This window comes from Nymphaea colorata, chromosome 5 (genome assembly GCF_008831285.2).
Source record: "Nymphaea colorata isolate Beijing-Zhang1983 chromosome 5, ASM883128v2, whole genome shotgun sequence".
Taxonomy (NCBI): Eukaryota; Viridiplantae; Streptophyta; class Magnoliopsida; order Nymphaeales; family Nymphaeaceae; genus Nymphaea; species Nymphaea colorata.
This window is the reverse complement of record NC_045142.1, coordinates 26,391,360-26,461,507: the sequence shown is the minus strand read 5'-3', so window position 1 is coordinate 26,461,507 and position 70,148 is coordinate 26,391,360. Positions and strand designations below refer to the sequence as shown.

General features: G+C 39.3%; 7 protein-coding genes across 12 annotated transcripts in view; 3 read left to right on the top strand and 4 right to left on the bottom strand.

The window, feature by feature from the left end:
• Nucleotides 1-2,864: 2,864 nt before the first annotated feature.
• Nucleotides 2,865-3,932, bottom strand: LOC116254808 (uncharacterized). Its single transcript, XM_031630391.2, has 2 exons — nt 3,155-3,932; nt 2,865-3,070 (listed from the first exon to the last, which is right to left on the bottom strand). The coding sequence occupies exon 1, from the start codon at nt 3,843-3,845 to the stop codon at nt 3,468-3,470; it is 378 nt and encodes a 125-aa protein (XP_031486251.1). The 5' UTR covers nt 3,846-3,932; the 3' UTR covers nt 2,865-3,070; nt 3,155-3,467.
• A 10,697-nt stretch (nt 3,933-14,629) lies between these two features.
• Nucleotides 14,630-15,668, top strand: LOC116254788 (GATA transcription factor 23-like). Its single transcript, XM_031630362.2, has 3 exons — nt 14,630-15,004; nt 15,124-15,273; nt 15,373-15,668. The coding sequence occupies exons 1-3, from the start codon at nt 14,948-14,950 to the stop codon at nt 15,568-15,570; spliced, it is 405 nt and encodes a 134-aa protein (XP_031486222.1). The 5' UTR covers nt 14,630-14,947; the 3' UTR covers nt 15,571-15,668.
• An 8,769-nt stretch (nt 15,669-24,437) lies between these two features.
• LOC116253835 (uncharacterized) lies at nt 24,438-27,203 on the bottom strand. Its single transcript, XM_031628789.2, has 3 exons — nt 26,732-27,203; nt 25,442-25,816; nt 24,438-25,199 (listed from the first exon to the last, which is right to left on the bottom strand). The coding sequence occupies exons 1-3, from the start codon at nt 27,126-27,128 to the stop codon at nt 24,838-24,840; spliced, it is 1,134 nt and encodes a 377-aa protein (XP_031484649.1). The 5' UTR covers nt 27,129-27,203; the 3' UTR covers nt 24,438-24,837.
• A 3,796-nt stretch (nt 27,204-30,999) lies between these two features.
• Nucleotides 31,000-37,554, bottom strand: LOC116254287 (importin subunit alpha-1a-like). 6 transcript variants are annotated; one of them, XM_031629571.2, is made up of 12 exons: nt 37,420-37,554; nt 36,991-37,224; nt 36,520-36,616; nt 36,335-36,426; nt 36,097-36,228; nt 35,820-36,005; nt 35,559-35,722; nt 35,341-35,419; nt 32,558-32,686; nt 32,062-32,189; nt 31,588-31,961; nt 31,000-31,503 (listed from the first exon to the last, which is right to left on the bottom strand). In XM_031629571.2, the coding sequence occupies exons 2-11, from the start codon at nt 37,198-37,200 to the stop codon at nt 31,589-31,591; spliced, it is 1,590 nt and encodes a 529-aa protein (XP_031485431.1). In that variant the 5' UTR covers nt 37,201-37,224; nt 37,420-37,554; the 3' UTR covers nt 31,000-31,503; nt 31,588. The 6 variants fall into 6 exon arrangements, with proteins under 6 accessions (XP_031485431.1, XP_031485435.1, XP_031485436.1 ...); XM_031629575.2 differs by having other exon boundaries at nt 36,991-37,274; nt 37,420-37,535; XM_031629576.2 differs by having other exon boundaries at nt 36,991-37,213; nt 37,420-37,529.
• A 3,722-nt stretch (nt 37,555-41,276) lies between these two features.
• LOC116253978 (uncharacterized) lies at nt 41,277-42,856 on the top strand. The gene is made up of 5 exons (XM_031628989.2): nt 41,277-41,666; nt 41,790-41,877; nt 41,964-42,034; nt 42,219-42,275; nt 42,405-42,856. Exons 1-5 carry the CDS (start codon nt 41,568-41,570, stop codon nt 42,600-42,602), a joined length of 513 nt encoding a protein of 170 aa, XP_031484849.1. The 5' UTR covers nt 41,277-41,567; the 3' UTR covers nt 42,603-42,856.
• Nucleotides 42,857-51,452: 8,596 nt separating this feature from the next.
• LOC116254615 (proline-rich receptor-like protein kinase PERK13) lies at nt 51,453-53,145 on the top strand. The gene is made up of 3 exons (XM_031630114.2): nt 51,453-51,577; nt 52,128-52,212; nt 52,345-53,145. The coding sequence occupies exons 1-3, from the start codon at nt 51,560-51,562 to the stop codon at nt 53,040-53,042; spliced, it is 801 nt and encodes a 266-aa protein (XP_031485974.1). The 5' UTR covers nt 51,453-51,559; the 3' UTR covers nt 53,043-53,145.
• A 3,287-nt stretch (nt 53,146-56,432) lies between these two features.
• The window catches only part of LOC116255050 (uncharacterized), a 14,012-nt gene continuing 296 nt past the window's right edge, over nt 56,433-70,148 (bottom strand). The window contains exons 2-14 of the mRNA XM_031630782.2: nt 67,061-67,153; nt 66,505-66,654; nt 66,231-66,349; nt 65,757-65,911; nt 64,824-64,912; nt 64,122-64,659; nt 63,482-63,658; nt 60,201-60,415; nt 59,972-60,051; nt 58,235-58,346; nt 57,318-57,392; nt 57,027-57,249; nt 56,433-56,835 (exon numbers count right to left, since the gene is read on the bottom strand). Of these exons, the coding sequence (XP_031486642.1) occupies nt 57,052-57,249; nt 57,318-57,392; nt 58,235-58,346; nt 59,972-60,051; nt 60,201-60,415; nt 63,482-63,658; nt 64,122-64,659; nt 64,824-64,912; nt 65,757-65,911; nt 66,231-66,349; nt 66,505-66,654; nt 67,061-67,150 (1,998 nt within the window). The 5' untranslated portion in view covers nt 67,151-67,153 and the 3' untranslated portion in view covers nt 56,433-56,835; nt 57,027-57,051. The remainder of the gene's footprint in view (nt 56,836-57,026; nt 57,250-57,317; nt 57,393-58,234; nt 58,347-59,971; nt 60,052-60,200; nt 60,416-63,481; nt 63,659-64,121; nt 64,660-64,823; nt 64,913-65,756; nt 65,912-66,230; nt 66,350-66,504; nt 66,655-67,060; nt 67,154-70,148) is intronic.

Here is a 70,148-nt window from a genome sequence, read left to right as displayed (position 1 = left end):
CCCGTTGTTTTGTACTGCAATAAAACTTGATGTAGAACATTAGATGATTTATAAACAAATATATTTTGAGCATATGAAAAGTCATGGATTATGATTATTTGGGCGATGTTGTTTGCTTTAGTACCACACTCAAAAACAAATGGTTCTGAGAGGCCGTTGATTTGTGTACATCATCATGGACAGAGTGTTATTTCTCGTTCGGTACTACTATATAACCAAAGAAGTGAATCTTTCCTGTGGTTTTTTCAAACTTTTGGAAAAGCCATGAAAGGGAAACCACCCAGGGCAATTCGACCTGTTGAAGATGCAGAAGTTGCAGATTCTCTTGCTACAGTTTGGCTGCAACATATGATCGGAACTCAAGAAAGTGTGTTACTCATGAATATGTTATCAGGAACAATTTTGAAACTGATTTCAGCAGTTGTATGAACGTGGAGATGAAGAAATTTTTTTCTTAGTTTGAAGCCTTGGAAGAATAGTGTGAACGAACTTGATCTCGTGGGCAGTTGAGTGATTGAAAGATTTATATAGTAAGAAGCTATGTCACATGGATACTCCTAAAATAGAAGGGCACAGTACCCATGTCGACACTGCTGGACGCTTCTTTGTGACCGGACAGGAGTTCGTCGGACAAGGTAAAATTAGTTATCTTCTCAAGAAAACTAAAATTGATCAACTCTATTATTCATCTGCACTCGCATGGTTACTAGTAAACAAAAGATGCGGAAAGCTGTAGGTGATGCCAAGAAGGGAGCTAATATCAACAAATTATTAGATTAGCACGAGTGGTGTTAATGACGGAGGGAGTCTGATGAAAGTGGAACGTCTTCTCTGTATGTACTTTAGAAAATTTGAAGTCTGTATCGACACTTCGAGTACGTTTGATTCACTGTGTCCAGAAAATGTCGTCCTGTTTTGCTGTTCTTGGAACACGCGGAACAAGATGTCCTCCGCTCGAGTGACAAGCGTACAATGTCAGCGTTGATTGAGTTTCATTTTCAACGTTGGAGAAGGATGAATTCGGAATGCACGCTGTTTGTGCCACGAGTTTCGGTCTGATGTTTGCATCCTTTTCAATAGGAGACGAACTATTCTAGTTTCCTGCACATCACTCTCTCAAACACGGTACAATCCGCCCTCCACAATTTCACCTTCTTCTTCCCCATTTACATATGAAAGGGGAGGAAAGTTAAACCTGCGAGTATGAAAAGCTTTTTACAACAGTTAAAATCGTACAAGCTAGAGAGAACCTTGGTCGATTTCTCACACACAACAAAAAGGCGCTGGTTAGTTACATTGAGGGAGAGATCCGAGACTAGGGTCTGCACAATGAGCCAAGCCAACTTGGGTTCTACTCGAACTCGCTCAGAAAAATTTGGCTCATGATCTACTCGTTTATAAAAGAGTTGAGTTCGAGCTTACAAACATACTCGAAACGATAAATGAGCCGAGTTCGAGTTTCAAGAACTCGACTCGCAAACTGATACGCCATATAATATTGCCAAAACCGGTTCACTGAATCACCGGTTTTAACTTTTAGGTTAAAAACAAATTTTCACAAGTTACACAAGTTAATACTTACACAAGTTAACACTAGATGAGTTTAATGAGTTAAACGACTTGAGCTTGAGCTCAAACATTTTGAGTAGTCGAGTCGAGCTCGAGCTTGCCATAAGGAGCTCAACTTGCTCGAGTTGGCCAAGCTCACGCTTGACTTGGCTCGTGTGTAGCCCTATCAGAGACTTCCATAACACCCGATAATTCCTGGAAATCTGAATCTCAAGGTAACCAAGTGGAGCGCCAAGTGTTCCAACGTTTGGATTCTTTTCAGTTGTCATTTTTTGCTACACTAGATCTGATTTTGATTGGATCTTATTATCGCAATGTTGTCGGTTCGATTTTCATGGGTACTACTCTAGCCAGAGAACTAAAACAAATGGAATTCTACTCTTTATATATCTCTTACCTCTAGAGGTGCAAACATGTCAGATCTGGGTATATCTCTTACCTCTAGAGGTGCAAACATGTCAGATCTGGGGCAGTTAAACACATTAAAATTCAGACAGAAGCCAGATTAGGTACAACATAAAATGACAAAGCCCCTCAAACTAGAACCCACCCATTTGCTACCTTACTTGTCTCTCTCTGACAAGGAGAGACCAACGCTTCCCAACACCTTGCTGCTAACGTACCCAAGCAGCCATGTCAGGAGAATCTGGATCACCTAAACAAAGACAGAAATACTTAACAAGACAAATCCATACTCACCGAGACGAAACAGATAAGCTAACAAGTTTTAAACTAATAAGGAAAAAGATTCCTTTCGTCCACGCATCAATTCAAAACAATTGGTTTATAATAAACGGAATAACAATAACAAAACAAGTCGTAGGTCCGCAAGCAACAACTTATAACTTAAATCTCCATTTATATATTAATATGTTTTACAATCTTGAGGAGGTTTCAAAGCAATGTTTGAAAAATAATGAAGACACCATATGATTGGTCCACAACACTCAACCCTCTCTCGCGGAAGACGATCTCATTTTGTATTCATTCAAGAAGCTAAGTATGATCACAAGTTGTTAGCTCGCATATATTCTTTCTGCACCAACAACTGAATGCGACTGGACATGTCTCATGCATTAATAAATTCATGGTCCAAAGGCATGACATTACAAAATGACGATCGTGTGTGGAAGAGATGAAGTACACGCGCAAGGAATTATTGTAAAACTTAAAGTAAGACGCCATTAGGACAACCGCTATACCATCATCGATAAGTGGTACATATACATATCATAAGGAATTTAAGTTTTTCGAATATAATCACTTTATGAAACATAATAAAAAAGATTCGCAAGTAAAAAATAATATCAAGTGAAATCGTTTATCAAAAGTATAACGAGTCAAATAAATTTGACATGGACATTCACAAGAGCAAGAGAAAAAAGTACATTAGACAGGTGCCGGTGTTGTAAAGAAAACTGAAAATGTAGTGCAGACTCCGGCCAAGTAGTGGAACTCGTCCTCACGGCACGATCTCCTTCACCTTCCGCATCTTATGCACCTGCTAGCATTAGCAAGTAACCAACGCAGATACACAGATAAAAATCGTATCCCAACGGATGCCACAAAGAAGTCAGGTAGTTACCATCGCGAGAGGGTGGAGCGCGAGCAGAGGGAAGAGGAAGAGGCGGGAATTTCATCGGCCCTTATTTTGCAAATAGAACGACAAGAAAGCAGCGATTGCTTGCTTCAGCAGCAAGAGAGGGAAGGAAAAAGAAGAAAAGATTAACACGAACTTAAACTATCGAACACGTCACCGGTTGATGGAGGCGGCCTCCTTGCTGCCGCCGGCGATGATCTGGTCCTTTGTCGATGAGCGGAAATGAATGACAGATGATACATCAAGATCGGGGTCTTTTCGCTCAAACGTGAATTTAATGTTAAGTATCGGAGTGCCGTCACCGGCCGGCGACGAACCTTCCCTGCTCGGCGAGTGACTTGTAGATCTCGACCATCACCTTCTCGTCGTACTCCTTTAGCGGCGGGGCGCCGAACGGGTCGCTGTAACCGAGGGCCTGGCCGCCGACGAAGGCGCTGGAGCTGGCGAGACGGAGCATCATCCTGGTGTAACCGTCGCGGAGGCGCATGAGGATCTTCCTGGGGGAAGCGATTCGGAATCGCGACGGCAGCTTGATCCTCCACCTCCGCCGCCCGCCCGCCGTCGTGAAGCGAACCCTCCGGCGGGACGACGCCGAGCCGTCGAGCCGCTCGTAGTGTCTCCTCCGCCAGTACCGCTTTATGCTGCGGTAAAGCACCGCCGATACGCCCTCCACCATCTCTGCGCCGACACCCACCTCCGTCTCTGTATCGAGAGTGAGAGAGAGAGAGAGAGCACAGATGCGTCGTCCTGCGACGCCATTAAATAAAAGGGCGGAGTGGAAGTTGCCGCTCAGAGACTCTCATTCTCTAAGAGCGGTCACGGAAACGGTGCTGCCATGAAGTCGGGTCCGGATCTCTTCCTCTGCTGATCCGGTTCACTAATTTCATTTTCAGGTTGATCCGAACGCCAATTATATCTGATATCCCATTTGAGCCCAACCCGTTTAAGGCCTTCTTAGTGAATCCGAATACATAATCTGATACAAGGAATTGGATTTAATCTTGCATTATGTGCATTTGAATCCAAATATGACAACGGTTAAGCAAATGCTCGGTACAAAAACCCGAGATCCAGCTTCTGGGCATCGGGAAGATTAAAAAAAATGGATCGGCACAGAAATGGATGTCCAAATCCTTAGATCCAAATTCCAAAGATGACCTCTCTCTTTTTATTTTTTTTTATTGGCACAAACGTGCACGATTGGGAGTTTTAGAGTGAAGAAACTCTGTATTTTGCTGGAAAACCATGTAGAAATCAAATCCATTAACAATGATAAGTTTCGGATCCCAACTCGTATTATCATGGGACACTCATGTGAATGTATTCATCCCAAAAATTTTGGTAGATTCATAAGAGTTATATATATGAATTATTATGTTATTGTAATCACTGTCGAACAAATCCACTGGCACAACATTTGTTCACCTTACATCTGGTATATGAGGGCATCTAAAACCCAAGGTTTTGAGGTCAACCGACCCCACATATTTTGAATCTCAAGTTCTTATTTTTATGTAGAGTGGTGAAATTATGTGTTGTTCAAGATTTAGTGAGCGAGAATATATCTTTCAACTAGAGTATCATGTTTGCTACCATTTGTGTATCCGTTAAGGAGGAGTAAGCTTGCTGCCAGATTGATGAAGATTCCAATTCACTCTTGTATTTGAGAATCCGAGCAACAAAACATACCTTCATCAGCCTATGATCAAATAATTCGAAGTACTTCCCTTGTTGAGCAAGGGACAGATGTCCTATGTTAAGCGAACCTGGTCATATGCGTCATACTGGTGCACAAAATTTTTCTTGCGCTAGTATGGTTAATGACTAAAATACCCTCAATTGACATTGAAAAAAAAAAAACTTTTTGCATAAACAAACATGAAAATTACAAAAGTAAAAAGGTTATAAAAGACCTTTTAAAAAAACTACCAAAATGCCTCATCTCTACTCATTAAGCATATATAATAAGTTGTGTGGGCAACCGCGCACGCAACTCATTCTCCATGCTAAAAGACTTCAAGTTTCTTCTCTCTTTTGCCTTTAGGCAACAAAATGATAATGTGGTGTGTTCGACACCGAACATGCTCCAATCGCTAACAGTCACTCAATCTAAAGACAATGCTTTGAAAATTGATCCAAAGTTCGATCCTTTTCTCAACCATCATTTGCTCATCGCTTGTGGTAAATAACTGCGAAATTCTACGGTTCAGAGTTATGAGCTGTGGAATCCAAGAAGCTTCTTTGAATGTTGCTGTATATATATATATATATATGGTTAAAGTTGATGATTCAGTGCAACTATGTTGCTTTTCTACTCTTTGGAGACAAGGTCTTTCCATACTTGAAAAGCCATTTATGCGGCACAGAAAGTTGATGGGTTCAACATTTGTCAGATGTCAGAGTTCTTTGGCGAGGAAAGAAATAAAAGCTAGCACCTCATGTCTTCATAAGATTATATTTTGAAAGAAGTTGGTGAAATCTTGTGGTAGAATTCAAAATATATATGTATGGGGATGCATGAAAAAAGATTATTAATTTACATGCACGAATTCTTTTTTTATCTTACCAAGTCATAAGATTATAAAGACTTAGTAACCATTTTAAAATTTTGCAATTTTTGAACATTATAGGTCCACTGGATCTACCAACTTTGTGTGCTTTTTAGACCCAGTACTCGCTACCGTCCGAGAGACCGACGTCAGCCTAGAAAACTTCATCGCCTCGTGTCCCTCCGATCCTCCACGCGTCAATAATCCAGAGGGCAAATGCCTGTCATTCCCGTTTCTTCATGCTCCCCTCTTCTCTTTGAGACCTTTTACTTTTTCCTCCCACTCCTCACTGTTCCCACTTCCATCGTTACTCTGCCGACAATGGCCGCCCCTCGCCGGATCTTCCGCCGGGAAACCTGTCTTCTCTCCCTCTTCTTCGTCGTGGCGGCAGCCACCCGGGGGGCATTAGCCGCGACCCCACCTCTTGGCCTCCTCTGCGTAGCATGCGCCTCCTGCTGCAACCCCACCGAGCCCATCCTCGCACCGCCGCCACCGGCTGCCGCTGTCCATTCCCCGCCTTCCCCGGCGACCCTCGTCCCCGTCCCCTACACTTCCGCTCCACCTCCGCCGCCCCTTCCCGGCTACCTCTACCCCCCACCGACCGTCCCTTACTTTATCGCGCCACCACCTCCGAACCCTCTCCTCCCTTACTACCCTTACTACCCGAAAACCAGGGGCCCCCAGGACTTCCATCCCTCGTCGTGGTCGTCGGCTCGCCGTCTCCTCCCGGAATCCTCCTTTCTGCACAGCATCGCTTCGGTGGTCGCGGTCCTTTGGGTTCTCCGTCTCCTCAGGTAACCACCACGTCTCTCTTTCTCTCTGAAAGAGGAAACAGAGCATGGTTTCCATGGATCTAGCTAGTGGAAGTACTGTACTGGAAGAGACGACCATGGGAAGAAAGCCTGATGAAGCATCATGGTGGATCATGGCCGTTGAGTTGTGAGATCCTACGGCAGGCATGAGCATTTGATTAGTAAGCAGTTAAGGTTATTCTAAAGTGCTTATTTTGCATATATATTTTTTTTTATGTTTCCTTGGAAGTGTTGAATTGGTTTTTGCTTGTAGAAATTGTTGTATGTTGGGACGTTAAAATAAATGGTGTTTGTCAGATTGGTGATGAGGACTCAGAGGGTTGGTGATGTCTGCAACATCGCCATTACTACGTAATAAAAGAATGGTAGCCATTATAACTCGACTCTATACTCTTCTGCTCATTTTCCTGAAAGAAAGAAAGGAAATTTCTGCGAGCTGGGTAGGATAGGACTGTTGTCAACTGTCCATCTGTGATGATCTCTGGCTGTAATGACAGTTCTTGTCTTAGGGATGTCTCTCCTGACTAGAGTTTTATTTTCTCAGGTAATTACATGCTCGAGGGGTTAGATTTGATCTGAAATCGTCTCAGATTGGCAGATTTCGATTGAGTGTCTGGTTTAATAGCTTTGATTCGAACCTAAATCGGATGAGATATGAATACATATAGCTCTTGGAATCTTTGGAAATCTTTTCATCTTAGCATGAATCAAGACACTGTAATTTCTTGGTGTTGCGAAGCCAACAAAGGTTGTATGTCTTTTCTCCTAAGACACTGAACTGAAATGACTTTTTGGGATATGCTTCTTCACTTTGAAGATAAAAGATCTCAGGTGACATGAGATCAATCACGGATAATTTCCTAGCTATATCGGTGCGCCCTACATAGTTTAGTTTATTACATATTAGTGCCTTTTAAATTTAAAATTCTTTTTTAGGTGAGTGCTGGGATGAGGCCCAAAGGTTCTCTGTTTCCCTTGCCACCGGGGTTCTAAGCTACGTCGAGGTTTGGGTGGTTAGCAAGTTGCCGAAGCACACCTCGACTTTGATAGTTTAAGTTGCCGGAGCACACCTCGCCTTTGATAGTTTATGAGAATAGCACCTGTGAGAATCAAAACAAGGTTTGACCAAATTATATATACAAATTGGTTCTAAATTTGACCAAATTGTATATACAATTTGGATCGCTATACATTAGTGCTCTTCAACTAATTTTTTTTTATCTTTATCATATAAACCTTGATCGGACCTCGGATTTCATGTTTTTGTTATTTGGCTGAATTTGAGGTCGTGCCGCCTTTAAAATCCAACCGCAGATCTTCAGTTATATCTTTGATCTACCCTAGAATTTAAGATCTTGAGATCCGAGGAAAAACAAACATGGCGTAATAGTCACATATGGGGTCGTTTGGCAATATAAACAGTTTGTTACTGTTCCACGCAGAATTGGGGCATGTTCATGAAATATTGTGTTTCACGAACCTACCTCAATCTTAGGGGTAGATTCATTGGACAGTAATAATCTGTTATTTTAGCCAAACAGCTCCTATAAGAGCGTTAGCAGCAACGTATATGCTTAGAATACAAAAGACATGTTCCCACATCTCATTGGAGAGATTTTTTTTAATTGTTTTAACTTTCACTTTTGCCCGTGTAAAGGGGAGAAGCCTTTAATTTAACAAGGGTATTTTAGTCATTTTCAATCCTAGCATGTTGTAGTATGGTGGTAGTATGTGAACTCAAAAATATAACATAAATGAAAATATTTATTCCTGGAGAGAAATTAAAAAAAAAAAATCACGAGGAAATGACCTCAATTATTTGAGGGTACGGGGTCGCTAGCTTACAAGACATGGCTGTGGGTGAGCATGTGAATCTACCACTTTTCCTTTGTTAGCTATTGCTTTGTTGGTTATGTACGTGACTACTTTTCCCTCCAAATGAATATATATATATATATATATATATATATATATATAAACAAATAAAAGGAATGTACTTAAATTTACTTGAGGGAAAAAGGGGAATCCCCAAATCAGAAACTAAGCATTCATTTGCAGGAGACAATGGGATCCCAATGTTGGATTTGAATATGGATTTCAAGACTTGGATCCAATGGTTGAGATGATGTGGATGTGCACAATGGGATCCCAATTTTGGATTTGAATATGGATTCCCGGACTTCTTGGATCCATTGGTTGAGATGATGTGGATGTGCTTCATCTAAATGTGCACTCAGATAGGTCGTTTGGTAACAATAACATATTGTTACTGTTTCATGGAAGCAAATCCATGGAACACTTGTTTCCGGTGTTGTAATGAATCTGTCCTCTTGTTCGAAGCAGGTTCATGGGATAGTAATAAAGTATTGTTGTTGTCCGATAGCCTTTAAAAGTTTTGGCTTTTTTTTTCCACTTAATTCGGCCTATTCAAATCAAGTTGTGGTGCCATGTGTCATTCTTTTTTTTGTTTATTATTCTTATTATTTTTTAAATACTTCTAAACGAATATTTGCGGCCAATGATCAACCCAATTATACTGGGTTACCAAATCGATTAGTCTAGCTGGTCGGACCCGATAGCAGATTGATTGATTGCCTGGCACTAGTTCGATTTTCGTGGGTGCTCAAGCCCACACAAGTCATGCGGGGCAAGGGATGAGGAGAATAGTCTTGATATGATGAACCTTCACTGTTTTTGCAAAGCTCATGGGATGGATCCAAAGATGAAGTGGTGAAATAATTAGGTTTTTTTTTTTTTTTTTCTGATATAAGATAAACTTAGGGTCTTTTCTTTTTAAGATGAGTCAGCTTGGCATAAGGTGGGGACCCACATGGTGCATGCATTATTTGAACCCTGAATTGGTCTTTTGCTTGTCAGCCTAATGCTTCTACACTCTTCTTAATTATTCCTTGACACAAGATGCCAAGGCAGTAGCGGAGCTATAAGTGAGCTGGTGTCTCCGGCCGCATGTGGAACCCAAACCAGATCTCGTTCCGTGACTCGAGTGCCCTTCAGCCAAAAAATCTTGGATCTACCTCGGTACCAAGGTAGGCTTACTGTGCGCATGAATTCACGCACATCCGGACTCTTTTGAGAAAAGTGTGTCAACCTCAAGTATTGAGTTGTTGACCCTCTTCGAAGGTATTCACCTCTGGCAAGTTTCATGAAAGGGTTGAGGTTACAGGGGGTGGAGTGGTCTCTCTTAGGAGCGGTGGAGTGAAACAGCTCACCCTGAAAAAAAACGAGGAGTCTCAAGACTTGCATGTAATTGAACAAAGCCAAAATCCGGGGTATGGCTTGGCTCCAGTGGGGCTACCTCATATTGGCTAAGCCTAGATCCAACCTAGTTTTTTATATAGACATTTTAATTGTTGAATGTACCACTCTCTACCCAAATTTTCGAATTTGTCGTGGACTCAAGAGTTTTGACTAATGAAAGTAGGCCTGGGCATATCGACCCTATAAAAATATATATTTGTAATATAAAATAATATAGAAATATGTTTATATCTTAATAAATATTATAATTATATATATAAAATAATAAAAATAATATTAAAAAAAATCTTATCGAGTCAAAACGGGCTTACTTGATAAATTATTGGGTTGGCCCGCGCTGAGGCCCAAGTAAAGTCGAGTACTGAGTACGACTCGATACCGTGGCTTGGATGAAGGCAACCAAACCTATTAATGATCGACATTTCAAAAAAGTGATAAAATTGTATTAAAAAAAAAAGAGCGTATTTAATATATATGTTTTATTTAAGTTACTAAATCGGAAAAGTGAGGTCGGATCAGTCCAAAACTGGACCCATCTGGACCTCGCCCGCCTCCATGCATCTGAACTTTCGATTTACAGAAGGGAACATCAAGCAATGTCCCTGTTCTTGTCCCTGAAATTTGAGATTAAATTTATTTCGGCGACATAAATGTTTCGATCTCGGGTCAGCCTGCAGTTTATCATATCCAATTTAATGAAGTCTTCTCAAATTCGAATCTAGACTTACAGATTTGAAACGGAACTCATATCCGACAGGCTAGTCTCTGCTCTTCAAGTGGAGTAGGGGAGGATCCTTCCTTCTTGGATCTTTGGTAAAAAAAAAATTTGTTCTCTTGCTTTTACCAAGAAGTTCTGCTATTTTCTCCTAAAATGGCTTGTTTTCATAGGAAAGAACGTGAAACAAACAGCACTATAGTCTACAAAAATTATGAAAGTATTTAGCTGATTTTTTTTTTTTTGTAAGATCTTTAAGAATTCATGGACACAAGGGCGGAGCTAAGGAGGGCTCGCATTGGTCCGGTTCACATCTAAAAAATAAAATAAAAAATTACGTGTAAATTTTAGAAAACTTTACTGTAAAAATTTTAAAAAATGATACTTCAGTTCTTGCCGAAATTTAAATTTATAGAGTTGTTGCCATCTTGATTTTTGGCATTGAGAGAAGTTGATTTGGGGTGCAATTATAATCTAAAAAACGTATGAAAGTGTTTAGCTGAATTTTTGTAAGATCTTTAAGAGTTCAAAAATTCATGAACGTCCTTTGTACAATACTCTTCTTAGCAGGGACCGATCCAAGGGAGGGTCCGTATTGGTTCTGATTCTACCTCAATTTTTTTTTAAATTTACATGTAAATTTTACAAAAATATATTTTTTTATTAAAAAATAATATTTCTATTAGTGTCAAAATTTAGAAATTTCAATTCTGAAAAATTTTTAGCTCTGCATCTTCTGCTTATACACTTATAACACATCAAAACTAGTAAACTTTGTTCATTTTATTAAAAAAAAAAAAAAAAAAAAAACCTTCTCCATCAATAATACCGTAAAAACTGGTACAGAATATCTTTTCCAAGAACACAAGGGGTTAAAAAGAGAATAGATTAAAGATGGTGAGTGAAAAGTTTTTCTAAGAACAAGGTAAATACTTTTCTACCTCTGCCCTTTTTTCCCTGAAAGTCGGGTGAAAAGGTCGCTCTTATAAAAACAAAAACATATTTATGCGCGTAGTTTTCTCCCTACTATGGCGCACGTTAGCTGCTAATTGCACGAATGTGCTCTCCCTGCATTAATTTCAATACTAATATAAAAATATTATTTTTATCATATGAACCAGTCTCTTTTTGAAAATTTGAAAATTTTAAGTAAACGTGAGGTTTAAGAGAATATATTTTCCCGCTCTCGGCTACTATCCCAGTCCACTCTTCCTGCTTCAACTCCAAGAATTAGTAAAATAAAGCATGTCATCGGTTTTTATCCGTTATTTTCAGATATCTTAGCTCAGAGATGTCGGGGTAGTGCATCGCAATAAAAAAACTGGCGTTTTCACGTTTTAAAACAACTTTAAAATAACATAAGAAGGAGATCTTTAGCATTCTCTCTCTATCTCTAGGGATCTACTCTACGACCGCCACAACGTCAGGAAGGAGAGCACCTCACGGCGCCGCCGCCCGTTTGCCATCTTTTCCGGTGGGACGGCGACGAGTGACGTGTGCTCCTTTCCCTATGAGGCGGCAGCTGTCTTTCTGTTGTTTCTCCCTTGCCCCAGCAAATTAGGAGAAATTCCCCAAGAGGGTTTCTCGAAATCTCCGTCGACCGATACCCTTCGGCAGCGAGTTGGCCGGGCGAGACGCTTGGCCCCGTCAGTGGATTCGGTTTTTATCGGGAAAACGAATTACACGTGATGCAGGAAACTGTGCGTTAGGAACAGGGGAAAGCTGCTTTGCTGATTATGGTGCTTGGAGATTTAGGTAGGGAGCGAGACACCAATCAATTAAGGAAATAGCATATACAATAATCGAATTAACGATCCGCCTTTCTTTCGGACCCACAATTAAGGTTGCAATTAATCGACAGGCACCAGGGCCGCCCCTAATGGACATCATCCAGAACAATCAGTGGGCCTACTAAGTTTGGTTCGGTTCGATAAGATTTAAGTTGTGAAAGATTGAAAACAGAAAGATTGGTCCGACGAAGGCTGATTGGATAAGTTGTATATATACATGACATTTCGTATTTAAATACTTGATTCGGATGTTATTATGACAAACTCAAGGTGTTTTTATTTAAATATTTGATTGATAATTTCGGAAACAAGACAAAAGGCCCCGCCCCTAATTGGCAGCCACAAGTTTTTATCTACAACCATTTTAAACCTTGTCCTATCTTTTACCAAAAAAATAAATGGGACGGTTCATCCAAACCTACTCAGGGCTGCCCGACCAGTACATCATGCACAATTTCAACTCTGCCATAGTTTATTACATAACACCAACAATTAATTTGGGACTATGAAAAGAAAAATCCTTCTAATACAATTATTAAATAAATTTAAGAAATGACATTCGATTGAATTTGGATCCAAATATACATGAATGTTTGGTCGAATTCGGATATATATTTGGATCGAATTTATTTTAAACAAATATCATATGTTTAATCAGATTCAGATCTAATTCAAATTATACAATCGTTTTTCAAATTTAAATGGGATATGATTTTTCTTTCTTTGTATTTGAAACTGAGTATGTGAATAAAAAAAAAAACACAGATAGTATGTCAAAATTGAATCTGATCCATTGACATCAAACATTCAAACATTCTTGTAACCATTAAATCAATTTTTTTTTAGCAAAGGTTTTCAAAAGTAAAAGCCAAACTAAAACTTTTAAAATATTTAATTGTAAAAAATATAAGGTTTCAAAATAAAGTTGTATTTTGACTCCTTTGGAGAGTTTCAAGTCTGGAACCCGTGTTCTCCTCCGTCTCAGACTTCTCCTTAGCCTGAGACGATTCGTTTAGTATCCCGATACGCATTTCATAAACCTATGTGACCAAAATACCCTGAGCCTCCCTCTCTGACACTCCTACCCCGAACTTGTAGCTTCTGCGGAGGCCACGACTTCCCAGCACTACGAAATTCGCGCCTTCTCACTAATTCCCGTTTTCGTAGAACGTAAAATATTATTTATAAATCATTATTTAAATATAAAAACCTTTTTTTTTTTTGTGAAGACTCCAAAAGCCTGCAGAGCCGACGTCCAGAGAGCTCCATCCCCCCCCTCATGACAAACTTTACAGCCTCCGTTTTCTCGTTATTTACACCAGCACCTGCGTCGAACTCCACCGCTTGCGAGGGTAAAACGGGGAACCGTTCTTAGAAGGAACGGGTGCGATTCTTCTGTTAACTTCTCCCAACTGACCTTTCGTTATCAGGACGAATAAGGTCCGATTTTGTCTCATTTTCTTCGTTTGCCACGTGTCCATCTGACGTGGCCCCTCATTGCTTGGCCTCATGTTGGCCAGTCTCTATTTTACCAGATCGCGTCCTCATTTTGTTCCTTTTTCTCTCATGTGCGTACATTTTAGGGGAATTACTGATGCCCCCCTTGGGAACATTAACGCCTTCCTCTCGGTTCCGCAGGTCTTGTACCGGAAACCGAGTCGGTGCTGATATAGGATTAAACGGAAACCGACTCGGTGCTTAACATTGTTTTTAGCTTGCTTTGGTGCTTAATATATGATTAATGCATGTCCACCAGTAGCATAGCTCACCCACATCATTATTGCGCGGCAGCTCTTTATTTCCAAATAAAGTGAATCAATGACGCACTCTATATCTATATCGCTTTTTTTACTCTTCAACTCGATCAACTATGCTATAGACATTTATTCGTTAACTATAATAAACATGTAAGTACAAACTTAGAACTTCATGAATTAAATGAAAAAAAAGATCAACAAAATTTTCAAGTTTTCAAACGAGAGAAACACAGTTTTAGTAATGAAAAAGCTTCTTCTTTCGTTGCCCTTAGGACTGATTGCGAGAGGTTTGGCTCCATGAACATTTATATGTATTCACTAAAGTGGCTTTTTAGTTCGATTGAAGATTTATCATTGAAATAGACAAGTCCGATTCATTTCGAGGGGTACCGACGACTCAACGCGCGTCTCGGCGGCCGAGACTCGGCTAGCGCCGCCGGTAACTTCTCTCGATCGGTGCGTCTGTGGGAATGGAAACGTCGTGTAAATAAACAAACCAGGCGGGGAGGACAGGAAAACTTTCCATAAAAGGGTGCAGACTCGTAGAGCAGGGCATTTCTTTATAAGAAATTATCTTCCTCGCTTTCTCTCTCCCTTGAAGAAAAGAAAGAATCCTTGCTTGCTCTCGGCCAGTTAGCCTGCCTATAAAAGAGTACGCCTCGCCAGTTCCCTTTCCTCGCTGGTGGCGATGTGATGTTTCTGCTTCTGCGTAAGATCTCCCTCTGCCGATGCACAGTGTCCTTCTCTTACGGGAGCCCTACTTAGATCTCCACCTCTGTTGAGATCTCCCTTGTTGGTGTCCCCTACAGGTTGATCTTCCTCACTCGATCCCCTCACATTCACTTCCCATCTATCTCTGAGTTTGTCTCATCAGAGATGTACCATCCGTTCGATGAACACGGCGCAATAGATCTCAATCTTGATCCTTGTGAGGTTGGTCTCGTCGATTCTTTCTAATATTTTTCTGGGTAGTGATTTTTTTTTTTCTTTCTTTCCCTGTTCTTCTCCTTTTCCTTTTTTAGTCATCTTACTTACTCGTGTTTATTAATCAGGCCTCCGATACTGCCGATTTCAAGGAGAAGATCGTCGTCAGGGAGGAGTGTTGGGGAGAAGACGGCAGGATGAGTGGAGTTTCCAGGGCCTGTGTGGACTGCCAAACTACTAAAACTCCGCTGTGGAGGAGCGGACCTCAAGGGCCTAAGGTTTCATACTTTCCTCCATTCGATCGTTTTCTCGGTCTCTGGTTTCTGAATTCCTTCCCTTTGATTCATCTTCGTGCTGTTCTTTCTTGGTCGTTGCAGTCTCTGTGTAACGCCTGCGGGATCAGGTACCGGAAGAGGAGAAGAGCGGCTGCCCTTGGGTTGGAGAGGGGAGACAAGGAGAAGCAGGGGAGAAGAAAGAAGCTCGGACTCTCGCTGAAGCTCAGGCTGCTAGGGAAGGAGGAAGAAGAGGCCGCCGTCTTGTTGATGGCCCTCTCCTGTGGCTGTGTCTATGCTTGAAACTCTCTCCCTCTTATCTATCTACTCTTTTTGTTGCCAGTCATCATCATGTAACTATCTTCCATGAGTGATATGCAAAAGAATATGAATCTCTGCGACTTTGAGCTCTACGTTTATGGGGAAGAAGGTGGTGTAGGGAGAGGCGGGCCGCCATGATCACCAACTGTTTGTTACTGTAGCTAGCGATCTGTCTCCGCATCGGCGGGCGTGACAGCACCGACACACACTGTGGAGAAGGGCGTCGGAAGATCCCGGTCCCGTTTGGCCCGGAAGAATTTCGCGGGCCAGGAGAGAGCGGGTGTGTCGGTTGAGATCTGGAGTGGGTGTCCCTCCGTAGGGGTCTCTCTACCGGATCCGTGTCTGAAAAGGACCGGACCGGGGGACCCCCGCCGGTCTCCGGCCTGGGCCGGGCCCCCGACTGAGACCCTTTGTGGACCGAGCTCACCACTGTCGGGCCTAGAACCAACCGGGCACCAAATTTCTTGTCGCCAAACTTTGACCAGCGACTCTCTTAGTAGTGTTTGTTAGATTCGTTATTCGAGATCTGCTATTTTATTTGGCCTTAAATTCAATGATGTCAAAGAAGTAAACTCAAAGATCGCTTGGATCTTTTGTGGATTCAGTGAAGATCATAGATGTGTATAATATAGTTTACTCTTAAATTCAATGACGTTAAAGAAGCAAACTTAAAGATCGTCAGATTCCAGTATATATATAAAGCAGATATGTATGTATATATTATTTCTACATATAAGGATTTTAAGTAGGCCCGATTTTGAGAATCAAAAATCATAAATAAAAAATAGGTCAAGCATTTAAAGAGATTTATTGTATTTTTTACAATGTTGATGGTGTTTGCGGGGTCTTCTAAAACTCGCGCTTAGCACATTTAGCAAATATAGAATGTAATTGTTGCCGTTGTAGGGCGCATGTTAGCATGATATTAAGGTACTTTGCATCTTCATATCATACATAATGATATGAAGAAGAGTATGAATTAATGCTAAGAAAGAGTATGAACAATTTGGTTATATATATATATATATGGAGAGAGAGAGAGAGAGAGAGAGAGAGAGAGTCAAAGGCAATTGAAAGGTGGACCCCAAGTGGATCAGTGAGAGAGAGAGAGATTGCAAAAGTGGGGGTGGGTCTGGTCCGCGTCACCTGCAGCCAGGCTCTGAGGCTGCTGTCATTGGCTCAGAAGTGACGCAGCTTTTGCGCCTTCATTGCATTCTGGCTCCATTCGGAGAGTGCTAAGCTCGGTCATTTGGGGCCGAGCCCAGGCAAGGTCTGGCCTCACACGTAAGTCGGTGCGACAAGAAACGGTACCTGGTTTAACAGAATCAGTCGCTCTGTATTCGATTTGGCACTTAGACTGCCGGACTTATGGCTGGGTGAATGAATATTAAGTATGAATATAGATGTTAATATCATATTTATCAACTAAAAGCTAGATATAAGTACTCCGCTTTTTGAAAATAGAAAAAAAAAATCGTGTTTTAGGAACATGCATCTCATAAACAAACACGATATCCTTCGTACTAAGAAGAAAAGAACTCGAGTTATCATGCAAATGTCGTGCTAACAAAATTTCAGTTAACAAATTTTGAGTTGACCATAAGACACTGATTCGAGTTTTGTAGGCTGCTCCATATAACCAAACACAGATACACCCACAAGCAAGACCACTAAACAGAGGTTTTAGATAATGAGTCTCGTGCGGCATATACACGTAGGGATGTCCATATATCCGATTTGAACTTGTTATCCGACCAATCCAATTTGAAAAATCGGACACGGGATTTAGGTTTAGAAATTGGACCGGACATCTGATCGGATTGAGACTCAAATATACATAAATACCGATTGGATTCATATTTAGACAAATATCCAGTATTGAATGCTATGAAATTTTGAAAATTAGCAAAATCCAATTCAAAATTCAGATTCACATATAAATCTAGAAATCAAATTGAGATCAGATTCGAATTGTAAGATCGGATTGCAGATTCGGAATTAGATATGACTTTTCTTTATTTGAATTTTGATACGAATTTGAATATGAACATATGAATATTCTAAAAATCGAATATGATTAAAGATATATCCGATTTGAATCAAACTCATATACACTCCAAGTATCTGTACCCGCGCCTTTGATGCAAAGCCAATTTTTGATGAAATTTAAATTGGTAAAAGAAAGTGAAAAGTCTGACCCCTTATTCACAACAATCAGGTTTTGGGTGTTTCAAGATTTTAAAATTTGGGTGTTCTTCTTAAGTAAAAAAATTAAATCAAGTTTGCAAAATTCATTAAAAAGCTTGAAAACCTAGTTTTCTGAAAACTGGACTAAATGAAGGGTTTTTCTGAACCCAACTTTATCTCTTCCAAGGGAAAAAAAAAAAAAAAAAAACATTGATACTAAGAAAATCCCAATTTTTACAGATTTTACCAAGATTTTGCCGATAAATAAAGCTCCAAATCAGTTTACCAAAATACGGATTCGGGTGCGGATCCGCCTGTCCGAACACAGTAATCATCACGTACCTCTCGTTCGTGCATATGACGTGAAGTCCTTTAAAAATAATATAGAACGGGATAAAGTCATGCCCTTTTCTAAGGTGGGTCCCACACTTTTTATTATTATTACCTCACTCTTTGGCGTCTACTTCTCTTCCTCTCCATTTCCTCTCCTCTGCAATTAATACCTTCACGAGCATACATGTTGCTTTCTTTAATATATTTTCCAGAACATGCACCAAACTACGTGCATTTTCATATATATATATATATATATATATATGTCTGTATATGGAACAAACTAAAGTAGTTGAATAAAGTTTACATGTGTCGTCGTTTATCAGCCTGTGCATTGGAGAATAGTTTCATTCGATGACTTTCTTCAATTTGAGAAGCACAAGTCTAAACTTAGCAAAAGCGGGTGAACTTCGGATATAAATGAATGGGACATATATAATTGTTGATTTGATTTTAGAACTATTTAATCAGATGTACTGAAGAAAGAAATTCTGATACCAATAGCAGGCAGATTTCAATTCAGTATGATCTAATAAAATCCAAGCCAACTGATTTTAACAAATGATGCTGGAATTAAGTCTTGGTTCTATTTCGATTGCATAAGATCTGATTTAGTCAGTGTAATTTGATGGTTGGCCGAGTTGCCAACAGAGGTTGGAGAAATTAGGAATTTAAAAAGTGAGTCGGGGATTAGGCAGAATCTCTAGATCGTCGTCTTCTTGCGTGCTGTTTTTACTCTTGCCAATCATTCTTCTCCTTGTCGTTTTGGCTGTTGAGAACTTGAGGGAACTGTGATCCACTGCTGGTGCAGAGTGAAGACCTTCCTGCTCAAAAACAGGCTTTCCTCTCCCAGAAACTCGGTTTCTCTCTACTGAATTGTTCAGTCACTTTGAGAAAAAGAGGAAACCAGAGAATCTTCACTCCCCGAAAGCAAACTAAAAAACTTTCTATCAGAACTTTCATCCATCCCTAATGCAAAATTGGTAGCTGCAGAGATGCTTGATTGGTGTTTGTGTTCCAAAGAGGTGGAACACGGCGACCAGGATCTCAATCTGTGACCTTGTGAGGTCGGTCTCTCTGGTTTCTTCTTATCTTCTTTCGGTTGGCGATCTTGCTTTCTTTCCTTCTTCCTTTCTTTCCTAATCCCTCTTTCCCTGCGAGAGATCTTTCCTTCTTTTGGGCTTTTTAACAGAGAAGGGTGTTGAGGGTGGTGTTCAGAATGAATGGTGTTTCTAGAGCCTGTGTGGACTGCCAAACTATTAAAACTCCAGTGTGGAGAAGTGGACCTCAAGGCCCTAAGGTGTGTCGTTGCCGCTCATTTTGATTAATTTCTTGTTCTGTGATCCATGAGCTCCTTTCTCTTTGATTGATTTCCTGTGCTGTTCTTGCTTCTTCTGATTATTGTTTGTTGCAGTCTCTGTGTAATGCTTGTGGGATCAGGAAATGGAGAAGAGCAGCTGCTCTTGGCTCTCAAAGGAAGGAGAAAGAGAAGAACGGCAGAAGGAAGAAGAAAGTGGGGTTGTCTTTCAAGCGTAAGCTGTTGGGCACGAAGGAAGAAGAGGCTGCCATTTTGTTGATGGCTCTCTCCTGTGGCTTCTTCTACACTTGACTATCTCGAGTGGGTTTCCATTGGTCTCTTTCCCACCCAAAAACTTACCGGCCATGTCTCCGTCTCTTACCCTTTCGTCCATTGGCGGCACTCTCGCCGGAGAACCTACCAATCTTGATTCTCAATTCCCATCCATTTGCGGCCAACCTTGATTCCCCTCCTCCCCATCCATTGGTGTGCGATTCCTCCTGGACATCAGCCTGCAAAAATCTAATGCTGAGTGCTTTCCAGTAGATTTACAATGACATTTATATTATGTTTTAGATCATCTTTCCAAATGTCTCACTTTTCTGATCTCATTCAATCTTTCCGAGCTCCCACTTAAGGTGTTCGAGAAAACGATTAAGAGGCTTCGTCTAGGACAGGGATGATTCAGGAACAAGCAGGACACAAATAAAAAGATTGTCTAAAGTGTCAACCAAGTGTTACTGACACTTAATCCGCTGTTCGTTTCCACCATTGTTCTATAAGAAAGCCAACGAATCACCCTCAGAGAGAAAACTCTAAACTTCAGCGGATCAGCTGCAGCCTGCCATTCATCAAAACTATGGAAAGGCTAGGAGGAAAAGGTTGGATTTCACCAAGATTTTTCACTTCAGCATCTTCGACGAGCTACTCTCTGCCTGCGGCATTCAGGCGACCTTAACTAGACTTGGGTTCCACTGTGTTGAGAAAGATAAGATGAAATTAAGGGTGAAAATTCGTAACCCATGTGAGAATACGATTCAGAAACTGAAGCATCACCATTGGAGGAAGCTGTTGATGAAGGTGGAAGAAGAAGAGCAGCATCACCAACTGTTATGCACTGTGGCTTTCGATTCCTTCCACTTTTTTTTATTTTTCCTTTGTCTGAGCGATCTTATGTTTCTGTGCATCTTTAATTGCCACCATAAATGCAAAACCCAACCATCTTTTTTGGAGCAGTATGTTAAAGACTGTCGACTGTGGCGCCATTGAAAAGCAACACCATTTCTTCGTGCCCACTTCTTTGTCGCCTCCACGGTTTTTCATGTGGTTGTTCTGTTGATGCACACGCTACTATCATGGAGTCAAGCGCTGCTGTACTAAGTTAATGGCTTGTCTGGCCTTCGATAATGGATGATCTGGTCTGATTCGAAATCTTTTATTTTCCAAGTTAAAAGAGTTACCTGGCCTCAGACTTTTGTCAATGTTAAACTGAAACAGCGTGAAATTTTAGTGCGATCTAAGCATGTGGATCAACGAATTTCATGTTTTGCTCTCAAGAAGGGATGTAAAATTATTCAGATTTGAGTTTGATCTTGCCCACTATTGAATTTGGTTTAGTGGGAATCCATGTAATAGGATTTGGATGTAGATCTTAGTTTTTGAAACAAAATTCAGATTCAACTACATATATATAATGCATATATCTACTAGAGATGAGTACAAACACTCACATTAAATGTTATTCTATTTTACTCTAAAAAAAAAATAACAAACGAAGTTTTTACAAACTTACATTCTTCATTTATTTGTAAAATAAATGCACTACAAAAATTTATAACCTAACTCCACAGATTCGTCGAGCCAACTTGCTGGCTGACTCATTGACGCCATTAACCGATCCAAGTCTGTCACGGGTTTACCAACTATAATTTGTTATTCCATATAAATATCTACCACCAAGGGCAGAGCCAAGGTAGGGCCGGCTTAGGCCTTGACCCCACCTCAATTTTTTTTTGAAAAAAAAGTATATGTAAATTTTAGAAAATTTCACTTGTGATATATAAATTTTTTAAAAAATGATATTTGGGTGTTTGATGAAAGGGACATTGTGTTATTGAAACATATATATTCATGGTATATGCATGATTGAAAGCACCATGATTGTGATTAGGAATGCCTTTATTAACTTTTCCAATCAAACACGATGACTGGTCAAAAGGATTCTGCTCAATTTATTCTTAGTCAACCGATTCTACGTTTGCATGGCATGGCGGGGCCCAACTGGTCAAAGGGTCAGGGTGGGTCTGCAAGGAGTACTCTCAGCTGGTCGATGAACGAGCCATGTGGGTTCGCCAGGTCCATGTGATCCTGCAGCTCTGCTCTGCTGCAAACGGCTCAGTCTCACTGAATCTGAACGCATCTTTCCTGAGTTTCAAATCAATGCATTTTGGGGACCCAATAATGGGAGAGCAGAGCAAGTGGTGTTCAGGAAATGTCCTCAAGATGGCCATTGAAGATTAATCTATTTACAAAATATTGCAGCGAAAGTATCGGCATTTTGTTTACTTATTGTACTTAAAAATGAATGAAAACTATAAAAGTTAAGAGAAAGTGCAAGATTTTGATCGGTTTATCTTTAGAATACTGCAATTAGTTAGCATAAATGCAACTTTTGGGGGAGAATTGAGAATTATAGATAATTACCAATTAAGATTCTTAAAAAGAATATTGTAGATAGTCTCAAGGAGCATATCATAGTTAATTGAGATAGAAACATGTAAAAAGACAGGTCTTTAGTTCAATTCATAGTTTTATTTTTATCGGCGTTCCTTCCGCAGGGACGGATGGAAGGGGGGTGGCAGGCAGGGGCAGAGACAAGGTAGGGTCCGCTTGGACCTTAGACCCACCTCAATTTTTTTCTTAATATATGTAAATTTTAAAAAAAATTACTTGTTTTGTATTAAAAAAAAATTTAAAATGATATTTCGGCCCTCGTAAAAATTTAGAAACTTTAATTCGGCCTCCCTCATGAAAAAATTTTGGTTCCGCCCCTACCAACAGAGGCCTCCGCCTTAGTCCCCCCTCAGCAATCAAAGGATGCAGCGGACAGGCCGAGGAATTGTTTGTGTTGATTATATAGGACGATGGTAAATTGGATCTTTTGTCATTTGCTAGACATCAACCACTAACCCTGTTAAACGTTCACACATTCATATTACACGTTATTTATTTTTACTTGAATAAAAGATTAAAAAAAAAAAGCCTCAAGAGACTTACATTGTTTATCTATTTGTAAAAGAAATGTATTATAATTTTTTTCTTTTTACCCAACTCGGCTGAGCCACCGATTCAACTCACTGACCTGATGACCCAGCCATTAGGGCAACTAAGTCCGAGTCATTGGGTTTGCCAACTATGATGTCAGGCGCCTCCCATGCAAGCATCATAGAACATTGTGTTCTTGAAACATATATGCTTAGCATACACAATTGAAAATACCATGTTCTTGTTAGAGGAAATATGATGTGATTATGAATGTCTTTCTTAAATTCGCCAATCAAACACTAGGACATGCGAACATGTATTCCAGGAACATGTTTGCATGGTGGAACATAAGAGATTCTGCTCAATTTATTATGCTCAAAGGATCAGGGAGTAATTTATACTCCTTGTTCAATCGTCCGTCATGTCCATTCTGTATTGCGGACGCTGGACGATGTTTGATAAAAAAAAATCGATTAAACAGGACAAGCGTGTCCCATTCCGTGTGTCCTGTGGCCATCAAATGCCCTTCTGCTCAATTTGTTATGGTCAAAGGATCAGGGTGGGTCTGAAAGGAGTACTCTCAGCTGGACCTGGTCCTTGAATATACACAATTATGAAGAGAGGTCTATTCTTTATTTATTATACTTGAAAATGAATAAAAACTATAAAGTTAAAATAATTTAGAACTTAAAAAATAAGAGAATGATCGGGGTAAATTTTTTTTTTCTTTTAAACAATTTCCATGAAAAAGGGAAAAAGCCCCCTGACTTCTATATACTCACTGTAATTTTATATATTTTTTGTCATTTTTATGTATTTTCGGTCGATTCACAACTGATACATGAGTTGATGAATCGGCCGACGCACACAATCGACAGCTTCACAGATTAAATTCACGACCAATATTTTTACAAAATTAATGAGTTTTTATCATTTTCCTTGGTCGCACTTCGTATATGTTCATGAACATGCATGCTACATTATGGTCTAATTAAAAAAAAAAAAATCAACTTGTGGAATTATAACCTCATAATATCAAAAAGGCAACAACCATTTGATGAAAAACTATCGAATGAGAGACTGAAGTAAACTGAACTTAACCTAAGAGAAAGCCAAAAAAGTCAGACCTTGAGCACATTTCATTATGGAGACTTGGTTTCAATTTCTTCACAGGCTTGAGCTCAAACGTGTATCCGGTTAAAAATTGTCAAGCTTGAGCACATTAAACTCTGTTTACTCGGCTTCTTTACCAGGCCTAGCAGTCTGTCTGTGCAGGTCTAAGGACAAGAAAGGATGGTATGGACAAGAATCACTGGTTCTAATGTACTGGTATGGACAAGAATCACTGGTTCTAATGTACTATGAATTTGCTTCAATCTTCGGATAGATTCTTAAGACACTCACTAAATGTCCTTACTGCCAAGCACCCCTGAGGGAGGTGTTTGATGGAGTAAAATTGTTTTAACAACTAAATCCTCACATTTCAAACAGCATGCACCTAAGACGATCTGCAGAAGGATGACGCCCTGCTGATGCATTACATTGATAAGGTACAACACTGGGTGACCTGATCTGGAGCCAGTTGCAGAGCTGCAAGAGTACATGCCATTTGATCCGAATGCAAATGAAGGAGATTCATAATTAAGTTGGTATGAAGCCTAAACCAAGGTAACAACTAGAATAGAAGCAAAGGGCACATAAAACTAACAGTAATCAATCAATCAGCCAACCAAATTCTTCCACCCTAAAGTTCTCATAGACCGTGTGCTTGCAGAGGAAACTGAACTTACATTCTTATTGAAAACATGTTTATAGACACATATACATAATACATATCCAAACAACAAATAAATTCCTATCAGGCACTTGATCCAGTTTGAGCATCTAACTTCTCATCCCCAGTACTGTTTCAGCTCCCGGTGGATCATAAATGTGATGACACAGATAACACATTCAAAGTACATTGAGGTGACAGCAGAATAAACCGCCAATTCTGCCAAATAAAAGCTCAAGGTCGAAGGTGAAAATAAAACATGCTTAACCTGAGAAACATCAAGAACTACTAAACTTTTCACAGATTGTATGATGAAGTAGGACTTGAACCCTGTGGCAAAGTCCCCAAACACAGGCGTTTTAGTTCCCAGAAACATTAAGATCATTGCCTGAACTTACAATCTCTTCATCTTTTGCTTGCCGAGCTTGGAGAAGTAGTATGCAAGAAAGGCGAAGAAAGCAGATATGCAGCACAGGATCCAATAGAGGAACTCAACAATGTGATCTTTCCAGCGTCTTCCTGGAGGATGAGTTCTATCAGAAAATAGCAGAACCCTATAGAGAGCCTCAGTGAGTGCATAAGCAGACACAGGGTCGGCTTCTTCAGGCAAGAAACCATGCTCTGTTACACATGAGATGTCATAAACACCAGTCGTTTCCGAGATCCCAAGGAATTGGCATATCTTGATCCGACCATCAATTCGTTCGTCCGTGTTCAAAAGATCTCCATGGCTCAAAATCAAAATGGGATTTTCATCTAGACAAAATGGGGAAAAAGAAAAACCTCATTTCCACATTTAATTGAGTGCAGCACTAGTCAAGGAATAACTCAAGCAGTTTCTGTTTCATCACCCTATGTGGCACGCTAATGGTTTTTATTTTGACAGGGAACTGTGGAATTCCAGTCAGATAACACTTGATTAAGATGCCATTAACAAACTGAGCACTAAAAAAGAGATGAATATAACTACAAGAGTCAAGAGCATCTGTAAAACTTACTGCATTTTCTCAGTGAATGTGAGCAGAACAATTCTTTGGTAGCCTCTAGTGGTGTAGAATCTCCAGCTATCAAGGATTTATACACATAAGACATGTCAACTACCACAACTGCACAGTTTACCCTTCTCCTGGTGAATTTGGATGAGGATAGTTGTGCAGATAAAGCAAAGCCATCAGAGGATTCACTGCCTCTGCCCCTCGAACAACGTAAATGGTGGTGAACACCATCAATCATCCATTCAGACAACTCTTCCAAGCTCTGTGTTATCTCGTAATAGGACAATCCTCTGGAGTCATAGACACAGAACCCATTCCTCATTGATCTCAAAACATTGTGCTCCTCCATAAACAATGTTTCATAATTAGATGAACTCCCTGCATCAAGTATGTTTCTTCATCAATTTCATGTTGACACTTCAAATCAATGTTAAAATCGGGTTTTGCATTAAGACGCTTCTTAAAAAATTCAGAAAACTGGTGGGATCAAACCGAACCAGAAACATCCTGGAATAGAACTAAATAGTAAAGAGAAAATAATTGCAAAAATAAATATCCAAAAAATCAGAAGTTTAATAAACACATCATATACAAATTTGTTTCCTGGAAGAGCTAGCCGACCAAGGGCATAGTTGCAAGCATACATTTTTTTCTGTGTCAAAATGTTAAAGTATCCGAAGGAATTATCTTTCTTAAGCAAATAGATTGCCGAAATTCTTGTAGTTCCAAAGAAAAGGTGGTCAACCAAGAGACTGGTATTAGAGTATGCACCAAATGGCATTATGCATGCTTTTACACGCCAAATGACAAACGCATTTAATGATATTATAAGATGCTCCTTCACAACCGTATTGCTTCTTAAAAGATCTACGGGAAAAGCACCCTTTTTATTTTTCACATACTTTTAATGTTAAGAAATACCAAATTGTTCACTTTTTCGATCATAATTCTCGCGAAAAGCCTGCAACAACTAAAGAAAATTCCCACAGTTGAATGGTTGGCGTCTTCAACCCTTCTAATTGTGGGCCGCATATGAAAATAAGCATACACCCACTTGTCAATCCCAGCTAATAAGATGAACCATCTAACTAAACGCACATAATCTGAAACAATAAAACATACACGTGACGACTTTACATGCTGGAATCTGATTAAAAGAAGACACAAATAAGATCACCAATCCATTGAGCAAAATGGATCGATCTAGCGTCCTGCATCAGCAAAATGATTTTCACAGGTCCACAAGAACGCTGATACTGCACTCTTTAGTATAGAAACGAGTAAGGGCTTTACCGGCGGTCTGAGCAAAGGGGATAAGACCAGCACGGCCGAGAACAGAGTACATGAGATTGACGAGCGAGCTCTTGCCGGACTTGGAGAACCCGACGAGAAGGATCGTGACGATGGGAGGGATGTCCAGCTCCTCCTTCTTAAGCCCTCCCATGGGCACCCAGAAATCTCCAGGGCGGTAGCTCAGGAGCTTGTGGCGGAGGTCGTCGAGCCCCTCGGGCGCCACCATCGCCAGCCTCTCCATCTCCCTCAGCACCCTCATCCTCGGCCCCGCCTCCGCCGCCCTCGATATGTCGATGTCCAGCCGGCCCGTCCCCTGGAACTCAGACGCCGATCTCCACCAGCAGTACAACCCATTCCCCGAGTCGTCCTCCGGCTCGTAGTTCACCGGATTTTCCATTTCTCTCTCCCCCTCTCTCTCCCTCTCTCTGGCAGTATTCTGAGACTCCGGCGATAGATTTCGTCGTTATCCAGTGAATGATTCGCGTATGGCCGGTCAATTTAAAAACCCATTATTTTTCCTATATATTTTGAAGAAAGCTCGATTTTATGATTATGACGTTTGACTACCTCATCAGTCATCATAAGTTCCGTTTCCAAAGCAAAATTGTGAAAGTTTTGGAAGTCATTTGATCCTTGTTTTAGGTCAAAAAAATCGACTGGAATGCCTTCTTTGTTAATTTATTCATGACTTTTTTTTTTCTTGATCAACCTCTCTCTCTCTCTCTCTCTCTCTCTCTCTCTCTCTCTCTCTCTCTCTATATATATATATATATATATATATATATATATATATATATATATGAAAAATGAAATGGTGCTATGTTGACCTTGATGGACATCAAAGTAAACTTCTTTCGTCTCCTCTCATCATCTCCTCTTTTTCTTAAATCTTGATAACTTTGGTGACAATACAGTATGACCTAAAGGGGTTTTTGAAAATTTAAGATTTTACGCATTTAATAAAAGCAGGTCTCGGGAAGCTGTTATAAATGTGGAGCCAAAAATGAATTATTAATAAACGCATAAGATTAGAATATGAAACTGATTTAAAGATGAGAGCAGCAAAGGTTAGAGTATCCAAAGCAAGATTACATGAACACAAGACAGGTTGCTTCAGCCAGTGGCTGCCAAAACACGATTCTTTCTTTGTTACATCTCGTATTAAGAAGTCTAATATTCTATGAAGTTCGCTTTAAGTTCTTAGTTGCAGCAAATTATAGATTTGAGGACCATAAATCTTACGGTCTTGATGTGCCTCGAATCCATAAATCTCAAAAGTCAAAACCAACTCGTGGATCTTAATTTTAAGATACAAACATTGCAAAATCATAACATACAAGATTCATTTTTCAAATAGAATGTGAAATTGTTGCAAAAAAAAGAAGGATATGAGATCTTGAAATCTAACTTCAAACTCTTCAAGAGTTTGTCTCCGTGTGAAATTCCCTGTTTCTTGTCAGGTATATATTTTGTAAAAAACTGTCTATTAAGAATTGACTAATATCAAAATCAAACATGCAGGTCACATCTGAGATCGGCGTTGTGCTGTCATGTTGGCAGTCCAAGTTTACATTCAAGCCCTCTGTGCAAACGTATAGTGCAGCACTGTGGAGAAGGCCACACGATCAGGCATTAACACCGGGCCCCGTGTTTGGGGAAATTAAACTACCAAAACACCGATTGTATTTGACAAAGGATGGCACCTCCTATAAAGGTAAATGCACCACAAAAAAAAACATGGTTTTACAAAAATTATTAAAAAATATTTTTAAATGATAAAATTATCCCTTAAGGGTGTGAGTGGCAGTTACGGTTGTTCAACTAGTCGAGCTAACTCGAGTTCGAATTAATAAATGAACAAGATCAAGTTAAGTGAGCTCAGTTCGGTTAAGATTGAGAAAGAAAATATATAAAATAAGTCTTATAAAATTTTCAAAAAAAAAAAGATTGTTCAAATGAGTATACACATGACGTGTGAGTTTTCATGACTGCCTCTTCCTTTTAAAAGATAATTTTTTTTTAATGAAATGCATGACTTGGCTCAAGCCAATCTTCGGATCGAGCTAAATTGAGACTAGTTCCAGTTTTAAGAACTCAAGCCGAGTCAAGCTCGAGCTAATAAAATAGAACTCGAGTCGAGCTCGAGTGTCTGCCTCTTCCTTTTAAAAAATAAATTTTTTTAATGAAAAGCTTGACTCGGCTCAAGCCAATCTTCGGCTCGAGCTAAATTGAGACGAGTTCCAGTTTTAAGAACTCAAGCCGAGTCAAGCTCGAGCTCGGCTCGAGCTGATCTCGAGTTCCTTTCAAGACAAACGAGCCGAGTTCAAGCTGACTCAACTCGACTCGAACTCCCTCATGAACAGCCCTACTGGCAGCACTAATTTTTTTTAATATTAGAGACATGATCCCTACTCTAGTGGGGGATTCCATGCGCTTGGGCATCCAGCTCATTCGATAAGTGTCATGCTTGGTTAGGCTTGATACTTGAAATCTTATATTGGGTTCGGTCCAACAAGCCTCGGTTAAAATAAAAAATATCTATATTTTAAACATCAAATATTTTTATATTAAATATATTTTATAATAAAATATATATTATTATTAAGAATAAAAATAATATTAAAAATATATCATGCTGGCCCGAACTTGATTTTTCGAGTCGAATCAAACTCGGGCACTTAAAGGGGTGGGTTAGGGTTTGGAAGGGGGTAATGGGCACAAGAGAAAAGAGAGTGAAGTTCTTTGGAAATCCAAGAAGAAAATGCCAGTAAAAGGTATTTAACCGTATTGTATAAACAACTTAAGTAGTTGATTTTTTATTACTGGTGCGAACGATTGCAGTGAATTGTGGGGGATACGAAGGACTAATACGTAAATATATGTGTTTGTCCAAGGACTTCCAGGAAGTTAGTGCGCACGACTCCCATGACTTATATATTTCCCGCAATGTGGAGAACTTGTAAGGTTTAAAATATATATGTGTGTGTAATTTGTAAAATAACCATAAAATTCATAACGAATTTATGATTCAAATATTTCAAGGACGTTGCAGTATTTCTAGAGTTTTTCACTTAAAAGCAATGGCTATTTATTTAGAAACCAAAAAGCACGGTTGTTTCGAGACAGGTTGCATGAATTTGCTCTAATTTTTAGGTCCTGAGAAGGTAAGTTTCAAATAGATTTTAAGTAAAACAATGAGCTCTATTGTTTCTTTCCAATAAATAATGCAACCCCAACAATTTAGAGCAGGTTTGGAAATTTGTCCAAACGCTCTCTTCCTGGAAAAGAAAAACACATGGGCCACATTCGAATACGACTGCCCATTCCAGGATCACCATTGGTACATCTTTTGGACTTTTCTTCTTAAATGTTCATGTTTTTAAAATTGAAGATAATAAAGAAAGTGTTATCACAATGAACCTACTAGATAGGATTATAAAATGATTCTTGAGATGTAATTTAATTTGTAAGACAGAGATATTTGATGGGTATATAAAAGATTCATGTTCAGATTACCACAAAACATTTCCGCAATTTTATACTCAAACTTGCATTAAAGCTGGGCAGGAGGGATTTCATCGATCTTGTAATAATTGCCTGTAAATGCTAGTAGGTTGATGCAGCATCACTAGGGTTGTGAAGTTGGGTTGAACTCGAATAAGATCCATTCTTTACCATTTTCTGTTTAATTGGGTTTTCGTCACTTGAAATCACATTCAAATTTGGATTTGACTGACACTTTCGAAATTGAGTCCGGATCCCACAGCATGCAGGCATCAGAACTATACATCAAATCTGAGTCTCATTATAATTCAGATCCATTTTGCCTTCGCGGAACTAGTTTTTAATTGGTAGTTTGATTTTCCTACTCATCTACTACCCAATGCACGACAATTTCGAAATTTATGAAAATAATGTCATCACAAAGCCAAAGCTGGTTATAAAACACTACTACGCCAGACGACTCCCTCCATGTCCCTGCCACTTTCGGCGGTAAACTCAATCGGATCATCCAATATTGTCCAAGATCTATGAAGAAAATTCAAGGCAAAACAGGTTAACTAGTATTTTAACATAGCAACATGAGGATTGTTCATCTCCTCGTCATCGGTACCTCATCAAGTTCACGAATTCAATTTCAGGTTCACCTTGGACAGACGCCTTATATCAATGAAACACGCTTGAAAGACTATGATAGCAATCAAAGCATTCCGATGAACGGTAAAAAAAAAAATTGGAATGATAAGAATATCATGACCACGTAAAGCTGAAATACAAATCATACTTTCCTTCTTTAATCTTTTGCATAATTGCTCGTACCCTGTAAAAGAACCCCACTCCAAGGGACAAGGAACAACCCCCCTTCAAAAACTCTTCCCACTAGAAAAAATATATATGTATAACCCAAACTCAAAAGAAGCCCAACATGCTAACACATACAACTGTGTTCACTCCCTTCTATGATAGCTAAAAAAGAAAAAGAGGGAGGAAAATACAAAAAGAAGGAAACAGCAAAAAGAAAAGAAAAAAAAAATACTACTAAATAACTCTCTTACCACCATCCATAGGTGGTGCAGACGCTAAGACCAACTGAACCGACATTGAACGGCAGGCCAGCAAAGAAGTTGACCAAGGACGCCCACGTCTCAAGCTATGACATGCCCTCCAGACCATCCACACAACAAGACCCGCCCTTATTAGCGGTAATGAAAGACCTCGGTGACACCATGACCAGAACTCGTCCACACCGGTAACTCAAATCGCCAACTGTGCTGCATTTCAATTGGCAGCCAGCATCAAGCGCATGACAAAAGCAGATGCGAAGAAAGAAACCTCATAAACAGCAGATTGCTTACTCTAAGAGAAATTGAATCTTCCGCCCTGAGGTGGGAGCTCAGTCTCCCCAAAGCGGAAAGCAATCTGTGGCTGGTCACCAGATACCAGTGCATCATCATCCTCTTCGACCCAGTAGGCTTCAAGAATTTTAACAGCCTTCTCATAGATCTCTGTGTTGTCATGAGACTGCAAATTTTCAATCTTGTCCAGACCCTCAGCATCATCGATCAATTGGGCGTACAGATTCACGCCTCCAGTGTTGCCCATGTTCTTTTCAGCTTCCCCAACCTTCAATATGTTCTCCAATCCTTCAAGACAAACCGTCACAATTCTTGGGTCTGGGCACACCAGAAGATCGCACAAAGGTTTGATGCAACCCTGACTCACCAGATACCTAAATAACAAGGTTTACCAATTAGGGAAAAAAATATCCAACAAACAGTACTAAAAAACCATTTCTTTTTCCGTGCAAATAAAGATACATCGAAACATACTTTATCTGATCGTGTGTACCCCCTGAAGTTGCATTGGAGATTGCCCAAGCTGCTTCCTTTTTTATATCAAACTCAGCCGTTTGAAGCAAATGTACAAGTGGACCAATGATATCAGCATCAATAACAGCCTGCAACCCAAAAAAATGAATAACCGCAACATAAGCTTCCACAATTGAGATTCCCAAAGCAAAATCAATTTTCAAAACAAAATAGAGAGGAAGATTTGACGAACTGCCCAACCACCCCAAATAACAATTATTCAAAAGCTCAAGCATTTAGGAAAACTTTATCGTAACTCCAATTTCCTTGTCAGGTATACATACAATACATACATACATACATATAATTTTACAAAAAAGAAAAGTTTGACAAAGAAAAAGAATAATCATTCCCAATACACATCCAAAATTATAAAAGGCAAGTTCAACAAAAGTCTTAATTCCCCGTTTAACCTTGATTCTTCACTAAATACACACGAACCAGAAATCACATATACCTGAATTTGTTCCTTATTTCCAGCAGTGATGTTTGAGATTGTCCAGCACGCTTCCTTCTTTATACTTTTCTTGTGATTGTGTGTCAAAAGATTCAACAGGCACGGTAATGCTTGGTGATTGATGACATACTGAAGGAAAAACAAGCAAACGTGATCATCAGTACAGAGAAAAAATTGCTTATTCATGTGCAACCTCAAGCACCACAAGACTGGTCCAGTATACAAGTGTACCACATGACCATCTTGGAGAAGCAAAGACCATGTTTTCCATGTGCGGCAATATCATTTAAAAGAATGCAGTACTACAAGAAAGATCCCAACACAAGCAAGGCCAATTGGAGTGCGTTATAGGTTCAATGAACTAGACAGCCAAGCAAATAGCAAGCACACATATTCAGCTGTCGTCAGTTCAGTCGCCTATTAGCCAAAACAGTCAACAAGTCGAATCGACAAGCAGGGTTTATCTAATATACTATCATTCACAAGTGGCTACAAGCCTACAATACATATCAGGTACCTGACCTGACAAAAAAACATTTTATTCTGCATCATGACAATTTGAAAATCAATGGAAAATATGAGCTAGTTCAATTTAGCATTCATACCAGAGAAATAGATAAAAATATATATACAACAAGTGAACTAAGTACTCAACCTAAAGAAAAGATCGAAACGATTGATCCAAAATGTCAATTAGGAGTGCACAGGCTTAGATCGTCCAAACTCAGACTGACGAACCAAGATCAAGCCCAGCCAAGAATGTTCAACTTCAGCCAAAACCGGTTTTAAAAAGCAGTATACTTTCACCCAACCAAACTCATTTCAAACATGAAAATTTGGACAAGCTATCTTTCCAAAATCGTCATCCTTCACCTCAGCAACAAAGTTACACTCATCCACTTATAGCCAGCTTCCTTCATTCTCAATTTCCTTTGTCCTTTCTCCAGGCAGACCTCAAAGCCCTGACCTCTCTTTTTTCCACTTCCCCTCCTCCACAAAACAACCCAGTTAACATTTTGAAAACAGTAAACAACCTAACTCAATCCTCTCCTCCTAATTTAAAACCTAATTATCCTAACCAAAGGGGCAAGAAAAGATCGGGTCTTCCAGCTCAGAATCCCGGTATGAATACAGAGAATTAGGAATGATATTGTTTGAAATATTTTCATTTTGGTGGCCGTTTCAGAATGTGGCAACATTAGTTCTTTCTTTTTTCTTTTTGCCTGTCTTTGGAAATATCACCGTTATATTTCACAAACTTGAGGCATCGTTTATTTCCAATGTCTTGTATGGATCGGTTTATAATGGGTTGCTCCAGATACAAAGCTCAGGGCCTCAGGCTCATACCAGACACTGCATAGCCTTAATGTAAACCCTAGGAGTCAGACCGCTAACTGCTAACTTCACTCTGTTCGCAATGCACATACTGAAAGAAACCTCCAAAAATTGCAGATGAAACAAGATCAAAATTTGTTTCCTTACAGTTCTAGACTGACCCATTCTTCAACTAAAACGTGGATCATATTTTCAAATATAAATACAGGCATACTAGAGAACTCTTAAATACTTCACAACCACTCGAACCCAACATGTACAGATATAGGAAACCTAAAGGGTAAGATAGCCAACTTTATGTATATAACATCTTTGACATCATATGTCATGCATTATTGTTTACTTTACTGTATGATTCATAATGCTCGTTATATATTTCTTGTCTATACATTCAGATTCTTCCGAACAAAAGCATCAAACCGACTATTAACACCTCATACATTTCTTGTCTATACGTTCATTTTCTTCCGAATGAAAGCATCAAACCAACTATTAACACCTCGCCCTTTTTTTGGGGTACAAACCTAGCACTTTTATGAATAGAGGACCACTGCTTATTGAAGTGGCACATTGTGGTTGGAAAAAGATGGTAGCATGTTTGTTGTTATGATGCAACACAGGGTCAGAAACAAAGAAGAGAAAAACAACATGTGAACAATATGCTAGGCATGTAAAAAGTGCAAAAAAACAAAATTTTGATACAAGTCATATAATAATGCAAGCACAAGTTCATAAAACAACGTACAGGCTCCCATGGAAGAGGGACATAACCTTATCATGCATGGAAACCATGGATAATTGTAATATATATATATATATATATATATATATATATATATATATATATATATATGTATGCAGGAATTCAACCAATCTTAGCTCCTTCAAGTAGAATGTTCACCACAGCATGCAACTCTGGTGATTCATTTAGACAAACGGAAGCTTATCAACTGAAATTTTGATCAAAGAACTCAATCACTTGTTTCCACAAAGGGCATGTACTTATAAGTTACAACATATAAATGCAGATATCTGTACGTGCATGTGTGTGTGTGTGTGTGTCTGGGAGAGAGAGGGAAAGAGAGAGAGAGAGAGAGAGAGAGGTTGTTGAGCAAGAAATACATCAAATCAAAAAATTAAGAGATCTAAAACCACTATTTCATTGTGATTCCCAAACAGGGGCAGAGGCAGGCGTGGACATGTTGGGCAATTGCCCACACAGACCAGCAAAAAGTGGTTATTTTCACATTGGGGCAATTTTTCTCATTTACATAGTGATGCCTCTTAAAAACTTAGAATTTCATTACTAGTGTCTCTTAGCCAGAAAATTCTGGCTCCGCCTCGGTTTCAAGGCCCTGTTAGAAAGCTTTAAAGCATCAATAAGCACTGGACCAACATCACCTGCAAACCATGTGATAAGCACATGAACAATTTCTAAATATGTATACCTGAGTTTGTTGATCATCACCAGTAACAATGTTTCCAACAGTGCGAAGAGCAGGAATAAGCACTGAGGGTGAAGGATGCCTGAGCAACAAGAAAACTTCAAAATAAGACTCATATTCCACTGTAAACAAAAACTATTGAATTCAATATCCTCCCACATGGCATAATGCAGAGAGAAATAGAAGCCAAACAAAATCGGAGCTTTGTAGGGACAACATACAGAAGAAGCTCCACAAGCCTCGGGCAGACTCCAGCATCAATAACTGCCTGTATTTTGTCGTTTGTTCCATCTGAAAGATAGGAAAGCGCCCAGCACGCATCTGTCAGTACCTCCTCATCGGCTGAATGGATGAGTCTTTGCAATGCAGGTAGTGCAGGTTTTGTCTGCTCCAGTAAAAAACGAATAAATACATAAATAAACAAAAGTTGTGTCGGTCATCGAGAAGAAGGAAAATGCAATCTAAAACGCCTCCCTACAAACCTGTTCAAATGGAGGCTGAGGCTTGCCTCTACAGAAGTTAGATAGAGTCCACGTGGCATTTCTTAACATGGAAAGCTTGGCATGCTCATTAAGTTGGGACAATAGTGGTATCAAAGCACCATGGCTCAGCACCAGATCTCGACACTTGGAGGAGTCACCTGCAACATTTCCCAAAGCCCAAACCGCCTATGCAAATGGAAGGAGAAGCCAACCTAATGTCATTTAACAAAAAGCAAGTGCAAGTAACTGAAAGAAGACGAGACTACAAAAATTTTACCTGTTCTCTGACATCATCGCTAGGCGATTGGAGCAATTGCACAAAGATGGGAACTGCCCCGTGGTCAATAACAACTCTGGTGTTCTCTGAAGTGCCCGAAGCAATGTTTGTCAAAGCCCACGCAGCCTCAAACTGAGAAGCCCAAAATAAAAAATAAAATAACCAAAAAATCCCTGAACACTGGTCCCGACAAACGCAAGAGCATATTCCAAGTACGCTAAGTGCCAATCCAATGAACCTGAAGTTGAGGGAAATCTGATCGCGTGAGGAACTCAACAAATCGAGGAACGACACCAGATTGAATAACTTCTTCGATAGGAGGGCTGCGCTCTGCAGGAGAAAGATCACAACGATGAAAAGATAAAAAAGAAGAATATAGCACCGGATAGATCAATAAAGCGACAGTTACTGAACACTGAGTACCTATGGAAAGAAGTTTCCTAAACTGGGTAGTCGCTTCCAACTGCATATTGCTATCATCCGACCACACCCCAGCAACCATAGCAGGAAGACTCTCCAACTTTGGAAGATCAAAATGTTCCAGTAAGTGAAAAGAAACGGCAACGAGAAAATCTGATCTCATCCTCACATACTCTAAAATCAACAAGGCACATGAAATTCCGAAGTATTTGATTCACATCCGTACCATCGAACACTAATAGCCATGATGAAAACAATAACACCATATAGAGCAGATAAAGCAAAAACCAATTAGAAACCCAACGATCAAAGCCCACAAGTGTTTGGAGGTTTTTGACCTACCAAGGAACCCATGGAGGTGGAAACCAGCACCGTCTCCCCACCCCCACCCCCCGGAGAAACGTACTAGTACTCCTAATCAAGAAACAACAAAAAACAAAGGAACCAAAAAATCCAGCACATCCAGGGAGTTACCTTCTTTTCCATTGCGCTCGCCTGCAACGTCGGGACGAAGGCCTGCGCCTGCATCCCCTCCCTCCTCTTCTTCAGGAGGTTCTCCTCCCTCTTGTTCTTCCTGATCTCGACCATGTTGTCCTCCCTCTTCCGCCTGGCCTCATCAGCGTCCACGGCGACCTTGTAGCTCTTCTTGCGGACCTCCGTCCGGGCATTGGGCCTCAGAGACATGGCTGCAGTACGCCTAAAGGATACCTACCCAACACAAGGAGAAGGCAAATCCTTGGAATCGACGATACCAAACCCTAGCAAACCAACAAGAACCTATAACCCAAAATGAAACCCTAAGATCGCAAATGAAGAAGTAATCTGCAATCCCGGAAAGAATCCTAACCAAGGACACAAGGAGATAAAATGAAAGAGAGAGACAGGGAAAGAAAGAAAGAGCACCTGATACTAAGGAAGGCAGGCAGAGAGGGAGAGAGCGAGCGAACACAGCAGAGTGGGAGACACGAAGCTTTCCGAGAGGGGAACGGCAACAACCAAGAAGGCGGGCGGCATTTTATACTCCAAGCAGTGAAAGAGCGAGAGACCAGTGCGGTTCGGGTAATGGGTCTTTGAGGAAATGGAAAATGCCATCGTTACTACCACTATTTTCCAAAATGTCACCAATTTGAATTCCCTTTGGCCTGGAGTTCGGATCACGGTTGGGTTAGATTCTCGACCCGGACCAACCCAACCCCAGCCCGGACGGACCCGGTTATTACCTGGTTTAATTGAACCAAATGTAATTTCGAAACTATAAAAATATCAAATTTGTAACAAATGTAAAGAAAAAACTATACACTTGGTTTCCACAGCGTTTAATACATTCCTTCAAGCAACATTTTCGTTAACAATTTGCCGAACCAATGTTGGCTTGATTACTATATATGTAATGTTTTGTTCAAATACCAATAAGTTACCTTATAAAGGAAATTAAACATAAATTAGTTTATGAAATATCTAATTGTTATGTTTGACTAATGTGTAAAACCCTCATGATGTGATTATAATCAGTCAAATAGATTTCTATTCGTATAATTATAAATTAAACTCATTGGATGAACTACCATTGTGTAAATGAGTGTCATGTGTATTTGTGATTGTAATCATTTAAATGGAGTGTTATAGGTATAATTACAATGAGCGTATGATAGACTTCAATATTGTTTGTATTATTGTATATATATATTGTGTGTGTGAGAGAGAGAGAGAGAGAGAGATGGAGAGAGAGAGACTTCACGTGCATTTTTCAAAAAGAAAAAATGATTTAATGAATTTGGGATTGGATCGGATCGGACCTGAATCGGACCCAATCCTACCATTATCGGAATATTTACGATGACACGTTAAAAAAATGATAATTTTATAATTATTATCACTAATAAGTGTTTATGATAATATTAAGCTCCATTGATGCTTTGGCAGTAGATAGATGCCAAACTCTTTTAGAAACCTCATCTATGCTTTCCTACTTTTGGAAGTCATAAATATGCATTTACAGCGCAAAACAAATTGATAGTTAAAAAACAATTGAAGTAAATAAAAAAAATTATATTATCTTTGCAAAATATAAATCACATCTGGAAAATAAACGAAACAGTAAAAAAACAATTTTAAAAAAAAAGAAAAGTTAAAAGATTTGACTCGTTTATAGGTGAAATTGTTGTGGCTAAATCCAAGAAGCAGCATCGATCTTATCACTGGCTGCTGAACACACTCTTTGTTTTCTAAATTGGTTTTCTTGCAATGATTTGATGTCCGATCCAAGGGGATACAAATGTAGCCTTAGTTGATTCACGCATCATTTTGTTTCAAATTTTAACCAAGGATGTGAATTAATCATACTTAAATCATATATATTTTCGAACGATTTTAAGTAAGTGAATATGGTAAAAAAAATATTGAAAAATCGGAATGGAAAACCGGTTCAGATAGGATCCGATACCATGGTAAAAAATGGTATCTGTTTGGTTCGATTTTTTTTTTTTTTTTTTTTTGTGGGTTTTACAGGAAGGGCCGAACAGATGAGGGGATGGGTAAATATATTGCAGATTCAGCTTTGAATATTTGCATTTATTTTAGTTGGTTTTAAAATGGCGTTCCAGTGTATCGGAATCGTCATTCCACGTTGCAACTCGCAAGACTTTTAATTGGATTCGCTGGTGGGTTTTTACAAAACCGATTCATATATTACATGACTTTTTTGTTTTTATTTTGGAATTTAAATTTAAATATATGACAACTCAGAGGAATTTGGGAAGGACCATTAGATTCAAACGTGTCAAATGCCCGATGTGGCCATATGTTTATATATATATATCTTCATCATGTTACTAAAAGTGTCATGTACACACTTTGATGCTCCTTGGACAATTACTTTTCAATGAAATATTTTTAACTATTCAGCTACATCTATAATCTAAGTATATTTCAATTCTCTTGTATATTTAATTACTCGACATACAAAAACATATTACCCAAGCAGGTGAATATTTGGATGAGTATTATTTGGATGAGTATGAGAAGTATTTCATCATATTATTCGTAAGATAGTCGAAACTTTCACCCAACTCATTATCTTTGTCACGCACAAGGTATGTTTCCGTACACATTAATAACCCTTTTTTACAACATTAGACAGTTGACCCTTTATGGATTAAAACGAAAACTGGCTGCCTACCATCCCTTATCTGAACTGCTGAACTTGAGCTTAGGGTTAAGCTCGAGTAGGGCCGGAGCACCTGTGTGAGCTGAGTCATGCTAAGTATGTACGTAAGCACCGGCAGAAAACGACATGAACCGACTCGGTTCGAGTCCGTGCAGAGTCCGGAGCCATCAAAGTCATACTCCCACCGTGCTCGGCCTGAGGGGAACTAACGCTTCGGCCGGTGCAATGTAGACAAAGTACTAACATTGGTCTGATCGCCGGAACAACGCCTAGACTCCGGCCAGTTCATCCTCGTAGGGCATGGCAGACCCCAGCAAATTCAAACACATATATTTTGTGACTTTTACGGTCAAACATTTCTTCCAGAGTGTTTGCATGATGGAAGAAAATGTCAAGAGACAAATGGTTTTGTGTTCCACTCTGCTCTTACAGATGAAACCATAATTTATGTCGCGCTTTTAAGGGAAGGGCTGAAATGACAGAAGGGAAGGTTTTCTCTTTTTAACAACACCATTTAGGTCGGCGGGGATTAGGTGCACACAACCTTCCTGTCTGAGGACATATAAACTGAGACAAGTTATCCAGATCATTATTTTGGGCCGTGCCCTGTGTTCCAGCCATTAACACCGCCGGAAATATGGATCCAATGAAAAATTCGGAAAACAATTAGATTCAATTTAAGAGTGCCACATGTTGATTTTCAGTGATTTTATCAATTCTAGTATTTTTAACGACTTATTTATTTTTTGAACAAATAATATATATACATAGAGAGAGAGAAACTTGATGGGGCGACAAAAAACAGCGATATTGCTAAATATGGTGGCATAGATGACGACAACATAATTTCCTTGTTAGAAATTAGAATCATGCTATTATCTTGCTCCTTTTAACAAATAATAAATTTTCAGACCAAGTTTCATGCATTTCCACACATGACATTAGTAATGCATTTGGTCACACACACCATTAAATCTCTCTCTCTCTCTATATATATATATATAGATATATATATATAGAGAGAGAGAAGATTTAATGGTGTTTGACAAGTTTTATCATAGCACAAGCTAAATCCAAAATTCAGTTCATTAACAATTTGATATACGAACAATATCGCTGTAGCAAATGTCATAATGCTACGGGGATTATTACTACAAGATATAGAAGGAAGGTCGTCAGCGTCATGCCGTAAAATTGATTATCAACCGAATAAAAAAAAATACATATATGGTAGAATCATTTTTATAGTATACACATGGTATAGAAGGAAGGTCCTTAGCTGATAGCACCTATGGGCGTGAAAAGCACCCTAATTAATGGCTAATTTCCTATAATTAATTACATATTAACTTAAATTAAAGTTCTTCTCGTTTACTTGCTAAAACTTAATGAGGCGATAAGTGCTAGGGATGCCAGCATGTGCATCATACTGAAATAGAAACTTTCATGGGGACATTTTGTGATGTTCTGGAAACTAAAAAACTCATGGGGAGAAAATAAAAAAAAAAAAAAAAAAGGAAAGAAGCCGAAACTCAGACGCGCAAGTGAATCCAGGAGATTCCCCTCTGCTGAGATATTTTCGAACCCGCTTTCCTCGAAACCGCTCTCGTTGGGAAAACCGCTTCGTCGAGCGCGAAAATATCTGGCCACCAAACCGCCGGGGAACGTTCTGGAGCGCCTCGGATATTTCCTCTTCGCTCGCCAATTTTTTTCCATTATTTTTTTCCGCCTTCATTATTTTAAGGGCCCGCCTGCGAAGCCGGCGGCCTCCATCTTTTCAGATCAAAGAAGAAGCGTCTCCGACGAGAAACCGCAACGCACCAGCTTCTTCCGGCATGAAATCGCGACGTTGAGGCGGCGAGTGGCGAGTTCTCTTCCGGAAATAATGGATCTCGATGGAAGACCGTCTTACTACAGAGTCCTCGGCGTCGATCGAGGCGCTTCGGTGACGGAGATTCGCGGCGCGTACAGAAAACTCGCTCTGGTGAGATTTTTGTTGTCCTCCTCCTTCAGTTCTTCAATTTCTGGATCTCGATTCTTTTCCTTTTCTGCTTTTTCCCTGTTATTTGCTTACCGTTCCGTGCGTTATTGCCTGTGATTTGTGGAGCAATGGCATCCGGATCGGTGGACGAGAGACCCGTCGGTGGCGGGAGAGGCGAAGCGACAGTTTCAGCAGATCCAGGAGGCATACGCAGGTAAGCGCGAGAGATTCATAGAATCGCGCAAAGGTTTCTCCATTAGATGATTAACGGATCTCTGATTGGTTTTATTGACGTTGCAGTTCTCTCGGACGAAGGGAAGAGGGCTCTGTACGACGCGGGACTGTTCGATCCGCTAGAAGGAGAGGATGAGGTGAGATGGAGGGAGGCCGAAGATTTGTTCTCCTTTGTTCGCGGAGAATTTCCTTGCTTCCTGAATCTTTCCTAAATCGATCAAATTGTGGAATGGCCTGATTCTCTTTCTGGATTCTGTATTTCTGAATTTCCTTTGCCTTCGGATCTCACGATATCGTGAAATATTTCGCGCTTCTGCCTAGGGATTCTGCGATTTTATGCAAGAAATGATGTCGATGATGAACCAAACCAGAAGCCAGGTGAGCGACCGATCGATCGATCGAGTTCCCAAAGTTGCTTTTAGTTAATAACGACCCGGGAGAAATCATCACTCGGGGCAAGAAGCATAGTTTGGTGATTTGATCGAATCTGTGGTTGGGAAATTGCAGAATGATAGCTTTGAGGACCTTCAGAGGATGTTTATGGAGATCGCGGGAGGTCCAAGCGTCCAGGCTTCTCCGGACGGGGGCCGTTGCGGAGCGCCGAGCCTCGCCACGCGGGAAGCGTCGAAGGGCGGGCCGAGCAGGCGGCGGCGACGGGAAGAATGTCAATCCAGGCCTCGGTTCCATCACGGCTTCGGGTCGTAGAAGGCGTAGGAGTCGTCATCCCTTCCGGTCGCCTCTGGCGTCTAAGGACCCCGCGGCGTCGACGGTTGGTGGCGGGCATAGTGGGAATTAAAATGTTCTCCGAGATAATTATGGTACCCCTTGTCATGGGGGCAAATGCATTTCGTCATTTTTGTCACGGCGTTGCCGTCTCCGTTGGTCTTTGCTTTTCTTGTGAAGTGCGTTGATGGACGCCGTTTAATTAGAATGACATAATTAACCCTACATTTAAAGTACCCGTTTCACTTGTCCCCGTTCCGTTTTGTGGGAAAAAAAGACTTTCGTGGAGCCAAACACGTGAAAGCGACGCGTCGCCTCGTCCAATCAGCGGATGCTCGTCATAAACACAAAAGGCTCGGCCGGGGGTGAAGGTGTGACGTGTGTGGTCGCCACGCTCCGGCCACAGAAGCGGGCCATGGTTGTTGTACTTGCGGTGCTGCGTGTCCTTACGATGAGCAGATATTTTATGCTGGCGAATGCACTCTTTTCGTTTATGGAGGCCATCCGATCATGTGCTCTGCTAAATCACGTTCCCAAGTCTAAATCTGCCTTTTCTAAACATTCGATGTTATGAGATTCGCTGTTATGTCAAATGGGGAATCTCGAACTATATAACAAACGTGATAAACGATTTAGATTTCATTTTCTCGACTCCGGGGGGTTTCAATAGTGGAAAAAATCGAATCAAAAGTAGATGCAAATCAAATATATATAGCGAAAAATAAACTGCGTGTGACACTTGCCATCTTGTATTGGCCGAGGAGTCCAATTGTTTTACTGCCCGATTCCATTCAAATCAACTGATCAAAGACAATCAATTGTTATCTTAAGTATAATCTATTCAAATCTCACCGATGGGTACCCGTTTCAAATCTCAGTGGCGCGGGTCCCTCATGAAAGCTAGGACCATGGGGGGCGAGACACCTCAGGGGAGGGACAAAGTCTCCCAACCTAGGCCCGTTGCTTCTAAGTAAAATTAAAAAAAGATTGCATGCAATTGGTACGTTTTCCGCACCAATCGTAGAGAAAAGAAAGCAAAAGTGACTCCCGTTTGCCGGGAAAGTCCTCCCTAGCCTTTTAGTAATGAGCAGATTTAATGGATGCTTTGGCATTTGATTCTTTTCTCTTGAAATAGGGAATCGATTCTCTAACTTGTGTGTGTGCAACATTTTGCTTCCACTTATTCTTGCGACAATTTTCGTATTTGGGGTGAGCAGGGAGACCCATTGTCTAGTAGAGAGTCGTAGCTGCAACCCAACCCTTTATTCTCATAAAGTACAAGACCTACTTTAGGTGTCTTACTTTGCTGCCACCTATGCACTTCAACTTCTGGACCGGTGAACCCCTTTTTGTAGCACAGGAGGTTGATGCTCTTTCATTAAAAATGTAGACTGACAACCTCCCCTACACTCGAAATAAAGACTGGCGGGTGCTACCTACCAACCCCCACCCTAAGCTGTTGCACTAACCCCATCTGAAACATTGATTTATGGTGTAGTTATTCGAAAGAATTAATTAGACACAACTTTGAGAGAGAAAGAAAGGAAAAACTGAGAATCGTTTTTTTGAAACTTTCCTTCATCTCTTCCCTCAGTGTCGTTAACATCTCGGCTGATTGGCTAGGGATGTCAATGGATCAGATTTACATCGGATATATCCTTAATCACATCCGCTTTTTGGGATATTCACATATTTGGATTCGAATTCGAATAAAGAAAAGTCATATCCAAATCCAAATTTTATATTTTTGTACCCGAATCCGATTCGAACCGGAGTTTGCCAATTTTCAAAATTTAATAACATTAGATACAAGATATTTGTCTAAAAATGAATCCGATCCGACTCCGATCAAATGTCATTTATTAAATTTGAATCTTATCTCATTTCTTAATCGGATATTAAATCTTTTTTCATATCCAATTTTTTGGAACCAGATCTGTCGGATATCCGATTCAAATCGGATATATTGACATCCCTAGGCATGGCGGACCAGTCCTATTTATGGCCCCATAAGGGCCTGAGCAGAATTCTGTTGGTACTCAACGGACCAAAGCATGGTATTGGTACCCAACGTGATGGTGGTCAGGGCAGACCAGAGCAGACCCAATTATCTGGTACTCGACCTGATGATAGTCAGGCCAAACCAGACCAAGTCTGGTACTCGGCCTGATAATAACCGGGGCCTCGACCTTTTGTCTGGTATATATCTGCCCAATTTGGTCGATGATAATCAGGCGAGACCAGATCAGGCCCGAGTCTGGTACTCGGCCTGATGATTAGCGGCCTGCACCTTTTGTCAGCTTTATATCTGCCCAATTTTAGATAGATCAGAACCGATTCGCTGCTTCCACTAGTCTATCTATCAAGATGCGGTATCGTTTGCAGGGGGTGGCCGCCGGTGACCGGCGAGGCGGCAAACATATAGAGAATGGATCAAACAGCCAGTTGAAGTAGCTGGGTGGATGGGGGCGACTCCGGCGGCCATCCTCCACATGCACCATACTTGCTCTATTGCATGCTACTAAATCACTTGTAATCTGTGATTCAGCACCTCATCTTGACTGCCAACCAGGTACCGGCACTCCGGCCATCTCGGCTTGCATCGACCGATTCAACACCATATCGGCTGATAAATTAATAATACGTATCGCCTTGAACTAGCCTATTTAGGCCAAACCGAGACGGCAACCCGTTAATTGATTAGACCATGTCTCCCTAACTGGGCATATAGAGCCATTGGTGCTCGCACTCTTTCTTTTATTAGTTTGATTCTTAAGAGCCTGTAATACTGGGAGCACCTTCGTTATGTTCTAAACTGAAAGAAGTTGCTTTTATATATATATATATATAACATCTCTAGAAATAGTTCTTAGGGGAGAGCTGGTTATGTGCATGGGGGTGTACCATGCACAGCCTTGGCATAAGGTTTCTAGATCCATATACGAGTCTAAGTTGATGGCTGGTTCAAGGCAGGTTACAATATGAATGACATTGAGGAAGAGAACGATGCAGTTTCAGCTGCTTCAAATGCAGTCACAAATGGGTTCTCCATATATTTATTGGATCCAAATCTGGATACCAGATACGAGTGGGAAATCCAGGAAAACTTTCAAGAGAACCATTCATGCTCTTTACAAATTCTAAGGGGCTTTCTTCATATTTCTTACAAATCGTAAAGAGGAGTTAAAACAAGTTCAGCAAACTTTAGATGGCATTCTATTCTGAAACTAATACCAAATTCAAATCCAATAATGTTCATATTCAGGTCTCTAATCTAGATGCAATTCAAAGTTTCAAACTTGGATAAGCAAAAACTGATATATCCGAAACATTTAGATCCTTAAGTAATAGTGAGTGAGCTTGCCTTCTTTTCTAGAAGAAATCATGAGGATGATTGAGGGAAAAAGTAGCAGTAGTTGAGATTATAGCCAGATGGTCAATGAGTTTTAAGAAGTCTGCCACCAAACAGGATCAGATAAATATGAGATTAGTTAATTATAAAGCAGGAAAAAAGCAACAAGATCATGATATATCATGCCTTTGAGGTGACATCTTATCTCATCCTAAGCCACAATTGAAACCCAGGAGGGCCCTTAGCATTATCTCATCTTAAATAATGTGACAGGAAATCTCATTTTTCTTTGATATATAATTCTGAGAGTCATTTTGTTGGCATAATTTGATTGTGAGTTGTCAAACCTAACATATTTTTAGGTTGTTTCATTTAAAAAAAAAAGTTTTTTTTTAAATCATAAAAATGTATCAAGAAAAATATTTTTTTATGTATTACAGTTATTAACTGAAAGTAAGGTTATGAGAGTAAGGATGAAACGCATTTTACAATTGTTATTAAAATGGGCCTCAGATTCGCCTGAATCCGTCTATTCAAATCGAATTGGTGGCAAACTGATTCAATTTAGTTGGCCGATTCAAGGGTGCAATGCATCACTTTTTAAACATTTTTAAAAATATTTTAAGAATTTCTTTTATTTTTAATTAATTGTTTCAACAAAAGTTAAAATTTCATAAAAAAAAACACATAAACTTTATTGCCAACAATATTTGTAACCTAAATTTGAGCAAGCAAGTTTCTGATAAATTTTCTTGATCGAAAACATTTGCACCCTACCGGACCTGAAGTTGAGTTTCAATAAAAGTGCATCTAAAGCTATGTAAAAATCCAAAAAAAAAAAAAAAGAAGAAGAAGAAGAAGAAGAAGAGAGAAAAATCTTGTTCCCCTGCCCAAGGTTTTCTATGGGCCTTTTTCAGAACTTTTCAGTCACAACCCAAAATTTTGCTGTAAATTCCAATTTAGGCCTCCACTATTTTATTTTCTTGTAAGAAGCCTCAGTTTTTATTTTAACATATGCAGTAGTAAAACATGAACCCTTATCCGATGGTATTTCTCGCCGAACACCAAATCTCTCGACAAGATTAAGAACCAAAGGAAGGTTTTCAAATTTTTTCAAATAAATCTCTCTCTCTCTACATATATATATTTGTGTGATATATATATATATATATATATGATGTTGAATGGCAAAAAATGGAGTTCAGGAGCATCACGTTACAGGTTTTTTTCAGAAGAAAACTCTCTCCCCCATAGTGCGCTTAATCTCTAACACTCTGAAAATGAAAGATCACAAATTTTTGAAGTCAACTTGCTTCACTCACCATACCTTTTTAGCGTCACAGATGAGGATGCTCTTTTCTGTCCCTCTCTAGCTCTCGCTTTCTCTCTCTTCTCCTATATCCACCAGTTATTTTTTTCTCATTTGTTGTTTTATTTTTTATTTGAATTATTTATTTAGTTTTTTTTGTTTTTTACAAAAATAGACCACTAATATTAGAATTGTACTATTGACCACCAAAACTGAATCAATCAACTCGTCCAGGGCCTCAAACTAAACCCAGCCAAGTTGGTTCAGATTTAGCAAATGGGTAGAGCTTAACCCTAAGGGGGTTGGCACAATGGACAGGGCGGGGGCTGATAGGGGTTAGTTTCTATTTCGAATTTTTAAAACAAGCAGACCTTGTACCTTAAGGGGATAAAGAGTTGAGTGGAGGTTTCACCCAAAATGGGTAGAGCTATAACTAACTTGTTTACAGTGAAAAAGATGTGAAAAAGATTTTTCTTTTTCAGACCATTTGAAACTTGTATATGTTCACATCAACTTGTTTGTGTTTAAAAAACAATTAGTATTACATCTTCATGGTTCAACTAATGACGTTTGAGCCTAAATCAGACCGAATTCGGATTTCATAAATGGCATCCGATCAGGATATACATAAATAGATACGGATTCGGATCAGATTCATTTTTAGACAAATATCTTGTATCTGATGCTATTATATTTTGAAAATTAAAAAAATCCAGTTCAGAATTCGGATTCAGATATGAATATAAAAAACAGATTCAGATTGTAAAATCGGATTTCAGACTCATATTCACATTCAGATATGAGTTTTTTTATTCGTATTTGAATCTGAATTCGAATCTACATATGTAAATATCAGAGAAAAAAAAAAGATATGATTAAGAATATATCTAATCCGGATATGATCTATTGACATCCCTGAATATATCTAATCTGAATTCGATCTGTTGACATCCCTGAAGCACTATATCTTTGTTGCTGTGAATTTGAAAAAAATCACCATTGTTGAAACACAGAAGAAGGCAGGAGCAGCTCTCGTTGGGTAGTTCAGAAATAACATTCCACAAGAAAACAAGCAATTTCAGAGTGAAAATTATAAATGAAGAACTGACAAGAAATTTTCTGTAAGTTTATAAGTAATTGGTAACTTTTTTAGACTGAAAAGAAAAAACACAACAAGATTATACTAGAAATTCGGCAAAAAAAAGAAAAAAAAAATCGTGTCGTAGAGTGCTGTCGATCAATGGAGCTAACCAGCCGACATTAATCTGTTCATGTTCTCATGGACAGCTTGCTCCCAAAAATATCTTCACTTCATTATTCTCCGGTTACATCGTTTGATGGCTATGCCGGAAAAATAGTCGGAAAGAATATCTTCCGGTGTTAAACGGGTTAAACGTTTCAGCTAAAAGAGTCGGAGATTTTTTGGTCGGAGATTTTTTGTAAATCAAATATGTGGTGTCAAGGTGCACGGTGGAGATAATTTCATCCAAAAACGTATACCCAGAAAAACTTCTTCTTGACCAGCAAACACGCCTAATCAGCATATATGCAAGCATATCAACTTCCATTTCCCCTCCACAAGGCAGAAATCTGTGTACCATGAACTCTTATTTGTGTGAAAAATAAAATGAGGAATCATTGTGTCCACACAATGCGTCCAATTTCATCACTCCATTTCTTCCATTCATGTAATAATCAAGAAGGAGAATTTTAGACGAAAATGAAAGTGATGATGAAACGGGACAAGTGATAACTCTGTCCTTATCGGGCCACTTGTCTACGTTCACGAGCACTACATCCCGCGTGTGCACGTGAAAGCACGCGCATATATGTGTATGTATATGTATATATGTATAGTATATTTTGGTAGAAGCCAAATTCTCACCATTCAAGAACTGGTGCTCTTTTGTTTTCTATGAAGACTAAGAAGATCCATGATTTTATGCAAGAATTTAGAGAAAACATAAAGATAGTTAGGTAGAAAGTACTTTGTATTTTTATAAAGAGCACATGTTTCTAAAATACATGTTCTAATTAAAACTATAATCTTAATTTAGAAAACATGGTATAGTTATGTTGGTTGTTTAATTGTTGGATTAAAAAAAAAGATTCCTAATCATATCATATTTTTTCGAATAAAAAAATATTTTTTTTCTTTTAATGTTTGCTTAAGGGAATCTACCTTCGTCACAAAACCCTCAAGACCATACCCTTATGACTTCAAGATTCTTGCTTGGTTCAGAGTCTATGTAAACCTATTGTATATCCTTTAACTTGGGTATGTCACGCTTGCTACCATTTGAAGCTTACAAGTTTAATACAATAGAAAGTGACAGCGACCACAGCATCTTGCTGCCAGTTGCGCTAACAGTGTTTTTAAAATATATGTTTTCAAAGCAAAATATTCTTTTTATTAGATGCCTATAGAGAGTCCGAAGCTTCTTGGAAATCTTCAAGGATTTATAAGGATATCGGCTATAAGATTAGTTGTCGTGGTTCCTAGTTGGCCTTTTCAGAATATGAATTAAAGCTACTAGGGGGCGTTGGAATATGCTAAACTAGGAGCCTGATTCACCGGATTGTAACAAATATTATGCAGAAAGAAAGAAAAAATCCAAATAATTTAAAGGCTAACTCGTGCCATTGATAGTTTAATGTTATCTACCTAATTAAGATTATGTATTTCTTATTGGCAAATTGCAGCCAGATTGTGCATCTGGGATAATTTTCATGACTGACCAACCTATCTATTCTAGTGTTAGGCAGAATCCTACTGGATTATAGTGAGAAGTCCACCTTAGGTGCCAAATCCTTGACCTCTTTTAAAACATCCAAATCAAAAAATTTGTATGTGTTTCTCATGGAAAGTGTGCTATTCACTTTTCCAAAATTTATCTTTATAATTGTGATTTATGAGTCAGTTTTACAAATAAGTCAAAACCTAAAACACTTTTTTTTCAATGGCATAAAATGCACAATTAACACCTTTTTTGTTAAAATACAAAATTGAGTAGAAGATTTTTATTTTTAACCACGCTTAATTGACATGTCTATGCAAACAGATTGTGCCCAAATTTAGATATCAATTGCTAGATCTTACGCTTGATTTTGTATAGATTGGCAGTTGAGAGAAAAACAAAGAAAAAAAAGAATGTGAACTAATACTAAACAACAAAAAAATGCATCTTTTTTTCCTGTGAACCGCCTACATGCAAAAGATGAGATTGTTTTTGATCCATCTAATATATATGTATATATATATATATATGTTTTTGGATGATGACAATACATGGGATGTGGAGATGGCGATGGCGATGGCGATGGCGATGGAATCTAGTGACAGTGAATAAGGACCACGTAGTCCACATTTTATTTTATTTTTTAGAGGAAAAAGTGGAGGGAGAGTGAAAGAGGAGGAGGAGACGAAGAAGACATGAACGGATGCCTTAGAGAGTTGGATATCCAAAAGCTACTTTAGTTTTCTTGACCAAAGGGGACATCAACCTTTTTCTATGGTCGGCCCAAGGATATTCCACTCCTCAGCCACACCTTCAATTATGGGCCGGCCTCCCCATCCCTCCCAAACAAATTTAATAGCAAAACAAATAAATAATATTTTGATTATTTGCATATAAAATTTTATTTTTATAACCATTTATAGATTCAAGTTTTTTTTTTTTTTAGTTGCAGGAATAACGGCTTTTAAAAGGTAAGTCTTTAGTTTGATTTTGATGAGCACGATGTTTTTGCATGTTAAGATAGTCGGATGCTGCATTTCAAGTTAAAGAACCAATGTAGCTCAAGACTCCAGAGATAAGAAAAATAAAGAAGCTTTCATACCTTGTTTCCAGCAACAAAGATAAACTTCTAGCTCACTCAAAAATAGTGAACAAAATTAGGTTTTTTTTGTTTTTGTTTTTGTAGTTAACTTAATCGAAATTGGTTTTCTTATCACGATGTCGTTAAAAAGAGAGAAAAAAAAGAGTGATTTATTTGAATAGGAAAAAAAATATCATTGTCTAAGGGCTTCCATGCTCCTCCCCACCACGCATTTGTTGATGTGACTTAGAATTTATTTTATACAAACATTGTGTATTTTATGAAATAAATTTCCCACGCTTCATAAAAGCTGGAAGCACCTCCTGCCTCAAAAGTTTCAGAATTCCCATCTTCTCCCCACCTCCCTGCCTACTTAAAGGACTTATCACCCTCTCTCTCAACTAGAACCACCAAGCCTCTCCTCTCCTTTTCTCTCTCTCTCCCTTGCAGTCAGGAACCATGGTTCCCCATTTAGAGGTATAATCTCTCTCTCTCTCTCTCTCTCTCTCTCTCTCTCTCTGTGCCATGAATGTTTTTGATGTCTACTCCAAAAGTACAAGTAAAAATTGGTTTCATGAGAAATTGCTATTTTATGTAGAAAATCAATGCCTACCATCTCTCTCTCTCTGCCATGAAATTTTTTTTGATGTCTACTCCAGAAGTAACAAGTAGGAATTGGTTTTATGAGAAATTTCTACTTTATGTAGAAAATTGATGCCTACCATCTATTTCTATCTCTCTCCTCCTCCCTCTATCTCTCTCTAAAAGTACATATGTATAGTAGACGCTGATTCTTTTTAAGAACTTTCATTGGCTTAGTTTTCACTTTTCACTACCGCTGAACATCCAGAGAAGGAGGTTTGATCCGAAATGCGCATTTTTCATCATCTGGTTGGAAAGTTTAGCACATAATCGGTGTCTTCTTGGTCTCTGTTTTTGCCGCTTTATAGGAACTCAATTTTCTTGAACAACGTATGTATATGTTCTGCCTCGATCTGATCAGTTTTTCCTCTGTCAACGTCCACAGAAAGCTAAGGTCACTGAGATCCACGTCCGGATGGACTGCAACGGTTGCGTTCAGAAGATCAAGAGAGCCCTCAGTGGAATCAATGGTAAGAAATTAACCACTTACAGAAGCCATTCTAGATTAACCAGTAGTAATTCCTATCATTTATACTTGTTTCTTCAGAAGTTTCTTATAACAAAGTTTAACACGCTCAAATCGGTTGTTTCTCTTTTCACAGGAATATATGAACACTACATAGACTTCCCCCAGCAGAAGATCACCATTGTGGGTTGGGCAGAACCTGAATTGGTCATCAAAGCCATTAAGAAGACGAGAAAGATAGCAACCATATGCTCCCACTCAGAGCTCAACGAAGTCAGGCCCGACTCAAACCCGCCGCCTGCAGAGCCGCCAGCTCCAGCTGCCGAAGCTGAGCAGAAGCCTGCGGAAGCATCACCACCATCTAGTGAAGCAGCCAATCCTCCTCCTCCAGCAGAAGCTGCACCACCTGCTGAGCCTGCACCTGCACCACCAGCAGAGCCGACACCAGAACCACCGCCACCGCAGCCAGAACCAGAAAAGCCAGCTGCTGAACCTGCATCAGAGAAGCCCTCACCTACAGAGCAGAAACCGGTTGAAGACATCCAGGTCATCGACTACAGTTCCAGGGACTATCCAGGGCCTGGGCCTTGGTACCATTACACTGGAACACATGCGGTGCCTCAAGTTTCTGCTTATGCTTACACTCATGCTTACAGACCTACAGTTCATGTAATGCCTGAGCCTGTCTATTACATGCCAGCGCCTCAATACTCAAGGTACAGTCGATATGAACACTACGCTGATGAGTATCCCAACAGCAGGAACAGTGGGGAAGGAAGCAACATCACTTCAATCTTTAGTGATGAGAATCCAAATGCTTGTACTGTGATGTAATATGAGGTAAAATTTTGTGGGGAAGGGGAATTTTCTTTTCTTGTTTTTCCCTTTTTTTCCTTTTTGCATGACTTGTATTGTTACTACAAATGGAGAAATATTATATGTAGTGCTCTGAAACAAGAAATGGGCAGTGAGATAAAAGAAAGAACCGGTGAACGACTATCAATGCATGGATAAAATAGAAGCAGAGAGGCAGTGGGATGCCTTACTTGATGAGTAGTACATGCAGGGAATCTAGAGAGAGAGAGAATGAGTTTACAAATTTCCTAATGCACGTTACTGTTCACTTTCCTATATTCAATAAAAAGGGCCTTGCAAACAAAGCAATTATTCCAATTGCTTTATGGACTCTCTCACGTTGATGGAGCTCAAGCTTTGCTTTGGTTGGGCTTTGCAGTGTCAGACTGTCAGGCTTTCCAACCAAGAAAGAGAGGGCCGGTGGTGGAAGGTGTTCTTGCTTTTGTTATTTTATTTTCATCAAACACTTAGAAGCTGACAAATTGCCGAGTAAAGACAAGTGGCTCTGGCCCCTTTTGCACTAGTACCACAGGTGCTAAAAAGAGTCTCAATCGAATTCTTACTTTGCCTCTCTCTCATCCTTGATAGTGCTGTAAATTAGTTCTTGTCTCCTATTGAAAAACGATAAGTATCGGTGATTCAGACATCATTTGGTATCTGATGATGATGCAATTCGGTTGTAGAGCTACTGTATTGTTTGCAAGTAGGCCAATACACGGCAGAATCGGCTGCTTGAAACTGCCATTTGGTAGATTCAGGAGCCATATCCGCTATTATTATGAAGGCCCCGTATCGGCTCCTGCATTGTTTCTGTGAGGGGCCAATTAGATGTGTTCAGACAATATAGACAGATATGCATCTGACATGGCTTAACACTCAGATACCACTCAACCTTCACGGCTTTGAGCCTTTGAGAAGGACCCCATCAAGGAGTTCAATTCTTAAAAAGCAAAGAAAAAGGAAAGCCAAAAGGAAAGAGATGGGTAGCCCTTTTTAGTACTGCTGCTGCTTCTCCAGGTGCGACCATGCAGATTCAGAATTAGTTTATTAAAGCTTCTTTACGTGCTCATGCTTTTGCTTCATTAAGGAGGAAACTGAGCTGGCCAGCAACACCTGATGTTAAAGATCGTACAGCGATATTGATAAGAATCTGAAAAACGGTGGCCTAGGATCAGTAAGTTAAGGTGTTTCAATATCACTATTGAAACCATGGAATCCAAGGCAGACCAGCAGCCTTTAGGTTCAAAGGGCCCTCTTCTTGGAGTTATGCACCGGAAAAGCAAATATAAATTGGGCAGGCTAAGGGGCACAGCACCACCAACGTGCCTGTATCGTATCCAATCGCACCTGCCGTGCTTATACAATGCATCTCAGGTTTGATTCCAGTGGGTGTTACATGTTGATAAGCGTTGAGGAAAGAGGCTGAGAGTGATGTCCTACCGATTAAGGACAAGAGTTATGGTTGCCCTCTCTCTCTCTGTCTCTCTCATGCATGAGCGCACACAGAATTGACATGCGTACTCTGCTTGAGTTTCTCGGTAACATGAACCATATACCTGGAGTTTTCAAAGTTATTAGTGCCTATAAGAATGCATTGACAACTAGATGAAGGTTTTCATGGAGGTCGACTTAATAAGATGAAACATGTCAACTCAAAGCATGTCCGCCCCTTCATTCATTCTGTTAAATTTCACTGCAGGTTTGCGTGTGTGTTTATTCAAGCGAAGCTGATCAATCAAATTCATTCTTCAGGAAGCACACGTCCAACTGCCCAAAGGCAGTAAACGCAGCAATAAGTAGGAGCCTTTGTTTTGCACTTGGAAAGTAGCATAATTATCCCCCTTAATGGCTTATAATCTCGCACTGACAATCATTTTTATCAGGAAAAGAGCGCGCTAGAGATTTCTAAGTGCAGATCAAAGGCGTGCCCCCAACTTGCCACATTTTCAGAAGAATCACCATTTCATGTGCCGCATATCCCATACGAACAATGGATTTCCACACATCTCATTCAAATTCGAGATAGAATTAAAGCCCGTGCACAACTTACTTTATTGCTTTATAGTGCACATTGGAACCCACAAGGATCACATAGCATCCCTTCGTATTGCTGTCCTTCTCAAGAGGCCCATTGATTTGCATGGTATGGAGTCCACTTTTTTGTGTTGATTTGGTTGGACATGAATTGGCAGAAAGAACCTTTTAGAGAGAAAGAAAGAGAGAGAAGGCTATGGCTTGAGGAGAAAATCTATCCTCCTTTTCCTTAGCCCCAAGGGACGTTGCGTAGCTGTGACCAGACAGACTACAAGTTGGTAAAAGTTTAGTGGTCAGTTTGATTTCTATGGATGGTACTCTTCTTTATTACAATTACAATTGGTGGGATGTGTAACATTCTAATTGACGGGTGTATTGCTCCTCACCCACGTGTCAAAGCAACCCTAAACCCCAAAAGCATGGATAAATGAAAAATGAGAGAGAGAGAGAAAAGGCTATGGCTTGAGAAGAAAATCTATCCTCCTTTTCCTTAGCCCCAAGGGACATAGCGTAACTGTGACCAGACTGCAAGTTGGTAAAAGCCACGCCTAGTGGTCAGTTTCGTTTCTATGGATGGTACTCTTCTTTGTTACAATTGGTGGGATGCGTAACATTCTTCTTTGTTACAATTGGTGGGATGCGTAACATTCTAAGTACTGCTCCTCACCCACGTCTCAAAGCAACCCTAAACCCCAAAAGCATGGATAAATGAAAAATGCTTCAGCCCTCTTTGGGGTATTCCCTTTTGCGTCAAGGTTCAAGGGTTTTAATGCTTAGTCTAAATCCAACATAAACTAATACATTGGAACACACAAGGTTCAAGGGAAAGAATTCTCGTAAAACAAGTAAAAAAACAAATCTATTTTACAAAACTTAGGCCTTGAACCATTGGGCAAGATGGGAGGTTAGCACGACCAAGGATGGCCAAGGGTTGAAACCTCATGGCGGCCTCCTGGAGCATTAGAATTCCACCAGGTTTCCTAACGTGAAAGCTTTTCGAGTTCAAAGGGTCTTTGTCTCATAATTTTACAGTGTTTAGGATGTGCTTGATTTGCCCAAACAGCTATTTCCAGGGTGTGCTAATCCTGAAAAGAAGGATTTTGGGTTCGATGTGGGAGGTAATGTCCGATTGGAAATCCGGGACAACATAACGTTTATAGTTTCAACACACAGAATCCATCCAGAATTTATTGTTTATTCTCTGAACGAGTGCTCTACACTCTACAGCCTAAAAGTAATTTCCTTAACTCAAAAGAAGCTGCTCTGATATCTTCAAAAAGCAAGATAGGAAAAAAAAATGAAAACAAATTACACCTGGAAAAGCAACTCACTCAATAAAGGTAAATTTCCCCCTTCTTTTCTGGCCTTCGTTCTATCACCAGCATGTACCAAAACTCTATGCCGTATGCAGAGTCAATTGCTTTTCTCATCAAATATTTTCCGGACTAGAAACATCTAAAGCTAGAAAAGATACTATCAACTTAATATATGGCCCAGCAGTAGCACAAGGAGATACCCGGTGTGGGAAGCAGCATAAGTTACATTCTGATGGGTAAGAAAAGAATAAAAGCGTATGACAATGATCTCCGGCAGAATCTGTGACCTTCGATATAGTTTCGCCTAGAAGAGTCTTCTTTTCCATTAAGCACAAGGGATGGTATGAGCTCAACCTACGAGAACATGTCACTTTGCCGACTCTGAGGATAACCAGGGTTTAGCACAACCATAAGTGCAGGAACTGTCAGCCAAGAAACGTCAAGACGTCAGATTGCTGGAGAAATATATCCATTGGAGACATCTAAACTTTGGTTAATCAAGAAAACTCCGTTGGAGAAAATAAGACGATATAACCTACGAGAATAGATTATTAATCATCTTAAATTCATAATGGCAAGAAAATAACAAAGCAAAAATCAACGTGGGAGGCACCTTTACGGGATCAAGGGGCATAGTCCTACATATCAACATCAGTATCGCTTGGAGATTTGTCATCTTCAGAAGACATGAATTGAACTATATCAACATCTTCACCTTCGTCATCATCTCCATTCTCATCCTCATCCTCATCCTCATCCTCCCCTTCATTTTTGTCTACTGACTGATGATTTGGCACCGCTGCAACTTCATCCTTGCTGGCCTCACTGCCAGATATCTGTGGAAAAAAGATGTTACCGCCCATGTAACAAGAGCAAATGCCTGTAAGGAAAAAGGTGTATGAACCTGAGCCATCAATAGCTGCAGTCGACCAGATAGTTGTAACAAAGACTGGACTGACGAACTTTCGTACTGTGTCACCTGAGAAAAGAAACAGGATTTCAAGAAAGAGGAGTCAGTGAAACATTGTAAATGGAAAAGCTACTACTAGTTCCTGCATTTCTTCTGCCTCTGGACTTCTTAAATCACAGCTTTTGCATCACCATATTGCATCAATCTCTTATTCTAACAATACGAGTAATTGTTTGATTCACCTCAAACTACTTGCCCATACAGATTTTTCATTGGTGGTTGATCAGAAAAAATGCATGCATGTTATCCATGCAAGCCAACCACTCAAAGGCTTCTACTACATGCTTAGCAACAAGCCTTGAAGGACAACAGAATCCTAAGACCAGCAATTTTGAATATGTGATTCACCATAATACATTCCTCGGACATGATAAATATATGACTTTCACTTGCTAACATACTTGCAATTTACAGATCTACTTTTCATAGTTAATTTCCTTTACATGATCTTTAAAGCCCCGTTGATGTACAGGAAGTTTTTTGCATGGTAAAATTATCAATGTACAGAAGGAAGAATTTTTTCGTGGAAAAAAGTCGGACCTAGAGTGGTCCGACTTTTTTGCATGGGAAGTTTTTATGAATTCAATGAAAAACGCATGGTAAAATTCTCTGTGCTTGATGCTGCAGGAGAAAACCGTACAAACTTGAAAAAAAATCCACGTTGCACAGTATTTCTCTTGTGCATCAAACGGGGCCTAAGTGATACCATTGACAAAAACACCTTTTCAGAATCCTCAAGATATTTACATTTTTTTCAGAATCTTGAAGATATTTCTTGCCAGGAAAGGGCAAACAAGATGCAAAGTCGGACATACAAAATGTTTGATATGTTTCTCTTGTTGGTTGATTACCTCGAGAATGTTGTCAAGTGTTTCATGTGATGGCTCCTCGTCTATAATATGTCTACCATGAACAGCCAAGATACAATGTATCCATGGGAAAACATGCCTCGCACTGCATGACCTGCAAAAAGAGGAAAGGCAGTAATTAATTAAGAAAAATCTGCAAAATGCAAATACACTGACATTCAACATAAAGCAACCACCTTTAAGTAAATCAATATCAATAGCAGCAAATAAATGAATGTCAAAATTCAATTGAATACGAAAAAATAATATATTAGAACAATATGGCTGTGTGCCATGTGATGCAGGAGCAGTGCACTTCGGCATATTTCAAAAAAAGGAATCTCCTCTCTCTCTCTCTCTCTCTCTCTCTCTCTCTAATACGTCTATGTAATATATATATATATATATTAGTATCATGGTACAAAAAGAAAGCAATAATTGTTGTCACTAGTTAAAAAATGCAAATATGATTAAACAAAATTTCAATCTGACACCAACAATGCTATAGTCAAATGAGGACTTGGGCAATTGAAAAAAAATCCAATGTTGTAATTTGTGTTCATTAACCCGCATCGATCAGGCTAATAGATATGTTGTATTGTAGCGTATGGAAATGTACCATAAACACATCATAAACTTATTTTTTTAATTGAAAAATACAGAAGTTAGAAAAAAATAGCAAAAATCAAAGAAAAAAAAAAGAGAAATATGCTCTCTATAGAAACATGTCATACATAAATATAGGCCTATATAGATTATGAGCATTCATCAAGTAATGAACATGACATAATCTAATATGCAAGAAATAAGTTTACAGTGTCATATGTTAAAAATGAAATTGTTCAATGTCACATCACAAATGAAAATATCATCATGATCATTCATCATTTTCATCTTCAGTCTCGTTCTCCTTGTCACTTGCATCATCTTTTTCAAATGGAATATCCTTGCCAACAGCTCTTTCAAATGGACAATTTTACCCCCAAATCGACTATTTCTCCTTGAACTGGGCTAGAACAACCCCTCCTTCAGTTCCAAAAAATGTTAACACTTAACAAATGAGGGGAGGAAATGTTTTTGAAAGTTTGAAACCCAATTCGAAGTAGGGGGCTCAGACCATCATTTCATGTTCTGACCCTGTGTAGTAAGATGTGGATATCATACCATACAAGGGTATATATAGAATGATACATAAGATACACATGCAAATACACCACCTTTTAAGATGTGGGTGGTGTATCAAATTGTATTTTTTAATAGATGGTATATGGCTCCATAAGTACAACACTCAGAAAACAAATCAACAAGAAATCCAAACAGAAAAAACTACCAGAACAAATAAGCTGCTCACAATGCCTCCACCCCATAAGTAGTCTAGTATGGTACGATCTACTACACTGAATGCCCATGCACTAGAGTATGGTCTTCCCAATGTCTCTTTCCTTGCTGCCAGTGCACATTAGGCAGAAAGAAAGCTGCCTTGGATTCTAGAAGTTCCTCCTCCCAGCATGACTCCTCGGTAAAAGTTAATGGCCCTTCAGGATTCCCAGAATGGCCACATAAGAAATGCAATCACATCTATCGAATGCATTCAGTGCCTACCACCTCATTAGCTCAATTTTTTGCCTCACGGTCTTATTGTTTGATAATTTGAACATAATAAGAATCAAAAGACCAGAAAAAATGAGACATCCATTTAACACAGCACAATGAACTCAAGGAAAAGAAGAAACTACAAACCTCGATCTCAACATAGTGGTCAAGAATTTAAGAAATTTGTATGCATCAGCAGAGCTCATTGATGTGATTGCTGCCCTTATCTATCAAACAAAAATATAGAAAGGTTGTTGACAGGTATAAGAAGTGAAAAAATCATTTAGAAAACAAAATAAAAGTATACATCTAGCACAAATGCCAGATGTTGTAACATTTGAGAAATCATTCGACTCTGCTTTAAAAATCATCTAACCTTCTTTAATGGCACGGCACCATGAATAAATAAGTTGTCATAGCCTTGAACTTCATTTAGTTCGGATGAATAGAAAGGAAGGCCCTTGGAAATTCTTTTATACGTTTTCCTGTCATAGTTATGCTCATTGCTTTTATTAAGAATGCCTAGAGATACGAGTTTTTCCTCCATGTAATTTGTCGGTATACCCTCCTCTTTCAGATGCCCATGCCTATCTGCATAGATCCAGGTACAAACAAGTTACACACAACTCAAACTTTTTGGTACACTAAGGTCATAAAAAGATTAGTCCAACATAACATCAAACAGCACAAGGGTTTTCTATGCATGGAAATATAGCATTGACAAATGAAAAATGAGAAAGACTGTCACGTTTCCAATCTAAGGAACAGTCTTAGCAGGCACTTTCCTACCACATTTGCATCTTTGGAAGTCAACAATCTTAACTTTCACATCCCCGGCATTCTATCTTAGGCCCCGTTTGATTGCCGGGGGAAAAGTCGTGGAGCGGGTGAAAAACGTACGGCCGCATTAAATTTCACCCCTTTGCTGCTGAGTGCATCAAACGCGGAGGAATTCACCCCGCAAAACTCGTACGATCGTGGTATTTTTCACCCGGTAAAAAGTCCGAGGTGAGAGCTTGGACTTTTTACCACGGATATTTCTCCTCTTTCGCCTCTTCCCCTCTCCTCTCTCGGTCTCTCGTTCCTCTCCTCTCGCAGAGCCTCTTCTCTATCGTTCTCTCCATCCCCTGTTTTCTCTCGTCTTTCCCCTGCGTCGCCTCTTGCCCTCTCCTCTCTCGGTCTCTCGTTCCTCTCTGCTCTTTTCCCCTCTCCTTGCTCGCTCTCTCCATCCTATCCCGTTTTCTCTCGTATTTCCCCTTCATCGCCTCTTCCCCTCTCCTCTCTCGGTCTCTCGTTCATGTCCGCTCTCAAAGCCTCTTCTCTCTCGCTCTCTCCAGCCTATCTCGTTTTCTCTGCTCTTTCCCCTCTATCGCCTCTTCCCCTCTCCTCTCTCGGTCTCTCATTCCTCTCCTCTCTTGCTCTCTTGTTCTGTCGTTTCACTCCTCTTTCGCTGTATCTTCCTTCAGACGCAGGACCTCAAGCACCAACTTCAACAGGAAATTTCTGTTCTTCCCTCGTCGCAGCTCCTTTACTAAGGTACGTGGCGATTTCTCATTCACTGGCAACAGCTATCTGTTTTTACTTCAGCTACCTCTGTTTCCGTTGAATTTTACAATGATATTAGGGCTAGAACATCAAACGGACAAATGGGTTGCTTTTGTCTTGATGTTGGTATTATACATTAATGAGTTAAATAAAATTGGAAAGAACTTGTTGGTGAAAATATGCTGATTGATAGTGGAAACTGATTTTTGTGCTGCATGTTTTTGACAGATTCTTTATGGGCTGTGACTCTTTTAGATCATTCTGATGCTTAAGTTACTCAGATAAATCTTGTGTTTGGTAAAGGATAAATATCTAATTAGATTGAAAATATGCTTTGAAGATTATAGTTGGCTACTTCACATATATGTGGAACTGGCTATGTTTGGTTCAAAGCACCAGTCGAACCCATCTAGTACCTGGTATGAGTGCACTGTAGTACAGGTTAGCTGTTCCAAAACTAATGGTTGCTCATGGCTTGAGAAAAGGAGATTGAGGTTTGGAAAGATTTGTAAAATTCTGATGCTCGACTGTGCATTGTTCGCAAAATTTTGGTGGAACATACTTAAGCTTCAAAGGAGAATCATATTACTTTGAACTACGGTTAGGAACTGAGGAACTGAGTGGGAGGTTTCATTGTCCATACTCTTCGAGCTTAGTCTCGAGTAAATGTTGAGCATGTCCTTTTCCAATTTGTTAGTAGTTTAGCGATGGTTATTATTATTGCCTTGTATTCAATCCAAAATGTACAGTTTTCCTCTTCTGTTGCATATTTTTTTACTTTACTCGAACAATTCAAGTATCACTCAAACAATTCAAGTATCACATGAAATCTGCACTGCACTATGCATAGGCTAGGAGCTTTTATTTGATGAACCTGCTTCCTGTTTGGAAACTGGAACAATGATGCTAATTCTGACATGACTCCTTGCTTTCAGGTATGATACTACTGTGGTGCATGCTGTTTTAACAGTTTTTCCAGTGTTGATCTTTCATTTCCTAATAACTGGTGTAGTTTTGGCTACAATTTGTTGGCATGTGTTTAACAAGCACATAAACAGCTAGGGAAAGGAAATATTAGTTGGTCATAGTAAAAAGGATGAACATATTTGTAACTTCACATGTTATGATTTCTTATGTTAAAGCATCATAACATGGGAGGGCTAGTGTCCACATGTCATATGTTAAAGCATCATCACATGTCTTGCTCATTCATTTTTATATTGGACATATGAATTACAATTGCCATATGCTCATCCTCTATTCTGATGTCAGATTCATGTTTCTTTCCCTGCTCCCTGTTATGCAAGATTCTTCGAATTTTTACCCACAATTAAATTTACCTTGGAAAAAACTACCATGTGCATCAAACACAGTTAATTTTACCTTGCAAAAAACTTCCATGCAATCAAACAGGGCCTCAAATCAAAAGAGGGTTAAATTTCATCCTGTATTTTTTTCCAGAAAAAATTACCGTAGTAAATTTACCACGTTAAATTCTTTCTTGCAATCAAACGCAGCCTTAGTGATAGAAGCTAAAAACAGCACCTATATCAGCTTTGAATTATCGCAAGATTTTCCACATTTCATCTTTCTTCAAATTCAGTCAACAGAATCTCACCTACTTGAATGGCTTGATTATTTGAAAAAAAAAACTACAAAGACTACAAATTTTGAACAGTGATAAGGGGGGAGAGAGAGAATTTGAATGAGAAATTCTCCATGATGCGGCCAAACCAATCAAATAGGGGGTGATATAATCATTTTGTGTTCGTTTTCATGGCAAGATCAAGATATCATGATAATCTAAAAATAGGATTAATGTATCAAAATTCAACAAAAATGACTTCTTTTCTGTTTGCTTTTCCAATAACATCATGCCACTACAGTTAATTGGATGTATATGTACGATCTTCAAAAGATTGTCATGAATCAGTGAACTTGTTAATCTTATAAAGCACAGAAGAGATAAAGCCATATATCCTTTTCGGGCTGGAACCGAAACTGCTAGGGACCCGAGCCCGGGAGTAGGTTGGGTCGTTACAATTCATATATTTCAGAAATATCATCTATAAAGAGATGTCACTTAGACACTGAAAAAAAAATAGTGAGTACCTTTGAGATCCATAGATTCAAATTCATCTCTGACATCACGATCAGGAATAACAGCTGCTTGCTTGAGATCAAGCGACAAATTCTCTTTGTCACGCCCTCTTTTTTTCTCAGTAAAACCATGAAGCCTTGGAATTGGAAGAATGGCATCTTCAGCATTTGCACGGTCCAAAGCAGTAACTGCCGACAATTATGTAACATTTATTTAGCAATTCCATACGGAACACAAGGTATTTGAAAAAAAGAATTCAGCAAACTTGAAATAATGTATCTAAATATTACGCATGTGCACACACACACACACACATACACATGCAGCATGGAGTTGTTGCTTCAAAACTCAAATCCTGGTGGCTAAAAATATTTTCAGCAAGGTTTTCCGGACGAGAGCTTCCCAAAAAAGTAATACTCCATAGGAAAATTGAAGTCTAAAATTAAAGTTACAGGCAACAATTAAAAATATAATTATAACAGATTTTGCAGAAAACAACAAGCAGTTCGAAACTAAAATTCAAGAATGTTGCCATGAATATACGATGCTTCATTCAAAATTTCACACCAAATATACCACATTCCCAGCTTTACATCATAAAAATTATAAATAGAACTAACAACAGAAGTAGACTAACCGATGGTAGCATACCCTCAGTGTGTTTCATCTTTTTCTTAACAGACTTGGAGATACCAAGAGGCAGAAAGACTCCATCAATGGTGGCATGCAAGTTTACATCTGTACCACGTTTCATCAAAATTTTCTCAAATGAGGGCCTGACAAACGAACCATAGGCAGCAAAAACTGACATTGTTTCTATATCTGCACTGTTATTTAATTTTGCAGCAATTACAGCAGGTGCACTGCCACTCTGGCCCTTCAAAACCGAAGCTTCAGGGACAGATGATGATACTGAAACCTTTGTAGGTATTGTACTCTGCAGTTCTTTAACATTCCTTCCACACCATAGCCAGCAAACTCCAACCTCAGATATTGCCAAAACTGATAAACCGTCAAGATCATTACCCTTCATGTCCAAGCAGATAGAAGGATGGTCCATTGAAAGAACACAACATGCAGATTTCTCTTTTTGTCCCTCACTTTTCCAGAGTGCCACGTAACGTTCACCAACACCAGAAGACACAATGTATTTGCTATCTTCGCTGAAGATCATGCATCGAACAGAGACCTATTCATGCTAGCAGCACATATGTTACATAAGCCACATGCAAATGGCCAGGGATAATAAACAATACATTTTAAATATAGATGAATAACAGTAGCAACAACTAACAATTTAATCCCACATCTGAAGCCACAAAATTTCAATTCAATAGCAAAAACAGCACTCACAGGATGGCCAGAGAATTTCTGCGTCTTTCTATAATCCAAACAGCTGAAAACCTTTATCTGAGAAGCTGCTGTGGCCAACACATTCCCATCTAACCATACACACGAATAAAAATATGAAGTGACCAAAGAATGAAAAATATATAATATATATACAGAAAAGGACATACACAAAAAGCTCAATTCTTTCTGAGGTCTGGTATTTATAACAGTTTCGACCATCAACATCAAAATAAGTGTACAGTGTTTGACTGGTATTATGTTCCAAAACAAACGGCAAAAATTATAAGAGCCTCACAATCCACATGTGAATTTTTTCCATATTATGGGTAAGAAAGAACCCCTAACTAGACATCAGATAGTAGATTATTTAACGACTTCCTTATCTCTATTAATGTAATCCAGATGGTCTGGTATAGCTACTGGAATACTTAGTCTTCCAAGCGAAACATTGGGTGCATCCAAGTTTTGTACATAAGACACAATGTATAGCAAGCAATGCTTCGACAAATATTTTATAGTTTGTAGACTCCTGTTATTCACCCATGTGCTTGTGGTTATTTCTCAAATACAACAACTATACCAGCTCTCCCCATGTACTGGCTGTACCAGCAACTCCCCATACAAAGCAGCTTCATCAATGTAAAAACCACGTAAGAGTATGGCAAATTTACACATACTGCCCCCTGCATCCTATAAGTCAGCTATCTGCAGCTTGGAGACCAAAGAGCCATTACTTGCATTTATATTATTGAGAGTCGAATCAATCAATTTTATTAGATCCTATAACCAGAGTGTCGCTTTACAGTGAAAATGTTAAAACCCAAGGAGTAGAGGGTTTAAACAGGCCCAAGAATAAGAAAAGAGCACCAGCAACAATGTTTGCATAATATAAAGCAATTAAAATGTACAGGTTTGCAAATGAAAACTCCATACCCGACGAAACAGCTATAGAAGATACAGCCCTTTTAGAAGATCTAAATCTCTCCAGAAGACCTCCTGTACTAGAATCAAGCTGGCAGACCATGCCATCAGCACCGGCGGTGTATAAGCATGAGTTATGACTTGAAAAAGAGATAGCATTGACCCCCCTATAAATTAAATTATGAATATCAGTCTAACAACTTGCAGGCACCACTAATCAACAAGAAATCTTGTGATCTTAAAATTCATTCCATGTACTAAATGAGAAGATTAGTGTGAAGAAAAGGTATATGACAGGGAATATGACAGGGTCCAGAAAGAGAACAGAGAAATAACCATTAGGGACCATTACTGATACTAATCTTAAAGATGAAAATAATTTTAAAAGGAAATCACTTCTATCTTTCTCTCTAAGTTTTATATGCCCATCTTGCCCAAATAAAGTTTCCCCATGGCCATGCACACACACTTGTGTGAGAAACAAACCCAGGATGGCAATCATTGACCCTCCACTTCAACTGACCAGCAGAGACATCAAAGGCAAAAACATCACCACTCCCAGTCCCTAAAACCAACAAGGAAGTTGGATGCTTCTTCTTTTTCTTCTGCACATAGCAAACAAAATGAAATGCCTGGTTAATCTTCCTCAAGGGAAATCAAAAGGGCAGCTCCAAAAGTCCAAAGGATTCATGGTTACCACAAGAAATACAAGCATATATGCATTCTTTTAAAATCTTCCCTGACAGATATAGAACTATACCTCTTTGTAGACAGTAACCCACTTCATGCACCTGTAATCAAGAGAAAGATGACCTTTCTCTGATTGAGTATATAGGTTGGACTCATCGCTTGCTGTTGACGTTATGTCAGAAAACTCAGTCTGAATTTGGCCTTTCAGTGCATCCCAAATCTGTGAGATATGAAACTCATGATTACCTTCATGTTAATAATAGTATCGCCAAACTGGAAGATAACAAAGTGGCAAAAAATGCATGAGAATGTGGCCTGCATGTAACCCAATGAAGCAGCCGAAGCCATGTTAATCACTTATCTATTATTTCTCCGTGACCATACAATTGCAATCAATCTTACTCATTGATTTGGAAAATGTTCAACAAATATCCAAAAAGGGACAATGCTGTTGAACCAAATTCAAGCAAACGGAACAAGAACAGCAAAAACTTTCCAGATATCAAAATGTTCCATATATTGAAGTAAGCACCACCCTTGAGCTTCCAACCAAAACTCAAGTAGGCATGCAAAACTTACTCCACCAAACAAATCCAAAATTTACTTCTCACAAGTGAAAAGCTCACCTTAATCCGACCATCTCCAGAGCAAATGGCAAGGAACTCTGCTGAACTACTGAATGAAGTAAGCAAATCCTTCAGATTGCGAGAACCCATTCCCTGCACATGGGTTAAATGAAAATCTAAAGGTTGTAACACCATTCAAACACCAAAACCAAATATAGACAAACCCCTCGAGGAAATAAGCTAGGAAATGAATCTCCGATTCTCCTTGGTAAAAGAAGAATTAAAAACTGAGCAAATGCAGCCTTGTGGTTTACCAAGAAAAAGAGCAAGCAGATAACTTCACTTTTTTTTTTCTACATTTCTTACAATATGGAGCACAGCACACCGTGCTGGGGAATCTTGCCGGCGTCGATACCTTGTCGACCTCTCTCACTCCCTCCCTCTCACTCTGATGATCAACTATAGTTGCAAAACCCAAGATTCACAGAAAACCTTAGGGTAGCATATGGATACCTGGAATTAAGTTTCTGGAAACTTTATTCCAAATATATTATGCCAGGGAAACATGGAAATGAATTTTAATTCCACCTTCCAATTTGGCCATGTGTTTGATGGCCAGAATAAATGTTCCAGGCATTTTTTTTTCTCTTGTATGATGGCCTGGAACTTTTATTCTAGGCAGTTTTTTCTGTTAAACCAGGAAGGACGATAAGTATGCACAGGACTAATGCATTTAGCTAGCAGCAACCAGCCAAAAGTTTATTAGTGGTCATATTAAACTAACCAAAAAAATCCCCACTGTTCCCCTCAATTTAGAAGAAAAAATTAAAAAGATAAATCACACACAAGCAACGACATTAAACAGGATCAGGCAAAGTGACGTGCTCAGCCTATGAAGCGACGCAGAGCGAGATGAGGCGAAGCAGCGTAAGCTTCACAAACAAATTTATAAAAAACATAATATCTATAAAAATAATATCAAAAATAAAAATTTGTTGTCGAACAAGTCAACTACCTAAAGATAAGAAATCAACTATCAAAACTCAAATTAAGAATTTAAGAGTACGACTATTTGCAGACATCATAAATTTATGTGGGTCTCCTAACCAGTGTTGTACGATACGGGCCGATACGTATGATACGATACGTATCTTTTACAAAATACGATACGATACACACCCCGTATCTTACGATACGGGCTGATTTCAAAAAATGGGGGCTGGAACCCCCCCTTTTCGAGTTTTTTTTATAAAAACCCGGCCCCTCATTTTTAACCTAGAGATTGTGCCGCTGTGGAGGGAAATTATCGATTTCCATTGTTAAATCATTGATTTTCAAAATGAAATCATCGATTAAACCATGGATTTGTGCGTGGGTGGCTGATTCTCGTTGAGGAGGAAAGAGGTTTTTTTAAATTGTGAAGATGAAAATGAAGAAGAAGATGGAGATGAGGATGAGAATGAATATGATGAAGATTATGAATGAGAGTTGAGAGTGCTTTCATTTTATATGTATTGACATTGAACATTTTCACAATTTCATTATCATCTTGTGATGTAATACATAACATCTAAAACTTGGTTTTTGATGTGGTATCTCATAGACTTATGGACCTTATTACTTATAAATCTATGTGTTTTTTATGAAGAACATATTATTCTTGTTTTTTACTGATTTTTTATGAATTTTTTGAATTTTTTTCCTATTTTTCCTGATTTATTAAAAAAATGATACGGTTACGATACGTTACGATATTTTACAATACAACGTATCTTAAAGCCAGACCGATACGGCTTACGATATGCTTTTTACAACATTGCTCCCAACCTTCCATTTGCAAACACCATCTTCCTACTTGTGTGTTTGAAACTTGGATGGTTGGGATGTAAATTGGAACTTAATATTTTCAGCGGTTTACAATCTCAAATCTGTTTCAAAGGAAACACATCGTACATTAAAATTTGATGGCTATACGTCAACATACTGCTTATATAGTTCTTTTTATCTCATGAATGAAGATAACTGCCTGGAGATTTTAGAAGTTTTAGCCCCTCTTTTCCTTTTAGGCTTTTACGTTTCTAGAAGCAAGAGGTTGGTCACTCACAATGTCCAACTAGCAGATAAATTTCTTCGCTACCATTGCTTATCTTTCTACTTTTAGTCTTCCATAGATCAGTCTTTCTACTGTTTTTTTTATTAGACCCTTTGCACCATACCCAGCTGTCATTTTATTATAATATTTCTTTAAAGATGAACCTAGCAACTTCCCAATTTAAAATCCTTTCTGGTTTTGCTTTGGTTATGTGGAGAACAATTGAGATGCATCATACATATCTTGACCATTGCTATATCAAGCCTGGAACCATCAGTATTGAATGAAATGAACTGAACCACATGGGAAGTAGCGCAGCACCCATTTTACTGGTGCTGCACAGCTAATATGCATGCAGAACTTCAGTAATCTTCAAAACTGATATAACTTTCCATAAAGAAAACAATATGCACAAATCATTTTCTGCTTCTGAACATTATTGATAACAGAAACTGAAATATAGTAAAATGTAGAGAACTCTAGACGACTCATGTCATAGCTGCACGAGTAACCTAAATGGCACAAATGTTCAATCAGTTTCAAAACATGGGAAACATGAACAACATAGACAGCCAAATACTTACATCCTGATTAAGATGCCACATTGATAAAAGTGGGTGGCATTGACAGGATATACTAAAATCAGAAGGATCGATCTAGAAAGCAATACCTGCTGGGTTAATTTGAAGGGGCTAATTCGTTTGATAATCCCCAGCAGGTTGGCATCGAAAAAGACAAAGAGTGGCACAGGGACGGGAATCGTCGTCCGGCGCGTGGGAGTGGACCTTGGGAGGGAGGGAGGGAGGGGCGTGGGGAGAGAGAGAACGCTTTCTAATAGAATGACCAACCTGAGGCTGGGTTACCGGCTGTGGGAATCAACAGCAAAGGAGCCGATGGCAAGCTGCTGTTCGACTTCGGCCGGCGGTGGGAGAGAGAGAGGTGGATCGATGCGCATAAGACTTTAGTACAGCCAGACGCCGAAAATAGAAAAAGAGAAAACCCAAAGACGAGAAAAAAAAAAGAGAGAAGCAGACCAAAGTGCGACGATGATTTTTC

Excerpts from the sequence above, each read along its gene's own strand:
- LOC116254808 (XM_031630391.2), bottom strand. The coding sequence starts at position 3,845 with ATGGTGGAGGGCGTATCGGCGGTGCTTTACCGCAGCATAAAGCGGTAC.
- LOC116254788 (XM_031630362.2), top strand. The coding sequence starts at position 14,948 with ATGTACCATCCGTTCGATGAACACGGCGCAATAGATCTCAATCTTGAT. Across the intron at positions 15,005-15,123 it reads TCAATCTTGATCCTTGTGAG|GCCTCCGATACTGCCGATTT; the intron begins GTTGGTCTCGTC and ends TTTATTAATCAG. Across the intron at positions 15,274-15,372 it reads GCGGACCTCAAGGGCCTAAG|TCTCTGTGTAACGCCTGCGG; the intron begins GTTTCATACTTT and ends TGGTCGTTGCAG.
- LOC116253835 (XM_031628789.2), bottom strand. The coding sequence starts at position 27,128 with ATGGAAAATCCGGTGAACTACGAGCCGGAGGACGACTCGGGGAATGGG. Across the intron at positions 25,817-26,731 it reads CCCCTTTGCTCAGACCGCCG|GGAGTTCATCTAATTATGAA; the intron begins GTAAAGCCCTTA and ends TACTTGATGCAG. Across the intron at positions 25,200-25,441 it reads ACATTCACTGAGAAAATGCA|ATGAAAATCCCATTTTGATT; the intron begins GTAAGTTTTACA and ends CATTTTGTCTAG.
- LOC116254287 (XM_031629571.2), bottom strand. The coding sequence starts at position 37,200 with ATGTCTCTGAGGCCCAATGCCCGGACGGAGGTCCGCAAGAAGAGCTAC. Across the intron at positions 36,229-36,334 it reads CAGATTTCCCTCAACTTCAG|TTTGAGGCTGCGTGGGCTTT; the intron begins GTTCATTGGATT and ends TGGGCTTCTCAG. Across the intron at positions 35,420-35,558 it reads AGGCTTGTGGAGCTTCTTCT|GCATCCTTCACCCTCAGTGC; the intron begins GTATGTTGTCCC and ends CTTGTTGCTCAG.
- LOC116253978 (XM_031628989.2), top strand. The coding sequence starts at position 41,568 with ATGGATCTCGATGGAAGACCGTCTTACTACAGAGTCCTCGGCGTCGAT. Across the intron at positions 41,878-41,963 it reads GATCCAGGAGGCATACGCAG|TTCTCTCGGACGAAGGGAAG; the intron begins GTAAGCGCGAGA and ends TTGACGTTGCAG. Across the intron at positions 42,035-42,218 it reads CGCTAGAAGGAGAGGATGAG|GGATTCTGCGATTTTATGCA; the intron begins GTGAGATGGAGG and ends GCTTCTGCCTAG.
- LOC116254615 (XM_031630114.2), top strand. Across the intron at positions 52,213-52,344 it reads AGCCCTCAGTGGAATCAATG|GAATATATGAACACTACATA; the intron begins GTAAGAAATTAA and ends CTCTTTTCACAG.